Source organism: Gastrolobium bilobum, unplaced genomic scaffold, assembly GCF_033153095.1.
Source record: "Gastrolobium bilobum isolate Gb01-03AN ecotype WA unplaced genomic scaffold, APGP_CSIRO_Gbil_v1 utg17219, whole genome shotgun sequence".
Lineage (NCBI taxonomy): Eukaryota > Viridiplantae > Streptophyta > Magnoliopsida > Fabales > Fabaceae > Gastrolobium > Gastrolobium bilobum.
This window is the reverse complement of record NW_026897120.1, coordinates 1-71,087: the sequence shown is the minus strand read 5'-3', so window position 1 is coordinate 71,087 and position 71,087 is coordinate 1. Positions and strand designations below refer to the sequence as shown.

At 36.7% G+C, this 71,087-nt stretch overlaps 7 protein-coding genes and 1 pseudogene across 12 annotated transcripts in view; 3 read left to right on the top strand and 5 right to left on the bottom strand.

The window, feature by feature from the left end:
- The window catches only part of LOC133304322 (WAT1-related protein At3g02690, chloroplastic-like), a 4,055-nt gene extending 2,370 nt beyond the window's left edge, over positions 1-1,685 (top strand). Inside the window, exons 5-7 of the mRNA XM_061504333.1 lie at positions 305-476; positions 745-805; positions 1,170-1,685. Of these exons, the coding sequence (XP_061360317.1) occupies positions 305-476; positions 745-805; positions 1,170-1,272 (336 nt within the window). The 3' untranslated portion in view covers positions 1,273-1,685. The remainder of the gene's footprint in view (positions 1-304; positions 477-744; positions 806-1,169) is intronic.
- A 529-nt stretch (positions 1,686-2,214) lies between these two features.
- Positions 2,215-6,268, bottom strand: LOC133304314 (uncharacterized protein At1g65710-like; annotated as a pseudogene).
- Positions 6,269-16,937: 10,669 nt separating this feature from the next.
- On the bottom strand, positions 16,938-17,705 carry LOC133304313 (NDR1/HIN1-like protein 6). The gene has a single exon (XM_061504326.1). It carries the CDS (start codon positions 17,703-17,705, stop codon positions 16,938-16,940), a length of 768 nt encoding a protein of 255 aa, XP_061360310.1.
- A 6,783-nt stretch (positions 17,706-24,488) lies between these two features.
- LOC133304327 (WAT1-related protein At3g02690, chloroplastic-like) lies at positions 24,489-29,133 on the top strand. The gene is made up of 7 exons (XM_061504342.1): positions 24,489-25,120; positions 25,206-25,253; positions 26,363-26,485; positions 26,766-26,915; positions 27,583-27,754; positions 28,229-28,289; positions 28,656-29,133. The coding sequence occupies exons 1-7, from the start codon at positions 24,533-24,535 to the stop codon at positions 28,756-28,758; spliced, it is 1,245 nt and encodes a 414-aa protein (XP_061360326.1). The 5' UTR covers positions 24,489-24,532; the 3' UTR covers positions 28,759-29,133.
- A 598-nt stretch (positions 29,134-29,731) lies between these two features.
- LOC133304312 (uncharacterized protein At1g65710-like) lies at positions 29,732-32,242 on the bottom strand. Its single transcript, XM_061504325.1, has 2 exons — positions 31,031-32,242; positions 29,732-30,927 (listed from the first exon to the last, which is right to left on the bottom strand). Exons 1-2 carry the CDS (start codon positions 32,240-32,242, stop codon positions 29,995-29,997), a joined length of 2,145 nt encoding a protein of 714 aa, XP_061360309.1. The 3' UTR covers positions 29,732-29,994.
- A 1,062-nt stretch (positions 32,243-33,304) lies between these two features.
- Positions 33,305-49,772, bottom strand: LOC133304325 (protein TIC 40, chloroplastic). Of its 6 annotated transcripts, none has more exons than XM_061504336.1 (15): positions 49,753-49,772; positions 49,307-49,529; positions 48,350-48,461; positions 48,107-48,164; positions 48,000-48,017; positions 45,950-46,241; positions 44,869-44,975; positions 44,718-44,781; positions 44,128-44,200; positions 37,485-37,525; positions 37,141-37,186; positions 35,362-35,456; positions 34,417-34,520; positions 34,294-34,341; positions 33,306-33,750 (listed from the first exon to the last, which is right to left on the bottom strand). In XM_061504336.1, exons 2-15 carry the CDS (start codon positions 49,524-49,526, stop codon positions 33,691-33,693), a joined length of 1,338 nt encoding a protein of 445 aa, XP_061360320.1. In that variant the 5' UTR covers positions 49,527-49,529; positions 49,753-49,772; the 3' UTR covers positions 33,306-33,690. The 6 variants fall into 6 exon arrangements, with proteins under 6 accessions (XP_061360323.1, XP_061360320.1, XP_061360319.1 ...); XM_061504335.1 differs by having other exon boundaries at positions 49,700-49,768; XM_061504338.1 differs by having other exon boundaries at positions 49,307-49,526; positions 49,753-49,765.
- A 2,108-nt stretch (positions 49,773-51,880) lies between these two features.
- Positions 51,881-54,674, top strand: LOC133304328 (jasmonate-induced oxygenase 1-like). Its single transcript, XM_061504343.1, has 2 exons — positions 51,881-52,761; positions 53,740-54,674. The coding sequence occupies exons 1-2, from the start codon at positions 51,943-51,945 to the stop codon at positions 53,986-53,988; spliced, it is 1,068 nt and encodes a 355-aa protein (XP_061360327.1). The 5' UTR covers positions 51,881-51,942; the 3' UTR covers positions 53,989-54,674.
- A 9,152-nt stretch (positions 54,675-63,826) lies between these two features.
- On the bottom strand, positions 63,827-66,590 carry LOC133304330 (uncharacterized). Its single transcript, XM_061504345.1, has 3 exons — positions 66,528-66,590; positions 64,337-65,092; positions 63,827-64,255 (listed from the first exon to the last, which is right to left on the bottom strand). The coding sequence occupies exons 1-3, from the start codon at positions 66,588-66,590 to the stop codon at positions 63,827-63,829; spliced, it is 1,248 nt and encodes a 415-aa protein (XP_061360329.1).
- Positions 66,591-71,087: the final 4,497 nt, after the last annotated feature.

Genomic DNA, 71,087 nt, shown 5'->3' with positions numbered 1-71,087 from the left:
TCTGAAATTGGATATGCTGGACTCTATTTTATGGCTCATGATTATAGATGCAGTTATATTTATTTCAGCAGATACGTTTGGCATATCATTTATTAGCAGTAAGTTTGTATCGGAAAGTAGTGAAATGGTATTATATAGGTCTACACTCATATCTTATTGATTACTTTATCATAAAAATAAAATCTTAGTTTAAGAAAAGAGGAAAGGGCGGGTGAAAGGAGGAAGCTATATAACAGATGATATCATGGTTTAAGATTTCTTTCGAAGTATAGCCCAAAACTTTACTATCCCGTTTCTGTTGCAGCATATGGTTATTGGTGGTCTCCCTCTTGTGGTATTCTCCATTCTTAACAATGACCCTGCTATAAGTGGGAGTCTTAAAGACTACAGTTCAACTGATGTATTGGCACTCCTCTACACATCCATTTTTGGAAGTGCTATCAGCTATGGTGTGTTCTTTTATAGTGCAACTAAAGGTCTGTTTTTCTCTCCAGCCATGATCTTTCTCTTTCTTTTCCTGGCCAATGTATTTCCTTTTATGATCACTTAATGTATACAAATTTAAGCTTCCATGTTAAATCCAAAATGGTTCATTTCTTCTTCCATATTGTAAGCACTGTGTTATTGATGCATCTTTACCTATAACTTGTACACTTGCAGCTATGAAGTTTCGTTTTGTTTTTCAAAACTAATATTGATCCATAAAAAATACCATATTGATATTGCATTTGTGATGCACTGCAGGTAGCTTGACCAAGCTCAGTTCACTTACTTTTTTGACCCCAATGTTTGCTTCAATTTTTGGGTAAGGCTGCCTAACAATGGGAGAGAGGCAGAGAGGATTTTTATGTACTTTCAGATTTTTTAAATTATGTAGCAGAGAGAACAATAATCAGAAATAACAATCTATGGTGATATAGCTCTCCTTTACGAGTAAAGGTCATTAAGGAGAAAAAAATTACCACCTTTACGATTGGAAGAGAATAACAACCGGGTGGCATCAATTATAATTTATCAGAGTTTTGTGCCCTTAAGATCATAATTTGTTTTTTTGGATACCTTTCCAATAGCATTTCTTCTAATAAATCACAGGTTTTCTTTCAAATTTCAGGTTTATTCATCTTTGTGAGGACCTTTCTATGACTCACATTTCTGCTTTGGCATTTCAGGTTTCTATATCTTGATGAGACCTTCTCACCTGTACAACTTGTTGGGGCCATTGTTACTGTAGCTGCAATATACATGGTGAACTTCAGAAACACGTCAGAATGAATTGTACAGTCAGTTTTTGACTTGTTCTTTCAACCTATTAACCCAAAGGAAAACAATTGTTCGGGGAACTAGATGCTTGCCATGATCTCAAATTGGCAATGCTAGAGGCGAGTTTGGATATGAAGAAAAGATAGTTCAGTGATATACAATCGGGAGCACTTGTGATCATGTTTTATAGCGTAAATACAATTTTGGTTAGTTGTTAATTTAGGCTTCGATCCTCTTCATAGGCAATATATACCAGAAAACCTGGGCTGAACACAAGCCTTATACAGGAATAAATTTTTTCCATAAAGGTTTTCTTTGTTATGTGATGGCATAAGTGTTAAATGATGACTGAATAAGAATGTATAGACTATGATTGGTTTATGGCAAGTTTTGTGTATAGACTATGATTTGCTTTGAAATCCAGAAAACGATATATATCTTCTATAGCATTATGAGAAGAATAAAATATGCAGAAATTAGTATCTGCGGACTGCAATTGGGATGCTGTGGGGCACTGTAGTAATGTAATTAAACTATCGATGTAATTCTTACACTGTTTATTATACATGGTTAAGAAATTTTAATCTGTAGTTAGCTGAATCAATAAAAGGAAAGCCACTCATGTTAATTGAACGATTCAGTAGGACTAAACGAAAGTAACAGCTATAGTAAATATAGCATTGCAGCAATCCACTTAGCTTTTTAAACTAAAATGCGAGAAAAATTGAACCAGCCAGAAGTCGATTGCGAAAATATTTTGAAGAATTGCAATTATTTTAGACAACTTTATTTTCATCACATTCCGTTCTTTTAAGTGGCTGAGTTTATACAAATGGAGCTGAAAGTGACTGATCATCCTGTCTATGCAATTCCTATTTGAAGAAATAAAGAGAGCATAAAGCTAAAAGTGAGAGAGGAAATGGAAAGAAGTGTTCATATGGAACTTAGAATGAGAGCTGGTTGCAAAGTGTGCAACTCCAAATAGAAGAAATGTCAGACAAACTCATGGAGTATTCAGGACACAAGATGAAGGTGATTTCATTTATCACATCCTATGTGGATGCAGCTGCTGTGACAACAGGTATCGCGTGCAGAACTTTATTGGCACCAAGCTTGCCACGCTTTTGATCACACGCTCCTTTTCCTGTTCAATTTCTTCCTGGCTCCTCCATCCACATCACACCTTGCTTCAGATGACACCATCCCTTCCGAGCCTAATGGACTTTTCTGACCCTCCTTTCTGGGGTTGTTCAATCTTGAAGTCTAGCAATCTTTTGAATCAACAGAATTGGGTTCCCATGAAGAATAAGAAATTCCCCAGTGCTGCTGACCACTACTGATAGTGAAGCTGTTGCTTCCTGAAGACTCTTAAGTCCTCCATGTCTACCTCACCAAGTGAACCACCCCTATTAACTGTCACATACTTATGTAAGCTTGGTTCCATCACATCATCAATGACAACTAACTAAGTTTCTATAAATGGGTCCTTGGTATCTGGCACCCTCTTCCCATAATTATTGGTACCCAATGGAACATTATATTCATTCCTACTAGACTGAAAAGCAGGTGGACTTCTCCTGTCCTCTGCACCACAGAAATTTGAGCTGGTATTGTGATGGGCCTATGGCCTGAAAAGAATGAGAGGATTAGTTAGTTAGAGAATTTTCTAGAATGTTTGTAAGGAGGATAGAAAGAGGGAGGTGTGGAGGGAAACGAGAATTGGAAAAAGGATCTCTAGGAATCTCTTGAGGTCTAGGTCTTTGACTTTGAGGGTGAGTTGAAACCTTTGATTTATCTTTTGTATTAGTGTCTTTTTGTTCTTAGTTTATCTTTAGGTTAGTGTGTTGTGAGTTTGTAATTTGGATTTCCGAGTCTGTTGCATTGTGTTCTATTTTACTGTAGTCAATGTTATCAATGGAAGCATTTGTTGTTATGTTTGTTGTTAATTGTTGAGGGTTCCATCAATTTGGTATCAGAGCACTTTCGATCTAGGGGTGCTTCTCTTCTAGAATAAAAAAAAATGGAAAATAGAATGAACAAATTGGAGAGGAGGTTTGATCGTTTGGAAGATAGTATGAATGGAGTTGAAGACTCTATTCGTCAACTGAGAGAGAAGATAATGAAGCTCATTGATCGAGTGGACCCATGGGAAGGGAGATCAGTGACGGAAAATATAGTTGTTGCCCATAGTGGTGATCGTGGAGAGAGAATCCCGCATCCAACAGTGAACCCAAAGGAGGAGGCACCATACTTCACCGGCGATATCCATATGGGTGGATTCTTTAGGTGGAGCATTATCTTAGGGTGAATCAATCCCTGTTGATAAACAAGTGGAGGCAGCTTCAAGTAGGTTTAAGGATAGGGCGAAGTGGTGGTTCCAATGGTGGAAACCAAGAAATCCAACTATCACATGAGAAGTATTTTGCTCGGTAGTCTTGCAAAGGTTCCACAGCTCGGTTCGAGGGAAGCCATTTGAAGCTCTGGTTCAACGAGTGAATGAAAATGAAGAAAGAGAAGAAATCAAAGAAGAGAAAGTTGAAGCCAAAGTAGGAAATGATAAAGAGAAAAAGAAAAAAAAAATGAGGAAGAACTAGAGAAGGGTGAAACGCTAGAAGATGAGGATGAAGGAGAGGTAGAAGAATAAGAAATGACCTTGGGACGAAGCAGATATATCACGGGACGAAACAGAGGTGGGTTTGGAAGTGTCCATGGGTTTTTGGGTCGAACTATTTTAGGAAACAAGGATGTACGTAGTGGGTCACATAGTGGATCAACTAATGGGTGAAATGGGCCTACGCGAACAGAAGGAGGGTCTCAGTCTTACGATGGGGGTACAACGATGATGCAAAACGAGATCGGAACAACGAATGACGGTGACAACAGAGGAGCAAGGTTCAGACATTTGTCGCCGAATTTCGAAAGGCTATCGCAGGAGGAGATGAACGATCGATGATGGCGAAATCTCTGCTTTCGCACCTTGTGTGTCTGAACCAGCAGCTCTTTGCCATGGTTGTGGGTATGGGCAAACTCGAGCTTGAAGATGTGGAAACAGAGGATGGCTTGGCGCTCGGGAAAAACACGAACGATGAAGGAGGGGGACAAGGGTTTGTAGTTGGCAGCACTACAAAAGGGGGAAATGGTGGAGATCGAATAGGGGCGCAATTTCGGCAACTATCACCGAAAAATGTGGCGGACAAGAGGCGGACGAACCTGGTCGGAATGATGTCAAGTAGGTCGCTAAAATTGTTGGGAGCAATGGAAGGTCAAAAAGTCATGGGTTTCATACGGACAGGAGCCTCATATGATTTTCCTATAAGCAACGTCCCACTGTCAGCGACTTCCACCTTGTTGCTTGGTCAAAATTTTTGGCTTTGCACAATAAGAAGAGGAGAGGGAATTCTGGGTTATGAATGGTTGCAAGGGTTAGGAATGATACATGCTAATTTTAAGAAGTTGACATTGAAGGTTGTGTAGCAAATGCATTTTGGGACTACTTTGAGGGACTCAATGATGTCATATAGTACAATATCTAATAAAGGACAGAGCTGGACATGGTGTAAAAGCAGAGAGAAGGTTTATGTGGAGTTAAGTTGTTGCTTACTTAAAGAGGAAGATCAACTCAAAATGCCTTCTAGTTTTATTGAGGGGTTGCAAACAGTCAATGAGGGAATATGGTCAAGATGTTTTAAGGAATAGGACCCAGGTGGATGTCATCTAACATCACTTATCTTCTTCCTTCACCTTGAGGATAAGGTGAGTTTTGGAGGGTGGAATTGATAGGCCTATGGGCCAGAAAAGAATGAGAGGATTAGTTAGTTAGTTAGTTAGTTAGGGAATTTTTTTAGAGTGTTCTATGATAAGGATAAAAAGAAGGGAGGTGTGGAGAGTGGTATTCAAGTATTGAGGGAAATGAGAATTGGGAATTGAGAAAAGGATCTCTAGGAATCTTTTGAGGTCTAGGTCTTTGGCTTTAAGGGTAAGTTGAGACCTTTGGTTTATCTTTTGTATTAGTGTCTTTCTGTTCTTGGTTTATCATTAAGTTAGTGTGTTGTGAGTCTATAATTTGGATTACCGAGTCTATTGCATTGTTCTCTGTTTTACTGTAGTCAATGTTATTAATGGAAGCATTTGTTGTTATGTTTGCTGTTAATTGTTGGGGGGGGGGGTTCCATCATATTGGAGTTGAGATCAGCAACAACTTTAAGGATAGAGAAAGCTTTGGTAACACAAGTTGGGAGAGAAATATAAGGTGTGTTCTTTTGATGGAAGTTCTGGATATCTTCAAGCAATAGTGAAGTGTAGGATTGTGCAGGAATCAATAGAGCTTCAGGGTTGAGATCTAAGTCTCTAGATCTCCTAGAAGATCTGCTTCTTGTTAATGACTGGGGTTTTAGGTTGTCAACCCCAGGTGGTACCACTGTCTTCACAATAATATTATCAGTCGATGAAGACTACACCTTGTCCATGACATCTTCCTCTGGCTGAACCTTTGTCTTGTAATTTACACACATGCCCTTGTCCAATACAGTTCTGCTGGTATTTGGTTTCTGCATTGCATTAACCATATCGATAGGACTAATTACTAAACAAGAAAGGTCAATTCTTTTATGCTGGGAAATATCCTGAACCAAACATTAATGAGTGAATACCTAATTAGCTTATGTTTCAATTTCCTTTTTGGGTTTGTTCTGCACCTTGCTACTGTTATTGTTGGCTGTTGTTTGTCAAAAATAAAGAGTTAGGCTCAACCTCATTTAGTGGGGTTCTTCTATGAAGTGATTTTTCTGCTTTTTTTGAGGAGTTACGACTATGTGAGAGTTGTTGCCGATTCTCACTCAATGCTTTATTTTAGCACTGCTCTTGCAAGGGATTGAGAACATGGTAAGGCTTCACCAACATTTTTCTTAACTGTGATCCTCTTGATGCTTGTGTATGCTGTAGATTCTCCACCACCATTGTTACTTTTATCCATCACAAGGGATGAAACAGTAGCTAGGACAAACACCATTTTTTCAGGCCCTAGAACTGGTGTTGCTATTGTTTCTTGCATTGGAAGGTGTGGTAGTCTTTGATGATCTGCTATCAGGAGATCTACCAACTCTCCTTTCTCTGTTGCTGGAGCGACGCTGCTCCCTTTTCCTGCATGGTATTTGATACAGACCAACCAATTAAATACAAGTTTAATAGCAAGTAACAAGGAAATAGTGATCTGAATGTTCAATTTTCCATATAATCATCAAAGACAATTACAACCAGAGCCAATGTAAGAAAAGAAAAAATTACACAGAACTTAGAAAGGAAAATTAACAAAGCAGAAAATTGAAAGGATAGTTGTGAGATAATTGGAGAGGCCTCACTCTCTCCCATGGTTCCACTTCAACAATATTCCTGATTGATTCCCTCAACTTCTCAAGCACCCATCCTCCCCTCTTAACGTCTTTCTCGTAACTAAGCACCTTCCCCTTCCTGCATTCTGTTAGAGTGTAATTTGGTCACCACACTCACTTGAGCTAACAACATTACGTGGGCCAACACCACCACCAGCACCAATATTCTCCCCAGCACCAATATTAACAGTAATAGTATCCTCCTGTGGGTCAACCTCTGCATTTGAAGCCCAATTTCTCCTATTTTTATCTCTCTTGTATACTTTCCATTGTGGGTTCGTATCAATACTCCCCCCAGATTAAGCACCTTGTGCTCAAGGTGGAAATGGGAAATTGATTTTGAATTATAGAAAAATCTTCCAAAGTGTTCTCAAAAACAGGAAAATTACACCACTTAATCAAAACTTCTGATTTCCCACTACCGAAACGCCTCCACTGAACTAAGGACTCGGGCTCCAATTGTAGCTCCCACTCTTCAGACATAAAAGATGGCGAAGGTTGTTCACTAGGCACTGCAATAACAGCTTGTTTGAGGAGCGACACACGAAACACTGGGTGCACTTTACATTGTGTTGGCCATTGTAATTTGTAGGCAGATTCACGAATTCGCTCCAAAATAGGTTAAAGCCCGTAAAATCATGGACTCAATTTTTCATTCAGCCTCCTAGCAATTGATTTAAGTTTATACGGTTGTAGTTGAAGGTGAACAAAATCACCCACATGAAATTGCACATCTTTTCTCTTCTGGTTTGCATGTTTGGTCATACGGTCCTAGGCTTGTAATAGGTGATATTGCAGCTCATATAAAATGGAATCTCTTTCAGAAAAGAAATGTGAAACTGCATCAATAGCTGAAACAAAACTTGTACATCTGAGCAATGTTGGGGGATTCACACCATAAAGGACTTTGAAAGGGGTTATTCCTGTATAATCCTTGTAGGTAGTGTTATACCAATATTTGGCCCAATGGACCCATTTAGGCCAATGCTTGGGCTATTGGCCACAAAAAACAATGTAGGTACACCTCCTAACACCTATTCACCACTTTAGTTTGTCTATTTATTTGTGAATAATACGCAATACTGTAGTGAAGCTTTGTTCTTGTACTTTTAAAAATCTTCAACCAGAAAGAACTCATAAATAGCATATCCTTGTCAAACACAATAGTCAAGGGAAACCCATGCAACCTTACTAAATCTTTGATAAACAAATCAACCACTTCTTTTGTTGTATTAGGGTGGGTTATTGGGGAAAAATGAGCGTACTTGGACAAACGATCCACCACCACAAATATTGTGTCCACTCCTATGGCCTTGGAAAACCCCCCAATTAAATCCATTGATATCAGCCCATACCTTGGTAGGAATTGGTTGTGGCTACAATAACCCAGCCAGGGTTAAGTTCTGGACCTTGCTCTGTTGGCAAGTGGGGCATGCTGCTACATAATCCTTAATGCATTTTTTCATGCCTTCCTAATACACCAGACTTGCCAACCTCTTGTACATTTGAAAAAAAACTTGAATGCCCTCCTATACACGAGTTATGGAACTCTTCCAAGAGTGGAGAAATAAACTTGGAGGTTTTGGGCAACACCAAGCGATCTTCATAGGGGGTTAATCCCTTTATTGTTCCACCAAGTCCGGAGTGGGTAATGGTTGTTGATAGTGTATGTAAATGTAATAAAGTAGTTTAATGCTTTGTTATATGTATGTGTATGCACTGGGTGTGGCATAGGATAGTATTTCCCTATATTTTGTATGTTGCATGACGATGCATAATTCATACTTGGTAGTTTAGTTGGCCAGTAGGACTATTTGCATCTGAGTATCCTTAGGACAACATGAGAGCTCGAGGGATGTCTCCTGGAGATGTTTGACACATTGCATGGATATGTATTTACTGCATTATTTACGGTTATTGCTATTATACTGTGAGTGAACTATGGGGTGGAGAAATGCTCCAAGGACCCCTGGTTTACTGAGATGTATTCGTATATCTCACCCCGTGTTGTGGGGATCCTTTTTCAGGTACTAATGGTGCAGGAGCCTCTGGTGGCAAGTGGTCATACTTGGACTAGATTGATACATGAGGATGTTGCATTATTTTGGTTATGCATGTCATTTAGTAGTTTCCATGTATTGGATTCACATTTGAAAGCCATTTGATATGTGTACATCGTGTTTTATTTTGATGATTTAGCCTATATTCACCTCCTTTGGTGTCTCTTTTGTTGATGAGAGCCAAGGATTTAATCATAGTGTTTTGTAGCTAAGTCACATGGTTATGTATTAAAGACACTTGGATATTGTTTAATATTGTACTTATTGTATATATGATGGAAGGGCATGGATGCCTATTTGATAAATGTTTGTCTTGAAATAGCTAAGAATCATGTATTGAAGTGGTTGTATAATGTCTATTAGGTGAAAGAAAACCTTTAGGGTTGAGAATCAAAGTAAATTTAAGAATATTATATCTTGTTGTCCATTTTTCATTTCCTATATGATAGATTTGGACCCTTGTGTCTTAATGGAAGTTATAGATCTTTTTCTTAGCTTTCCAACGAGATCCAGATTGCGTCAATCAGATAAGTATAACTCAAGTTATTGGTAAAATACTAAGTCAATGTGAAATATCCAGATCTGTGGCGCTGTGAGCGCCAAAGTTGACGCTGTCAGCACGGGAAGACGCGAAGAAGTCAGTGTTTCCGCGCTACCAGCGCGGGACCCCTGTGCAATTCAGCACCTTTTTCTTCAAAACTTCATAACTTGAGCTACAGTGCTCCAAATTGAGCGCGGTTTAAACCCACGTGTAGCTAACGAAGAAATCTATAGCATATTGGGAGATGAGGACCATAGAATTAGTATAAAATTCCTTAAGTAAATAAAAAGTGGAGGTGTTTAGTGTTGAATAACACTAAAGATGAGTTGTTAAGCCTTGTTGGTCTAAAAGGACTACTTGGCACACTATGGTAGCAACATAGTGTCTAAATACAATTACATTAAGTGTTCCACTCCTAGTTTTAGTTATGATTACAATTATTGGAATTGTTTTAACTACGGAATTGATTTTAAAAAGAAACGTTTATTAACGAAAAGGTAAAAAGTTTATCCATATTATAATTCAATTGTTGTGATTGTAACTGCGCTTAATGCCCTACGTAATGTTAACAAACCGATTCTAGAACAGGGTGTTACATATTAAGAATTTAATTACATTGTTGAAACCAAAAAACAATCAATCAAATTTATTGGTTTATTTTTAATTATAAAATTAAATTTTATTTTATTTAAAATGTCATGCCCATGCCCACGCCCACGCGAACACCCATGCGCCCACTCACCCGCACGCCCACTCGAACGTGCACGCCTACGCCCACGTGCACCGTTGATGTCTGCATTGGAGAAGTTTTGGTTACCATGGCCATTGTTGTTGAAAGAGTTGGTTGTAACAACAGCTTTATCAGTTGTTATTATTGTTATGTAACGTGGCTGAAAAACCTGGAATTATAGGAAAAAACAATTATTAGATACAAGAAACAAATGTTCATAAGGAATTACTCGTAGACAGAAAGTAATTCATTATAGCTTTACTCATTAGAAACATAATAAAAGGCATATAAATTCAAAAGATTCCTATTAAAAGCCCCTTTTTTCCGCATTAATTCACATGCATGGAATAAAAAACATCTCCTGTTGTTGCAAAATTGCTGATCTCCTGTGGTAGAGACAAGATTATGGGCCCCATTGTTTTTAAACAAAATAAAACACCTCCTCGCACAATTTTTGAAATTCTCAGCTGCAATCAATTCTCTCCTCATGCAACAGAAGAAGTGATTTGCCCTAATTCATAAAAGTATAAAGAGTGTTCATGCAGGTTGTAAGAACATCAACTAGAATCTATCATTCACTCACTATGAAAGATTATTTGTTTTGTCCATATGTTGTTAGTGATTAATTTATTGAATCTAGGATATTCAACAACTTTTAACAAGCTAGAATCAGGTAGCAAAATATGAATACTTCTTTTTAGATAATCCAACGATTAATAAGATCTAAACCTAACATAAACCAAAAACTAACTACAAACTAGACAAACAATAGGATTTAATGGTAGAGTAAGGAAAAGAGAACTTATACACGACAAACACCCAACAAGAAACATAGGGAGAGAAAACTGAACCCTACAAAGCACATGCTACCAAGAAAGACAAAATTGAAGTCAAAGAAGTATTAGCATACCTCCTTATCATTTCGATATTTAGCAATATTCGGCGGATTATGTGAACACTGCAACCACAGGAAGATACAATCAGAGTTTTGATATGAAATACTAATAAAGTATTTAAATTAGAACATACATCCATGATAGCTGCTTGAACTTTAGGATTTTGAAATGCCATCGCAACTTCAGGATTGGCCATTATCTTTGAAATGACTTCTTCTGGAGAAGGCCGAATTTGATCTGATTGGAGTAAAAATGTAAAGTGTTCAGCAAAGACAAAATGAGAAAATAGGAAGAAAGATTCATACTTAAGCATTAACAACAGGGAAATGTACAAAGTGATATTATCAAAGACTTAAATCATCATGACTTTTAAAATTCAATAAACAAAACCTAGAGACAAGAAAACTAATGATGTCAGCTAGCATATTATAAAGATAAATCAGTCAGTAAAGACTAGCAAACCATGTCAATGAGTAAAAGAATGTTGATTCACACACCAAATACTAATCTTTATTAAAATTAACTAGAACTATGATGTGTTTTCGAATGAGAATAGGCCTAACAAGTCATATTATTCATCATGTGTAGGGATGTGATGATGTTAGAACATGCATCCTCTACAGGGGAAGGAAAAAAATGAATCATCACCAAAACAATATGATTTCTCTTTTAATGGGACAGGACAAGGCATTTACCAGTTCACTGAAAATTTTTATTCCGAACAAATATCAGTGTCTCACACCAGAAAGCAGAAAAATATTTGCAGGTTGGGTAGTAAACAAATAAGATGGAATCTAACAAAGAAAACAAGCTATGAATAAAGAAAAAGTTATTGGCCCATATATTATGCAACATAAGGAAAAACAAATGATCACTTAACATTGATCTTCATGATAATCATGGTGATCAACTAAGTACGTAGAGATGGAATCGGGAAAACATTATTGTAGCTAACTAAAATTGAGCTATGACAAAGCAATCATTTGCTTAATTAATCAAGCTCTCAAAGAAAACAATGTCTGAAAAAATGTGAGGCATACCAATAAAAACTTACCAAATTGTTGCTTAACTTCAGGACTGTTAAGGTCAAAAAAATTTAATGTGTCCATCATTCGGTTGTCCCATTCATTGCTTCCACTCATGTTGTTGCTGAAATCAAACATGAAGAAGAAAAGAGTTAGAATATTTGAATCTTTACACACTAGAGATGATTGTACACTATGATGCACCCATACTTCAAAAACCCTGATGTATCGTGTCCGACACTCGAACACGCATTGCAAAAGATTCAAAAAAAGGGTTCAAAGTTTGCATTGCGTTGCAATTTTAGTTATAACTATTAGATTCGTTGGACTACGATTATAATTCTATTGAGTTTAATATAAATATTTGGGATGTCCTATGTTGCGTTGCATTTTTAGTTCCAACTATTAGATTCGTTAGGACACATTTTACGATTATCATTTTCTTTGCAAAATTGATAGGTTTTATAAGTTTAGTCTCATTTTTTTTTGTTAAATTATTGAATATTAAATATAATATACACTATATAAATAAAAAATATTATTTAATATCAAAATGTGTTCTAACGTGTCGAAATCTAACATTTTGTAGAATTAATATCTCAGAGTGTTGTGTCTCATATTCTGTATCGGTATCGGTGTAACATAGATTGTACACCATTATATTAACAAAATAATTATAGGTTTATCTAACTGCAGCGGTGCACTGCAACACATAGGATGAAATTTGATAGAGTACTTTAGTTCTCAAGTCAATGCAATGACATGGAATGCAGTCCTTAGTAAACTCGTAACATGTGAGCACTTGTCTAAATCAACAGAAAGCTAAAATATAAATCAATCTAAATAGTGCCACAGGGAGACAGAGACGGAGAAAGAGAAGAAACTTAAGACAACACAACGAATTCTGGAGGTAAGAACAGGCATTTCCCCACATAGGTTGGATGGAATGTTTCCTCCATGACCACCATTTTTCCTAATTCCAAATGGAGGTTTCTAATGGGGTAATGGATAAACAAAGAGAATCAGATTTAATTGTCAGTTCATCAAATTCACTAAATGAGAGGCCAATAACTTGATTGTGAGTGTTGAAAAACATTAGCAAAAGGGCCCACAAAAAGCAGAGGCTAACCACAAACTGTACTTTGAGTGACAAATGAAAACGAATTCTTTTAAGGACGTGGCACTAAGTAACAGGTTCAGAAAAGTATATGCAAGGAAGCAACAAAAAATAATTCCGTAGGATCATTATGAGATTTTGGGACTAGACTGGAATTTCGGGCCTCTCGAATGCCCTGGGTTGTACCTAATTTTGTGGGTTTTTCTTGTCTTTGAGTCTGTCATTTTCTTGTAATCTTTTCTTCAGGCTTGGATGATTTTCTGGGAATTCCATTGTAATATTTGAGCTATATCCAAGTTGGGAATTCAGATTATTAATACTGTTGTTTTTCAATTTAATTTTTGCCTTATTTGTTATTTGATTTTGTGTCAGAAATCCTGAGCTAGTTGCCATACAGGAAAAACGGGATTTGGAGTCGGTTCACTTTGTCCTTAGCTGTGGTTCAAACAGCCGCAATCTATTTCTGGCCAGAAAATAATGTCTTCTAAAGGAGGAAATCATTATCCTGCTTTGTAAAATTTTCCATTCACTAGAAAACTATGGAGTCTTTGATTTTTTCTTTCGACTTATAAATACATAATATCACCATATTTTCTGTTGAGATATATAAAATCATTAATGTATCCTCACCCAATAGCTTAAGCTTTTGGGTTGAATTGGTTCTTTACATGGTATCAGAGTCTCGGTGTACCGGGTTCGATCCTCACTTCCCTCCATTTTCTTTCTAGTGGAATTTCTTTTTTCGCACAGATAAGTGGGCATGTGCATTATCTACCCTTCAAATCCAGTGGGCTCTTCATCTACCCTTCAAATCCAGTGGGCTCTCGTGTGAGAGAGCGTGTTGAGATATATAAAACCATTAATGTATCTTCACCCAACAGCTTAAAATTTTGAGTTGAATTAATTATTTACAGTTGTTTCCTGTTTTCGTGATCTTGTGAAGGAAATGTTGAAGAACAAATGTTTTCAGCATTTCCTCATTAAAATAGAAAATAAAGTAAAAACAAAGTGGCATGTTTGTAACAGTCATGAACCAACTATCTCAAATGCTTAAGGCACATGGATGATTTTATATTGCATTTCTAATATTCCCCTTACCCAAGTGTCATTGGGCTTGAAATGTGGAACTCACCTACGTACCTAGAGCTGAAATTCAACTTTTATTTAAAAAATGGGGGCGAGAAGGATCGAATCTAGACAACTTGGTCATAAAGTTCTAATATCATGATATGGTGAGCACTTTCAATACGACGGGAGTATTGATCACTGTGTGCGATAGGAGATTTTACACTATGTATTTTCGGAAATACACAATGTAAAGTACAAAAGTGGCTTTTTTTCTCTCTCAAGTACAATAAAAGCTGATGTAACACACTCCCATTGGTCCGCTGTATCTACTACTGGAGTACTGTAAATTTTTCCCATATCGTGGACCAACTATCTCACAAAGCTTAAGCAATTAAATAAAGACACATGAATGATTTTATATTACACCTCTAACATGCCCTCTCGTGCAAGAGTCCTTGGGGCTTAAAGTGTGAATAATGCATGGCCCATCTACCTTATGCTGAAATTTGACTTTTATTAAAAGAATGGGAGTAGCAAAGATCGAACCCTAAACCAGTTGCATCATAAAGGCTCTAATACCACATCATGAACCAGCTATCCCTTAAGTTTAAGTTATCAGGTGAAGACATATGAATGTTTTTTATACTACATCTCTAACACTAATAGTGAAAGCATATCAATTGAAAAAATATAAAACAAACCAAAAGCACCCTAGTCTTGGTTGAAATGTGTCAAAAGCTTATGCAGGTAAGCATTTTCCTGAAGCTTATTTTTCCAAATAATTAACATCTGGGTCCATGCTGTATGAGAATGTTGGTGGGATAAAAAGGCTTTGAAGAGACGGAAAAATCCACAATGTTATCGAGTGCATCCCTAGTTCATTTTTACTAGGATACGTAGCCGGATTCTGGAGTCCTAGAAATTTGCACATAATCCGTCTACGTATCCTAATAAAAATGACGTAGGGATGCACTGAAGTTTTGTTCCAGGAGAGACAGTATGACGAACTTACAACATTTCTTCAAGTTGTTGACGGTACCGCGGATTCTGCAGCATCCCTATTTAGAAGCAGCAACAGCACAGCAATTATTTCCCATTGGCCAATCATAATAAGATGTCATGTAAATTAAGTGCTTCAATTATATGGTATTTGTAACAAATAAAAAAATACATCCATATAAAAGTGTTGTATATAGACTATATAGTACATGTAAATAAAAAGTGACAAGAAGCATATTCAGCATTGTGGTTACATATGATTAGCACTGCATCGAACCAGAAGCCAGAAAATTGTTAAAAGTAGAGAATTACATTTGAAGGTAGTAGGGTTCCTCATCTCCTCAGGTAAATAGCTGCAACAGTACCAAAAAATAATTAACTTTCTTTTGGATAATAAGGGAGAAAAGTTTTAAATAATCTAAACAAGCATGTAAATGATATCTGCAAATTTTAATCAAGTAGTAATCACAAGGCACAACACATTGAGCATCAGCTTACTGTAAGACAATAAGAACCAGAGAGAGAATCAAAACTAGCTCTACTCGATGATCAACTATTAAAAGGATATATAGCAGGCAGCAGCAAAACCAGTTACACTTTCTTTTGGGGATATAGGATGTTTATTAGAAAGGAAAGGAAAGAGTATAGAAGCAGAGGTATCACATCCAGTAAAACTTTAGACAAATCCAAACTTCCAAGTAGTTCAATAGGAATAAACAAATCATGGAATTACTTCAAAGTCCAAATCAGAGTATATCACAGGTACTAACGTGCACTACTGTCATCAGCATTTCTAAGATCAGACTGAAATACTAAACACTTCAACCGTTTAAGGAACCTTTTTCAATAATTTAAAACTAGGATCTACTAAAAGCTTAAAAGTTATTCATATTCATACTGACAAAACCAAAATAAAATATTTACTAGAAATGCAAAATCATAATCATTATTAAGATGAAAGGAACTAATATTACGGATAAACCATCTTCTGCACTGTTGGGTCTTCCATCATTTTCTCCAAAGCTTCCACTGATAAGACTAATTTTCCTATCCAAAAATAAACAAGGGCACATTAAGGACATTTGGTCAATCCAAACAGCAGCTCATTAAGGCAACATTGAAAGAACAATTTAAACAAGGTATTTTCATATGCAAATCTAAATCCAGAGATCATAGACGGAAAGAATATTATCTGCAGTATATAATATGTGAGTAAGAAGTGGCTAAAAAAAACAAAATCAAAATACAAGAATCGTATCTCAAAGAACCGATGGAGAGAAAAAGTCACATCTAATCCTCTATCCCTTTTGAAAAATCTCAATCAAACAGAAACCATAAAAAAAAATGAATAAAATAGTAATATAACAATAGCATATTCTACTAATGAACAACAATAAATCTATTCCTAAAGAATTCATAGCCTAAGCCTGAACTTACAGCTTGTACCGCAGGGTACATAAGATGTGTCCCATGAAGGGTGAAATAAATTGATATAGAAGTGCTCATGGTGGCAATAGTAGAGACCAAAATACTAATGAAGCTTCTCATGTATGTAGATCAAGGGGGAGTGTGTGTGAGGCTTAAATGGCTCTGCATGGAGACAGAGTAACAACATAGGAGAGGAGTAGAAGAGTCGATCCCCCCTCCATGTGTGAGGGTCTGAGGAGGGTATTTAGAGAGGAGAGTCCTCTCTAGCATGGGGGAGTGAACTAGTCAGTCTCATGAGCTGTCTCATCAAGCCACATCTTGTCTTGAGACAAGACATGTTGTCCACTATCAGTGTACAGGGGCAGAAAAAAAGAATATCCCAGTGGTGAGCTTCTATGGCTTGCTATGAGTGCCTTCTAGAAGGTTCTAAATGTGGGCTTTGAGAGGTTGGACCCGACTGATGGGCCTAAAGTGAGTATCCATAACACAGCTATTGCTTGCAATTCTAATATCATTATTAGCACCAAGACTATCCAGCACAAGCATACACCTAACCCTCAAATTGACTTCGAAGAGCTTCAACTTACCAAGCTTAATCCTCACAGGCTGTTTGACCTTAGGATTGAAGGGAATATTGTTTGTCTGATGCAGCTTCTGCTGCACCTTATTTTCTAGACCAGTTGCATCCTGTGTTTGACCTGTTAGAGGAAAATTAAGCACTGTAGTGTTACGGTGACCCTGGTAGAATTTTTGTAAAGATCCTTCACGTAATTGTGTGTCCATATACCAAGAACTTATATGGCTTCCAACCTCATGGTACATTCCAATCTTCTTGTTTGGATTTCTAGCAGTAATTGTCACATTGAATGTAACATAAAGGCTGGTATTATTAAAAACATTGAACTGGGTTATAATCAATTTGTCCATTGCATGGTATAGTACCCCAATGGTGATTGCTGTAGCAATTATCAGAATTAGCAACATGCTGAAAGTCCAACACAGGAATTTGCAGCAACGGCTTCTTTTCTTTGGTGGCTTGGAATGCATCAATGGAATGGTGCATTGAGGAAGAGGTGGATAATCTAGAGGATCACCCATATCAGATTTAGAAGCATTCCTAGGCACCAAAGGTGCTGTAGGTCTTAAAGGTGCTTCCACATCATGAACAAGATAAATTCTGTGATGATCTGACATATTTGTATCAGAAAATTTAAGCTCAAGAAGAAATATAAATGATCACTGCAATTTGTAGACAGTTACAGCTCTTGACATTAATACTTCTCATTGTTGCTTCTTTTTTGTTATCACTATATAGATGGATAAATGGGGTGTAGTAAGGTGGGAACACGAACTTGTATGGGAGCAGGTAATGACATATAAGAAGGCATGAAGCTTCCAATGTTTGACTTGGGTGGTTAAAAGGGTCACCATCGGGTTTTATTTTAATTTGTTTGATAGATTTATATGAGCCAAATTTCAACATTGTATCATAAAAAAACTAAAGCAGTATGTAACGCGGTGCACCTAACTTTCTTTGCTTTTAAGTATCATTAGGAACCATAATTCTAGTATACCAATGTGTATACTGTTTCAATTAATCTTACATATTATTGGTCTATTATAGTAGTCAAATTAAATCTCAAATAAAAATCTAACTCAAACTTGCATTCCTTAGAGTGGCATTGACAGTAATTTTCTATATCATATTTACCCCAAAAAAAAGTTCCATTTTTTTTCTTTATAATGATATATCTTTCATACTCCTCTATTCCTTTGCACTAGTATTATTTTTCTTTTCTTTTCTTTGTATTGAAATAGTATTAAGTTTTCTCTTCCATAGAAAAGAGGGCGTTTAATTTTGAGACAATCGAAAATTTGTGAGAAGGGAATCCCCAAACTTATAAACCATTGAAAAAGAGTAGCCGTGAACTCAAAACTGTCTGAAGTTTCAAACCGAACCTAAGAAAATATTTAACAAATTAATCCCTCATTTGAATCTGGATCAAATCTTGTATTTTATGTATTCACCCTTTTTTTTATTCTCCATTTTACCTCTGTTGAGCGTTGACAGCCTTAATGTTTCTTATTTGTAATGATTCAAGAATCAATGACTATCTCCACAACATTAACACAGGATTTTTGAGAGTGCTTTGTCCTCATTCACCACACACTTCATGGAAAAAATTTACCAGGAGATCACTCATTCTAGAATTGCTCCAAGTCAAGCACGCTTAACTATGGAGTTCTTCTATTACGAGCTACCAAAAAGTAAATACATCTGTTAGTATAAGTCCTACCAATTAATTCTTATAAGTTATTCCCAACTGTACATTCTTATACCTGCACAGTTTTTGGAATCTCTCTCTTTCGAGTGTCGATTCGATTCATTCATGTAACCTCGCTAGAAGTCTGCTAGGAGCCGCTCCTTGTCTGTGCCCTCGTCAGCTCTCGAGATGTTACATTATTTTCGTCTACTAAACTAAAAAAATAATGGGGTGAGTGAAAATGCAACAAGTTCTCAAGAGTCATTAAGACATTCGAATCGCTCTATACCAAGAAAAAAAAAGAGTAAACACCCTTTTTAGTCCCTGGCAATATCTACGAAGTCCTTTTCAGTCCCTGGCAATAAAAAAGGACCAAATTGGTCCCTGAAAGTACAAGAAAAGGGCCACTCTACATATTTGGGAGTTGACATAAGGACTAACATGACCCTTTTTTTGTAATTTCAGAGACCAATATGGTCCTTTTTTATTGCCAGGGACTAAAAAAGACTTCATAGATATTGACAGGGACTAAAAAGGGTGTTTACTCAAAAAAGAATATCAAACACCAAATAGTTTAATTTCTGTCTAACTATATGGTTCTTTTATGTAAAGGGAACTTTAACTCATAATATATAACCAGTTAAATAAATGAGTTCCATCGCTTCAAAGTTATATTAAAGCCCCACATTATTCTAATTAATTTTATTATATACATGGGACATGATCCTTTAACACTGGTGTCTAGCTTTAAAATTTGACACCAAATCCTAACCGTTAATTTTCGCCAATCAGCGGTTATTATTTATTTGGAATTAATAATTAATTAATAAGTTTGATTCCTAATAAATGATAATCGTTGATTGGCGGAAATCAACAGTTAGGATTTGGTGTCAAATTTCAGGATTTGACCCCAATGTCAAAGGATCTTATCCCTCTATATATATATATATATATATATATATATATATATATATATATATATATGGGTTAAACTACGGTCCTGTTACAGCAAAACCACAAATTTGTCCGGCTGATACATTGATATTTGTGCTTTCTTTTTCCAATTTTTTTTTTTTGAAATAAACATGTGGGCCCATCGGTTGTTTTGTGTCAACGAGAAATGTTTATGTTTTCTTGTAACATAACCCTCATTTTACCAATATATATATATATATATATATATATATATATATATATATATATATATATATATAGAGGGATCTTTCGACTCCCTCAGCCTTTGATTAAATATTAATTTCAAATAAATGACAATAGTTAGATGAACGAAAATCAAAGGTTAAGATAAGAAGTAAGACTTCAGGAGTTGTAACACCATGTGTGTATCTGGTGTATTAACATACATATTATATTAAGCGCAAATAAACGTGGGAGCTCAACTATAAAATCACTACTAACGTTGGTATAAAACATGATTAACTTTTTTTCCCTTATGTATTATAGTTCCCATAATTAATCTCAACTTTACTATATGACAATAAAGACACATATCTGCATAAACCATATTGCCTAGCAATCCATTGCTTAGGCTATCACATCCATAGCAGGTCTCAAAATAATATCCATAGTGTTACTTACATAATTATATCAACCAACCAAAACAGATATAATTAGGTAAGTAACATAGACACATACATAAATCACTGATAAAATGCATAAACTAACAGCATGACATTGACATCCTCTATGCTCTCCAAAAGAATAACATGGCATATACATCTCAAAATATAATAAATCATAAATAATGTCATGTATATATCAAAATGCTAGTCTATATTCACATGCCATAGCATGTCACTACCCTGGCCTCCTGCTATACGATGCCTTGGCACTATCAGTCTCTGTACCTGAAATGTGTCCCCACACGGGGTGAGATAATCATCTCAGTAAACTAGAGCTCCTAGGAGAGCTCTCCCACCCCTAAGTTCACTTCAGGTATAAACATAGTATAAATCATATATGCATCAGAATATGTATATCATGCAAGTGAGCAATAATGAATCCTATTGTCAGAGAAAATAACATGTATGCTTTACGCAAGGAAACCCGTCTTGCGACATATCAGTACAAGGAAACTCGTCTTATACTATGCATAAGGAAACCTATCTTATGCCTCACACAAAAGGAAACCCTTCTTGTGTGAGACACAAACATACATACATATACATGCATCATAATACCAAATCCATTTCATAACATACCATATATCAAAGAATCATTCTTCCTTGGAGTCTGGTGGAATAAACGGGAGATTACCCTAAGAATCAAAAGCTTACCTATAATAGCTTCTAACTAAGCCTACTCCAAGTTCAAGTAAGGTCCAAAATAAATACACGTGAGTGTCAACTCTACTCACAACACCTAATTCAAGGTGAAAAGCATCACAATTAATCACATAAATACAAATAACAAAATAAGTCTCATTATCAAACCAATGTGTGATACTTACCTCAAGCTCAAGAAATCAAGAACCAATGGCATGTTCCATTGCTTGACCAGATCCTTGATCTATCTCCACAAGCTCACTTGGTTCCACACTATAAACCAAGGAATACATATCCATCAATATCCATATTTGTAAAACTTAAGGTTTCCACTTAACCATAAGCAATATATACTTTGTGGAGACTTAGATTCACATTTCAAATGTCCAATATTATCTCTTAAAGGTCATACACCATTTATAAAGATTTTATTTTGGGAAAATCTCATTTCTGCTCGAAACAATGCAATATCTGGATATTCCTCGAGGGCATTTTCGAATATAGATATCGATATTTGGATATTGGATTCCCAATATCTAAATATTTTGCGACCGATTGCAGAACAACAAGCTACACAAGATGGGGTTCATTTTACACTCAAAACAAAACCAAATACCACTCTTTCAACACCCTAAATGCATTTTTATACATAGTTTACATTCCAACCTTCCATTTATCAAAATTCCAATTCCAATAACCTTAACACATGGCATTTCCATCAATCATAAGAAAAGGGTTATGACTTTTTACCTAGAAGCTTCAACAATCAAGGAAGAAAGGTTTCCCTAAGCTTTCACACATCTTTTTCTCCAGCCAATGTCCAAATCCGAAATGACAACTAAGTGAGTCTCATTTTTTTTCTCAAACACAACTACCAACAAGTGGAAATAATAGGGGATGTTAGAGAATAATATAAATCATTAAAAAGGCTCTCACCCAACGCCTTAAGGTTTTGGATTGAAGTAATTCTTTACATGGTATCAGAGCTTAAGTGACTGCAAGGTCACAAGTTCGATCATCACCACCCCCCACTTTAAAGTGGAATTAAAATAAAAAACACAAAAGGTAAACCAAAAAAATTGGGCATGTGCAATATCCACGCTTCTAGCCCAAAGGGCTCTTGCGTGAGGGGGTGTATTAGAAAATAATATAAATCATTAAAAAAGCTCTCACCCAACGCCTTAATGTTTTGGGTTGAAGTGGTTCTTTACAGGGGAATAAGGTGGAGATGAAGATTAGGAGTGGATTTCCTTTGTTTCAAGAGAGGAATGAGGAAGCACAATGGTGAGGAGAAGAAAAACTCACCTTTGGTTATGGGAGGGTTGTCCGAGGGAGAGAAGGAGAGGAATGAGGGAAATGAGAGTTTGAAACACAACTTAAGTGAGTTGTATTATCCAAGTGGGTATAAACTTATCTATCTCGTTCACTTAACTCTCTTTCAAACTTGACGTATTGGCTTATAATATTTTTTGCAATAATTTCCACTAATTTACTTTCAAGTTTCGGGTGATTTCGCCTACCCGCATTTTTACCGCAGAACTATCACTATTCACATTTTCCCCTAGAGAGATTTTAATCTATTTAATTAGACTCAACATCTAATCAATTCTCCATTATACACTCTTAATTCCTCAATTAATTCATAAACTATAATTTATCGGTTAGGGTCATTATAGGAGTCAAAATATCTTTCATCACATATATATATATATATACATATATATATATATATATATATATATATATTGAAAAAAACACATCATATGACAATAATTTTATTTTGTTCTCCCTTCGTATAAAATAAACTCTTATCACTTTGTTCCTTAGGTAAAACGTATCCATATACATTCTATGCAATTAAAGGTCAGAAGACTCCATGGATGCTTTTTCAGCCCCATACAAATAAAACGCGTCTGTTCCAAAGATAAAGTCATAGCTCTGATGTTTGATGATTAGAACTTACAGGTTATAAAACAAAAAAAAAATAAAAATAAATAGGAAAACCACTCACAATGAACCAACACGTGTATTGATTTAATTTTTAAATACTTACTTTCCAGTTTTGACTTACTAATCGTGTAAGCCCACTGATCTAACAGAAGCCATCATCTATGTGTAGCGATTTACATGAGAGAATTTTTTTTATTCCAAAATTATAATTTTAAAATAAATTTTTTAAAAGTATTATCAAAAGTTATTTAGTAGACCAAAATATTAATGAGAAATTGAGAATGTTAGGTTAATATTTTTGATGCTATGCTTGATTGATTACAAAATATTACTGAAAATGTGAATTGAGATTAATTATGTCTCATAAAAATTATCAAATATTTTCATCAAATGAGATTCTCAAAATATCATCTATTTGGTGGTATTTTAAGATATATTTTTTCATAAACATTAATCTCGAGAATCCGACTTTCTCGAAATATTTTTTATAATTCTCGTATTAAACATGAGTAAATCAAATTCTTAATTTAAATTTTCTATAATTTTAAAAAAATTTCTCCTACCAAACACCCCAAATGTCAATATTAGCTGCATATCTAAAATCTTATCTTTACAAACAAAGACAATGGTAGTTGGGCAAAGTAAGTTCCCTTTGGAATTTGTCTTCTTTTACTTTTTCCTTAGTTTCTTTGGTAAACGCTTTGTTTTATAAACCTCGCTGAGTCGTTGTTGACACTAAAATTGAAGCATGTACCCCCCCAAAAAAAATATGAAGCTTAATGCATTTGCAATGCACACGTATTCAAGAGTCAAACCTTACTGTTTTGGCCCATTTCCTCCACCTGCCTAATGAATCAGACTCAGGCCCAGCTAACTTTGAGCCCAAAACCAACATTTCTTTTCAAATTAGCTTTTTTTTTTTTTTTTTATAAAAAAGTATATGGCAAGAATATTTTACATATATATTTTTTACCTACTTTATCTATTCATTTTTAATACCATTAAATCAAAAAAATCCAATAGTATTTGAAGTGAGTAGATAAGATAGGCCAAAAGAAATAGGTATAATAACATATCTTAAAGTATATTTTAAGAAGTAATATGATTTGCGTTGGAGTTAATTTAATGAAATATGTTATTTCACCTACTTTTTTCAGGTTTACTTTATTTATTATTCTCCAATACTATTAAATTAAAATCTTAAGAAAAGAAAAAATAAATAAATGCTAATTGAGATTATAATCTAATAATATTTGAAAGTAGTAAATAAGTAAACATAAAAAATAGAATAACCTATCTCTAATTTAATTATTTCCTATTTTGAATTTTTAAAAAAAAATATATTATATTATAAAAATAAATATGCAGAAACGTGTCGTGTGGACACGGATGCTGGAGACTAGCTGACTCAGCAGGTGCAAGCTAGCACTTGGCAGTTATAAGTTATAACCACCACAATTTTTCTGTATACTGTTTGGGATACTGAGAACACCAGAGTGCAGTTTAGCACCCACTCACTCCTATCATGGCGTGGCGGTGCTCCTCTCCCTCCGCCCCCGTCACCGTTTCCACCACCACTATCATCACCCGCCGCCACTGTCTCAGCTCTCACGCTTCACAATTTCACATCAACCACTTCCCTTCCTCTCCTAACACCGCCACCGCTTCATCTTCGCTTCGATTTAGGGTTCCATGCAAAATCAGTAACGGTAAAGTGATCGTCAGATGCAACCCCAGCGACACAGAGCTTGAGCTGCAAGATTCTCCGCCACCTTCCGCCGTAGATTGGGTGGAAACAGGCCAAGACATGGAGTGCCTCGTCAATATAGAAGAAGGAAACAGAGAGAAAGAAGATGAATCGTCGTCGTTGTGGAGTGTGTTGTGGGAATGGGGTGTGTTGGTGTCGCCGTTCTTTTTCTGGGGAACTGCGATGGTGGCGATGAAGGAGGTGCTTCCAAAATGTGGACCGTTCTTCGTTTCAGCGTTTCGTCTCATACCAGCTGGGTTCCTTCTTGTTGGCTTCGCTGCTTCAAGAGGAAGGCCTTTCCCTTCTGGCTTCAACGCCTGGCTTTCCATCTCTCTCTTCGCTCTCGTCGATGCTGCTTGCTTTCAGGTTCATTTCCTTTTCTCCTTTCACTCTCACTAATCTTTCTCTTTACTGAATGCAATGCTTATTGGTTTGATGTGTCATGTAACAGGGTTTTCTTGCTGAAGGGTTGCAGAGGACTTCTGCTGGTTTGGGCAGCGTACGTTGGCAGTTAATTTCTTACTCAATTTATTATTATTATTATTTTTTATATATATATATATATATATATGAGAGAGATCATTTGATCTACCCATCCTAGTCGTTGATTTCCGTCCATCCAACGGTTATAGTTTACGAAGTTATATTAATTAATTAATTATAAATTACACTATAATTGACAACCAATGATTTCCGTTCATCGACGGCTGAGATGAGGAGTAACACTTAAAAGTCTTACTCTGGAGTCAAAAGAACTCTCTCCGGGGCTTAGCCCCTCTTTATTTACAAAAAAAAAAAAAAGAACCCTCTCCATATATATATATATCACTCGTTATATGCATGTGTATTTACTAGAGATAAGGGCAACTTTATGTTATAATGTAGTAGGTCTTACCTTACATTGGAACACTGACCAAAATGCCACTGTTCACCAACTTTTTTACCTAAATGTCACGCGAACAATGTTATTTCTCAATCTGCCACGGGGGCAAGTTTGCTACCCGGTGTAGCGAACTCGGTTTGCTGACGTGTCACGTTTCTAGTGGACACCAACTTGATTTTAACCAAGTTTGCCTACATGGTAGGCGACCTTCATTTTTTTATTATTATTTTTTTAAAATTTGATACTTGTTATCCATTAAAAATATGACACGTCAGCAAACCGAGTTCGCTACACAGGGTAGCGAACTTGCCTCCGTGGCATATTGAGAAATAACACTGTTCGCGTGGCATTTAGGTAAAAAAGTTGGTGAACAGTGGCATTTTGGTCAATGTTCCCCTTACATTTGCTACAGAATCTGTGACCGCTGAATCACATGACATGGCAACAACACTAATTTGCATGCCTCCCCTTCCTTTGCTAGAGACTAGAGTATAATTTTTATTTAGGGCACAATGGATGACTCAAGTTTAATGTTGAAAATCGGTGAAATTACTCTATAAAAAGCTGTCTATTTATCATAGTGATAGAATTGAATAGAATGGCATTACAGTTGAATTGTTGAAATTTGCTTTGAGTGAACTTTTTGTTGATTCAAATTCTACCCTTCCAAATCTGACAAGAAGAATTGTTGCTTGATTTGATGATCTACAGTGGATGTATTGCAGGTTATAATTGATTCACAGCCTTTGACAGTGGCTGTACTTGCAGCTTTATTATTTGGTGAGTCCATCGGGATTATTGGAGCTGCTGGGCTTGTGCTTGGTGTCATAGGACTTGTGCTACTCGAGGTAAACTTCGGCTCTGCATTTAATTTTATTTTTAACCAATAAACAGTAAATTAGTTATCATACCCTTTTCAGGGTAACCCAAGATTGGCAGTCAAATTCTTATATATCTAATGTGAAAGATATCAAGGATATGTTTTGAAATAGTTACAATCGTCTAGAAGATACAATTACCTCGTTTTGGTTTGTTTTTTTTTTTGAAATATACTATTTCTCTTGGCCTATCAAAATAATACCTTCTATATATTATTTAGTTGTGCAAGCACTAATGATTTTATTGCAGTTACCAGCCCTATCATTTGATGAAAACAACTTCTCACTGTGGGGAAGTGGGGAGTGGTGGATGCTACTTGCAGCTCAGAGTATGGCAGTTGGCACAGTCATGGTTCGGTGGGTCTCCAAATACTCTGATCCTGTCATGGCAACTGGATGGGTGCGCCTTAAATCTCATTTTAAATCTAGTGTTTGTTAGTTTTATGTTGACTACCATTGTTAAATACCTATGGAACTCAACCAAATGATTATTTGGTTAAGCTTAATTCCTAGAAAATAATCCTTTTTCTTTATTAGAAATAAGGCTGTCTCGAGAAGCTGATAAAAAGGCTTTTTTTTTTTTTAGTATTTTCAATCTAAAAAAATATATAAATTTAAATATATTTTTCCATTATATTTATCCTTGCACAGTTTTAATGTGTAATCGTGTGTGTCTCTTTGCTTTACCAGTTTTTTTTTGGAACAAATTGCTTTACTAGTTTTAAACCACACAAAATGGCAATTTTACAAAAGATCTGAAATTGGATATGCTGGACTCTATTTTATGGCTCATGATTATAGATGCAGTATTATTTATTTCAGCAGATGTGTTTGGCATATTATATATTAGCAATAAGTTTGTATCGGAAGGTAGTGAAATGGTATTATATAGTTCTACACTCATATCTTATTGATTATTTTCTCATAAAAAAAAGAAAAAAAAAATCTTAGTTTAAGAAAAGAGGAAAGGGCAGGTGAAAGGAGGAAGCTATATAACAGATGATATCATGGTTTAAGATTTCTGTCGAAGTATAGCCCGAAACTTTACTATCCCATTTCTGTTGCAGCATATGGTTATTGGTGGTCTCCCTCTTGTGGTATTCTCCATTCTTAACAATGACCCTGCTATAAGTGGGAGTCTTAAAGACTACAGTTCAACTGATGTATTGGCACTCCTCTACACATCCATTTTTGGAAGTGCTATCAGCTATGGTGTGTTCTTTTATAGTGCAACTAAAGGTCTGTTTTTCTCTCTGGCGATGATCTTTCTCTTTCTTTTCCTGGCCAATGTATTTCCTTTTATGATCACTTAATATATACAAATTTTAGCTTCCATGTTAAATCCAAAATGGTTCATTTCTTCTTCCATATTGTAAGTACTGTGCTATTGATGCATCTTTACCTATCATTTCTTCTGCCAATGTGTTCTTTTATAGTGCAACTAAAGGTCTGTTTTTCTCTCCAGCCATGATCTTTCTCTTTCTTTTCCTGGCCAATGTATTTCCTTTTCTGATCACTTAATGTATACAAATTTAAGCTTCCATGTTAAATCCAAAATGGTTCATTTCTTCTTCCATATTGTAAGCACTGTTATTGATGCATCTTTACCTATAACTTGTACACTTGCAGCTATGAAGTTTCGTTTTGTTTTTCAAAACCAATATTGATCCATAAAAAATACCATATTGATATTGCATTTGTGATGCACTGCAGGTAGCTTGACCAAGCTCAGTTCACTTACTTTTTTGACCCCAATGTTTGCTTCAATTTTTGGGTAAGGCTGCCTAACAATGGGAGAGAGGCAGAGAGGATTTTTATGCACTTTCAGATTTTTTAAATTATGTAGCAGAGAGAACAATAATCAGAAATAACAATGTATGGTGATATAGCTCTTCTTTACAAGTAAGGTCGAGAAAAAAAATTACCACCTTCTATAACTATAAAATTTTGGAAGAGAATAACAACCAGGTGGCATTGTTCATAATTTATCAGTTTTGTGCCCTTAAGATCATAATTTGTATATTCGGATACCTTTCCAATAGCATTTCTCCTAATAAATCACAGGTTTTCTTTCAAATTTCAGGTTTATGTATTTTTGTCAGGACCTTTCTATGACTCACATTTTGCTTTGGCGTTTCAGGTTTCTATATCTTGATGAGACCTTCTCACCTGTACAACTTGTTGGGGCCATTGTTACTGTAGCTGCAATATACATGGTGAACTTCAGAAACACATCAGAATGAATTGTACAGTCAGTTTTTGACCGGTTCTATCATCCTATTAACCCAATGGAAAACAACTGCTCGGGGAACTAGATGTTTGCCGTGAACTCAAATTGGGAATACTAGTGGCAAGTTTAGATATGGAGAAAAGAAAGCTGTGTGATATACAATCTGGATCACTTGTGATCATGCTTTATAGTGTAAATACAATTTTGGTTAGTTGTTAATTTAGGCTTCGATCCTCTTCCTAGGTAGTATATACCAGAAACTGGGAAGTTACCTTGGCTGAACACAAGCCATATACATGAATGAATTGTTTCCATAAAGGTTGTTGTCCGGCATATATATGATTTTAAGTCAAAAAGAGAAAAAATCTTGATCAATCTTGAATAAAAAGGGCTATAACTACTATTAATTTAATAAATCCTAATCAGTTGTCTTTGTTATGTGATGGCTTTAGTGTTACTTATGACTGAATAAAGAATGTATAGATTATTACTGGTTTATGGCAAGTTTTGTGTATGGTGAATCTGTTAATCACACGAAAGAAATATGCATCTTGGGTCCTAGACTATTCAGCAGGGTAGAAAGTGCTAAAATTTGTGATATAATCGATTTGCTTTGAAATCCAGAGAACGATGTCTTTCTCTAGCATTATGGGAAGAATAAAATATGCAGAAATTAGTATCTGCAGACTGCAATCGATGATGTACCTAATTTAAGCATGTCAGTTGCAGATTACTCGTTCAACTATAATATAAATCTATTCGCGTATCCTACGGAATGATTAAGAAATTATTTCAATCTGTGGTCTGCTGAATCTATAAAAAGAAAGCAATTAGTGTTAATTGTATGATTTAGCAGCAAGAGTTAGCAAATGCAGCACAGCAGCAAACTAGTTAGTTTTTTAGACTAAAATGCGAGAAAAGTCGAAGCAGCCAATTGCGAAAATATTTTGAATTGCAATTTTTTTACACAACTTTATTTTCATCACATTCCCTCCGTTAAGTGTTCTGAGTTGATACAAATGGAGCTGAAAATGACTGATCATCCTACCCTGTCTATGCAATTCTTACTTGAAGAAATAAAAGAGCATAAAGCTACAGGTGAGGAATGGAAAAAAAAAAAAAGTGTTCATATGGAGCTTAAATTAAATGAGAGCTGGTTGCAAAGTGTGCAACTCCCTCCAAATAGAAGAAATGTCAAACTCATGGAGTATTAAAGGTACAAGATGAAGGTGATTTCATTTATCACATCCTATGTGGATGCAGCTGCTGTGACAACAGGTATCGTGTGAAGAACTTTATTGGCACCAAGCCTGCCACGATTTTGATCACACACTCTCCCTTTGTTGTTCAATTTCTTCCTGGCTCCTCCATCCACATCATACCCTGCTTCAGATGACACCATCCCTTCCAAGCCTAATTGACTTTTCTGACCCTCCTCTTTGGGGTTGTTCAATCTTGAAGTCCAGCAATCTTTTGAATCAACAGAATTGGGTTCCCATGAAGAAGAAGAAATGCCCCAGTTCTGCTGACCACTACTGACAGTGAAACTGTTGCTTCCTGAAGACTCTAAATCCTCCATGTCAACCTCACCAAGTGAACCACCCCTATTAACTGTCACATACTTATGTAAGCTTGGTTCCATCACATCATCAATGACAACTAACTCAGTTTCTATAATTGGATCCTTGGTATCTGGCACCCTCTTCCCATAACAATTATTGGCACCCAATGGAACATTATAATCATTCCTACTAGACTGAAAAGCAGGTGGACTTCTCCTGTCCTCTGCACCACAGAAATTTGAGCTGGTATTGGAGTTGAGATCAGCAACAGCTTCAAGGATAGAGCAAGCTTTGGTGACACAAGCTGGGAGAGAAATAGAAGGTGTGTTCTTTTGATGGAAGTTCTGGATATCTTCAAGCAATAGTGAGGTGTAGGAATGTGGAGGAATCAATAGAGCTTCAGGGTTGAGGTCTAAGTCTCTAGATCTCCTAGCAGATCTGCTTCTTGTTAATGTCTGGGGTTTTAGGTTGTCAACCCCAGGTGGTACCACTGTCTTCACAACAATATTATCAGTCATTGAAGACTTCACCTTGTCCTTGACATCTTCCTCTGGCTGAACCTTTGTCTTGTAATTCACACACACACCCTTGTCCAATACAGTTCTGCTGGTATTTGGTTTCTGCATTACATCAACCATATCAATAGGACTAATTACTCAACAAGAAAAGGTCAATTCTTTTAAGCTGGGAAATATCCTGAACCAAACATGAATGAGTGAATACCTGATTAGCTTCTGTTTCAATTTCCTTTTTGGATTTGTTTTGCACCTTGCTGCTGTTATTGTTGGCTGTTGTTTGTGGAAAAGAAAGAGAGTTAGGCTCAACCTCATTCAGTGGGATTCTTCTGTGAGGTGATTGTTCTGCTTTCCTTGAGGAATTGCGGCTAAGAGAGTGTTGTTGCTGATTCTCACCCAATACTTTATTATTAGCAGTTGCTCTTGCAGGGGATTGAGAACGTGGTGAGGCAACACCAACATTTCTCTTAACTGTGATCCTCTTGATACCTGTGTTTGCTGCAGATTCTCCACCACCATTGTTACTCTTATCCATCACAAGGGATGAAACAGTAGCTGGGACAGACACCATTTTTCCAGGCCTAGAACTGGTGTTGCTATTGTTTCTTGCATTGGAAGGTGTGGTAGTCTCTGATGATCTTCTACCAGGAGATTTACTAACTCTTCTCTCTCTGCTGCTGGAGCGTTGATGCTGCTCCCTTTCCCTGCTTGGTGTTCTTCTTCTTCTTTCCTGAGAAGAAGACCTTGGAGACTGGCGGTGCCTCTGCCTGTGTTGGTGTTGTTTCTCTGCTGCAGCCACCCCATCATCATCCTCACACAAACCACTGTTGGTATTTGCTTTCTTTTGGTCCTCATCAGTTGAAATGGTATCATTCTCACAATGATCAAAATCATAACTTCTCTTTGAACCTGAATACCTCTTTCTCCCACCATGTTCTCCAAAAGCAGCTTTATCTGAAGAGCTTCTGCTGAGTCTCCCACACTGTATAAGAATTGCATCCACCTCTTCTTTGGTACAACTTGAAGTCCTCACACCCACACCAATGTTTGCAGATGGTGGAGCAATCTTGTCAACCATTAATTCAGGTGCTTCAAAGGTAGAATCTGGTTGTGGTGCATTCTTCTGAGGTGGGCATTTGGAATTTCTCTCTCTATCATCATGGCTCTTCCTGTGCTTGATGATGAATATCTCCTTTTTCACTTGGTCTTCTTCTTCTTGTACTGACTCATGTTTCTCTTGCTGCACTGTCTTATTCTCCTTCTTCAGTTTCACATCTGGCTCAGTTTCCACTTTGGTTTTGGACACAGTGACACCATTCTTCAGCTCAGGCACAGCAGGTGCTGTGGAAGCTGACTTGGTATCATCAAGAGGGGGGGATGTAGAAGACCCTTTCTTCTTCTTACTCAAACATGTACCCATGGAATTTTGTGGTTTGGCCTAGTGTGAATAGGGTTTGAGAAAGAGATAGTTGAAGAAAAAAAAGTAAGGGAAAAAAATAGTATTAAGAGAGTGTGGCCTCACAAGTCACAACCACAGAAAAAGAAAGAAAGAAAGTAATATTTGAATTACAATTAGAAAAGGGGAAGGCCTGTGTGGAACTCTGCCCAAGAATCATTTTTTTAAAAAAAGATTGTAACTTTCTGATTAATGACAATGAGAGAGAGAGAAAAGATTCAAATTTTGACAAGCGGGCTGCAATTTTGCAACACAGATCCGTTGGAGGGTCTCATCATGTTGTGTCAAATTCAGCTGACCCCACCAAGTCACTAAATTCAATTTCATGACCCCCTTTTTAAGAATAAAATAAATGATATGCCAATTGGAGTTGGACCACAGATTGATGTATATTCCAATGTAACATTCTCTGCTTGCCCTCTATGGATTCAAATTTGTCCAACGGTTATATTCACTTGGATCAACAAAATTTTACCATAACATTCACCATTGCGTTAAATTATGTTGAAGAAATCAGCAACGGCTATATGTGTTTCTGGTTTGGTTTGGTCAGATGACCTACAAGTCTCGGAAAAGCCTTTACCAACCAACCACGTTGCGTGAAGTACAAGAACACATGAAAGGACAGTCAAACTTAAAATTTCACAAGTTACTAGAATCAATAAATTACTTAGATTATCGTTATGTTTAAAGAATAACCCTTGATTATGTGGTTCAATGGAAGAATTGATGAGTTTTAGAAATGTATTTGGTCATTTACATAGAACCCGTTTGAATGGACTTTTGAAAAATGTAATTTTTATGCATTGTTTAATTTAAAAGAGCTTTTTACAAAAACTAAAGCTTTTGAAAAAAAAAATTGACTTTTAACTTCTAATTTTTTTAGAAACTAAAATTTAGTTTAGAAAAAAAAAAAAAACAATTTTAGCTTAAGCTGATATTCAAACGGACTTTGTAGTATAAATATTTTTTTTCTCAAGAAAAACAGCTTTTGGCTATAAAAAAAAACCATTGCTAGTTCAATCTCATGCAGCTTATGCTTATGATAGATTATGTGAAGCATCACATTTATTTTCAAGCACCTGAAGACTGAAAATCCAAATTAGCTACGTCTAATAACTCATCACATGTTGAGAAGAAAACCACACTGCAGATGCAAAGCCTCAAAGCATATTTAAAACATCCAATATACAATCTCAACTATTCTAGCAAAACGAAAATTCCAACTATGGCAACAATTGAACCCTGGCCAGCCACAGTTATTGTCATTATGTCACAATGGAGCTGTAACCGTGAGCATGCAGCATACAACCATGAGCAGAGTTGTTTTGCACAGTTCCTTGTATTTTTGCTGATTAGGAAAGGCATATGAATGAATAACTTGACCCAGTAAACAGCAATGCACAAACGACTCAAGGTGAACCTGACACTCCAGGGAAGAGTTCTGATATTTTATTGAAGACATCCATAACCTGGTATGTTAATAAGAAAAAGCAATTATCACATACAAGAGCCAAATACTCATAAGGAATTATTATAGCTATACTCATTAGAAACATAGTAAAACGCACATAAATTCAAAAGATTCCTATTAAAAGCCCCTTTTCCTGCATTAATTCATAAAGTATAAAGAGCATTCATGCCACCTGTAAGAACTTCAACTAGAATCTATCACTCACTCACTAAAAGATTATTTGTTTTGTCCATATGTTGTTATTGATTAAATTTATTGAATCTAGAATATTCAACAACTTTTAACAAGCTAAAATTAGGTAGCAAAATATGTGACTACTTTTCTTTAGATAACCCTGATTGGATGAATAAGATCTGAACCTAACATAAACCTGAAACTAACTACAAACTAGACCACAAATTAGGATTTAATGGTAGATAATGGAAAAGAGAACCTAATAACGACAAACGCCCAACAAGAAACATAGGGAGAAAAAACCGAATCCTACAAAGCACATGCTACCAAGAAAGACAAAATTGAAGTCAAAGAAGTATCAGCATACCTCCTTATCATTTTGATATTTAGCAATATTCAGCGGATTCTGTGAACACTGCAACCAGAAGAAGATACAATCAGATTTTTGATATGAAATAATAATAAAGTATTTATTTAAATTAGAACATACATCCATGATAGCTGCTTGAACTTTAGGATTTTGAAATGCCATCGCAACTTCAGGATTGGCCATAATCTTTGAAATGACTTCTTCTGGAGAAAGCCCAATTTGATCTGATGAAAGTAAAAATGTAAAATGTTCAACAAAAACAAAGACCAAAGGAGAAAGTGGGAAGAAGGATTCATACAAGCATTAACAACGTCTAAGGGAAATGTACAAGGTGATATTATCGAAGACTTAAATCATGCGTAGCTTCTAAAATTCAATAAACAAAACCTAGAGACAAGAAAACTAATGATGTCAACTAGCATATAAAGATAAATCAGTCAGTAAAGACTAGCAAACCATGTCAATGAGTCAAAAAGAATGCTGATTCACACACCAAATACTAATCTTTATTAAAATTAGCATGAACTGTGATGTGTTTCCAAATGAGAACAGGGCTAACAAGTCATTATTCATCATGTGTGGGCATCCTCCACGGAGAAAGGAAAAAAGTGAATCATCATTCATCACCAAACCTCTCAGCTTTCACTTTTAATGGGACTGGAAAAGGCATTTACTAGTTCACTGAAAATTCTTATTCCGAACAAATATCAGTATCACACCAGAAAGCAGAAAAATAATTGCGGGTTGAGTACTAAACAGATAAGATGGACTCAAACTAAGGAAACAAGCTATGAATAAAGACAAAATTATTGGCCCATATATGATTCAACATAAGAAAAAATAGATGATCACTTAGCATTGATCTTCAAGACGATCATGGTGATCAACTAAGTAGAGATGGAACCAGGAAAACAGATGATTGTATTAAGAATATTTTAAAGTCAGCAAATAATAAGAGTAGCGAGCAAAATTGAGATATGATAATGCAATCACTTGCTTAATGAATCCAGCTCCCAAAGAAAACAATGTCTTAAAAATATGTGAGGCATAACAACAAAAACTTACCAAATTGTTGCTTAACTTCAGGACTGTTAAGGTCAAAATTTTTTAATGTGTCCATCATTCGGCTGTCCCATTCATTGCTTCCACTCATGTTGTTTCTGAAATCAAACATGAAGAAGAAAAGAGAGGATATTTGAATCTTTACACACCAGAGATGATTGTACACCATTATATTAACAACATAATCATAGATTTATCTAACTGCAGTAGTGAACTGCAGCACATAGGATGAAATTTGAGAGAGTACTTTAGTTCTCAAGTCAATGTAATGACATAGAATGCAGTCCTTAGTAAACTCTTAACATGTGAGCACTTGTCTAAATCAACAGAAAGCTAAAATATAAATCAATCTAAATAGTGCCACAGGGAGACAGAGAAAGAGAAGAAACTTAAGACAACAGCGAAGTCTGGAGCTAAGAACAGGCATTTCCCAACATAGGCTGGATGGAATGTTAGTGTACAAAAGCAGAAGGAAGAGGGTCATTTCCTCCATGACCACCATTTTTCCTAATTCAAATGGAGGTCTCTAATGGGTAATGGATAAACAAAGAGAATCAGATTTAATTGTTATTTCATCAAATTCACCAAATGAGAGGCCAATAACTTAATAGTGTTGAAAAACCTTAGCAAAATGGCCCACAAAAAGCAGAGGCTAACCACCAACTGTACTTGAGTGGAAATTCCGAGCTAGATGCCAGAAAATAATGACTTTTAAACGAGGAAATCATTGTCCTGCTTTGTAAAATTTTCCATTCACTAGAAACTAAGGTGTCTTTTTTTTTTTTTTTTTCAGCTAATATGTTTTCACTTATAATTACATAAATATCACCATATTTTCACTTTGTTTCGTGTTTTGATGATTTTGTGAAAGGAAATGCAGGAATAAATCTTAGGTGCATCTATTGTACCTAGATTCGATGCATCCCATCAATGAGAGCATTACACATCAGAGGAGAGAGAAAAAATTTGACAGAGAAAAATGAATTTTGGCTTACATGTAATGTTTCCATTGATGGGATGCACTGAATCTTTGGTGCAACAGTAGCACCAAAGATTTATTCGAAATGCAGAAAACAATAACAGAAAATAAAGTAAAAACAAAGTGGCATGTTTGTAATAGTCATGCACCAACTATCTCAAATGCTTAAGGCAAATGGATGGTTTTATATGACATCTATAACACCCCCTCTCATGCAAGAGCCCTTTGGCCTTTAAGTGTTCAACCAACCTACCTAGTGCAGAAATTCAACTTTTTATTAAAAGAATGGGGGCAACAAGAAACGAATTCTAAGCCACTTGGTCATAAAGGCTCTAATATCATGTCAACGACGAACTATCCCAAAAAGCTTAAGCAATTAAGTAAAGACACATGAATGGTTTAACATGTCTTCTCACAAAATAGTTCATAGGGCTTGATGTGTGAACAATGCACAGACCCATGTACCTTCTAAAATTCAACTTTTATTAAAGAATGGGAGTAGCAAAGATTGAACTCTAAACCACTTGGTCGTAAAGGCTCTAGTACCATGTTAAAAACCAACTATCCCTAAAGTTTAACCTATTAGGTGAAGATACATGAATTTTTTTTTTTACTATAACTCTTAGCACTAATTATTAGTGAAAACATATCAACGGAAAAAATATAAACCAAACCAAAAGCACCCTAGTTTTTGTTGAAATGGGTCAAACAAGATTGCATTTTCCCCTAAAAGCTTTTCCAATGGTGTATGAGAATGTTGGTGCAATAAAAAAGGCTCTTAAGTGACAGTATAATGAACTTACAGCATATCTTCAAGTTGTTGACGGTACTGCGGATTCTGCAGCATCCCTATTAAAAGCAGCAACAGTACAGTAATTAATGTCATGTAAGGGATGTGCTTCCATTATATGTATTTGTAACAAAAAAAAAACACATCCATATAAAAATGTTTTATATAGACAAAATAGTACATGTGAATAAAAAGTGACAACAAGCATATTCAGCATTGTGGTCACATATGATTTACTTCCAGGAAGGTGCCCAACAGTGAAAATTACAGTCTGCACAATATATTGATGAATCTTAAAACATTGATTAGCACTACATCGAACCAGAAGCCAGAAAATTGTTAAAAGTAGAGAATTACATTTGAAGGTAGTAGGGTTCCTCATCTCCTCAGGTAAATAGCTGCAACAGTACCAAAAAATAATTAACTTTCTTTTGGATAATAAGGGAGAAAAGTTTTAAATAATCTAAACAAGCATGTAAATGATATCTGTAAATTTTAATCAAGTAATCACAATGCACAACACACTGAGCATCAGCTTACTGTGAGACAATATGATGCACTTAAGTCACCATAAATTATTATAACTGCAGACGTTCTAGTTTTAAAGCTTTTTATGGATTTTAATAATTGCAGACGTTTCAGTTTGCATGACTTTATGTTTTGTTTATAGTTATTTCCGTTTTGTATCAGTTTTTAAGACCATTGATAGTCCTTTGTTGTCAGTTACTTTTTGTATTGCCTTTAAAAGGCTGGTTAGAAGGATGTGAGGAAAGACTTTTGATAATTGAAGAACGATAATATAGCAGAAAACTTCTGCATTTTCCTGAAAGCCTACTTTCCATATAATTTTGCATCATTTGGTATCAGAGCTCAGGTTGCCTTAAGATGGCTGAGCAGGAAAATCGCGAAGGTCGTGGTCGTGGACGAAGAGGTCGTGGCGGCAGACGCGGTCAACCTACCGATGGTGATTATTATACTGATGCGAGAGATGCTGAAATTGAGGAAAAGGACAGACGGATCCAAGAACTCGAACAACTGCTTGCAGAGGCACAGTTGCACGAGTCAGATGAAAGATGGGAATCTGAAAGATCATCTCATGAGGAGGAAAGGAGATTATGGAACCGAAACCAGGAGCGACGAGGACGAAGTCAACCTGGAAATCAATCCTTTTTTGCTAATATTGAGGTGAAGATTGAGATCCCGGAATTCGAAGGCACTACTCATCCAGATGAGTTTATCGACGAATCACACACCGTCGAAAAGGTCTTTGACATCATAGACTTGACAGAAGACCAGAAGGTCCCAATCTACGATGAATATGATGAAGGCAAGATGATGAGAATCCTGTTATGGATGCTCCAATTTATGACAAGTTCCCTATCTATGATAAGTATGATTGGGAGCAAGACGACGAGAATCCAGAGGTGAAAGAAATCTCTTGTAGTGATTCTGATGGGAAGTCAATTATTAGAAATTCTAATATCTCTAACAGAGATGAAGTTCTCCCCAAAGATATCATGCAGAATGATCCTTCATCCAAGAAGTCTTTAGTTTGCAAGCAGTATTATGAATTTGGGGACAACGAGCATAACAACCTTATGCTCCATGGAGATAAAGATTTACCTTTTGGTAAAAGTTTAATTGGAGATCGTCAAAGGCAATGGGACTTGCTGGTACATCAGACAAAGTTTTCCTATGACGGATCACTGATGCGATCATTGATCCAAACTACAAATGAATATACCAAGCATGTCAAAGAATTGCATTTCCAAGTCCTAATCTTAATTAGGAAATTTGGTGATATTGTACCAGAAGAGTTGCCGCCTGGATTACCACCTGAGGACGTTGCAGATTCGAGGGCGAATCTTTCCCTAGTGGGAGAGTATGATGCACTTAAGTCACCATAAATTATTATAACTGCAGACGTTTTAGTTTTAAAGCTTTTTATGGATTTTAATAATTGCAGACGTTTCAGTTTGCATGACTTTATGTTTTGTTTATAGTTATTTCCGTTTTGTATCAGTTTTTAAGACCATTGATAGTCCTTTGTTGTCAGTTACTTTTTGTATTGCCTTTAAAAGGCTGGTTAGAAGGATGTGAGGAAAGACTTTTGATAATTGAAGAATGATAATATAGCAGAAAACTTCTGCATTTTCCTGAAAGCCTACTTTCCATATAATTTTGCATCACAATAAGAATCAGAAAGAGAATCAAAACTACCTCTACTCGTTGATCAACAATTAAAAGTATAGCAGGCAGCAGCAAACCAGTTACACTTTCTTTTGGGGATAAAGGATGTTTATTAGAAAGGAAAGGAAAGAGTAAAGAAGCAGAGGTATCACATCCAGTAGAACTTTAGACACATCCAAACTTCCAAGTAGTTCAATAGGAATTGTTAGAATATTAGATATGATATGATTAGATATGATTAGATATGATTGGATTCCGTCTTATCCGTAAATATTCTGACTGTATTAGGATTAGGTTTGGGCCTGTCACTTAAGCCCATTAGGGTCTCTATATATTGTAACTCTCTGACACAGATCAATACACAACATATTATTTTATATTCAAGTTGGTACCAGAGCTCTTTCGTTCTGGGAACTCTCGCTTCCGCTTAGAAACCTTGTTTTTTGCTTTAAAACCTAAGCCCACTGCTTAGGAGCCCTCTTTCTTGCCGTGCGTCCTTCCGGCAAGCCTTCTAGGGCTGTAAACAGCCTCTGAGTGATTTTTCCAAACGCGTCGGCACCTCCGACGGCCACCGGAACCACCGCCCGCCGTCAGAATCACTGTTCAGGCAACCAGATACTTTTTCCGGCGACTTTTCCGACCAAACTTCACGCGATCAGGACCCTCTCTTCCCGGCGACCAGGTCTGTGGTGGTCCGGTCAGCAACGCATCTCCCACGCGCCGTCACGCGCCACCTGTCTTCTCTGCGCGTGGGCTTCACGCGCCACCTTCTGCCGGCGCGTGAGCACTATTCCGGCGGATTTTTCCGGCCGGTCTTGGACAGAGAAGCTCGCCTTCTCCTCCCCTTTTTGGATCTGTGATTGTTTCTCTGTGGGTCTGACCTTAGACGCGTGGTTCTTCTTGATTGGATATCATTTGCCTTCGTTTACGGCTTTTATATTTTATCTTTAAATGGCAGCAGCATCTCCTGATCTCTCGGAGGTTAACTCTCCTTCTATTGTTGCAAATATAGCTCAGTCAGACAATGCATCATTTGGTTCAGGTTCGGACTATGCTGCACTCCAAACCCCTCTCAGGAAGGCTTCTCCTCAGTCTCAGCCTTATACTGGTAATCTCGTTGCTTGTGTTTCTCATTCTACATCACTTGGCACTTGGATATTTGACTCTGGTGCTACCGATCATCTCTGTGGTAATAAGGAACTCTTTACATCTCTTACTTATTCTGATCATTTACCGTCTTTTACCCTTGCGGATGGAACCAAAGCCCCAGTTCGTGGGACTGGACAAGCTCGTCCGACCTCTACCTTGGCCCTGACATCTGTCTATTACATTCCTGGCATCCCTTATAACTTAATTTCTATTAGTAAGTTGATCCACTCCCTCACTTGCGCCATTACTTTCTCTAACCATTCTGTTTCTGTGCAGGATCCGGGTACGGGGAAAATGATTGGAGTGGGTCGTGAGTCACGGGGGCTTTATTATCTGGATGTGCCTCGTCCTTCAGTAGCATGCTCTCTCACAGAATCTCCACAACTTATCCACAGTCGCCTTGGTCATCCAAGTCTTTCAAAGTTGCAGAAAATAGTTCCTCTTTTGTCCGGTCTTCAGTCTTTAGATTGTGTGTCATGTCAACAAGGGAAGCATACACGCTCCTCTTTTGCCAGTCGAGTCAATAAAAGAGCTGATGCCCCTTTCTCTCTTGTTCATTCAGATATCTGGGGTCCAAGTCGTACCTTGCCTGTCTTAGGTTTTCGGTATTTCGTTACCTTTATTGATGATTTTTCTCGTTGCACTTGGACCTATTTAATGAAAAATCGTTCTGAGTTATTTTCCATTTATAAAAAGTTTTCTACTGAGATCCATACTCAATTTGGTGTTTCTATTCGTATTCTACGTAGTTATAATGCTAAGGAATATGTTTCTATTGATTTTTCTAATTTCTTGGCCACACAAGGTACTTTATATCAAACTACTTGTCCTCACACTCCACAACAAAATGGGGTGGCTGAACGTAAAAACAGACATCTCATTGAAACTGCCCGTACCCTTCTTATTCATATGCAGGTTCCCCTTCACTTCTGGGCAGATGTTGTACTCATCTCTTGTTTTCTCATCAATCGCATGCCTTCATCTGTGCTCCACAATGACATTCCTCATAATCTATTGCTTCCAGATGTTCCTCTTTATCCTCTAACTCCACATGTCTTTGGTTGTACTTGTTTTGTTCATGATCTCACTCCTGGTAAGGATAAGTGAACATCCAAAGCCTTTCAGTGTATCTTTCTTGGTTATTCTCGTCTTCAAAAGGGTTATCGTTGTTATTCTCCCGACCTTAAGCGTTACTTAGTTTCCGCTGATGTCACTTTTCTTGATCAACAACCCTTTAATTCTATCCCATCTCAGATGTCACAGGTTGATCATGTACTTCCTGTCCCTTTTCTTGACTTGTCTTTGCCAGTTGCAGGTGCTTCTATTCCAGATGAGCAACCTATTGCTTCTATACCTAAGGACCGTCCACTTCTCACCTATCAGCGTCGCAAAACTGTGCCTCCTGTCGACTCGACTCTTGCTGACTCATCGCCCACTGCTGTTGCTTCTTCCCCTCCGGATCCTTCATCAGAGACTCTTCCCATTGCTCAAAGAAAAGGTACACGTACTACTCGTAACCCTTATCCTCTTTATACCTTTTTGAGTTATGACCGTCTTTCTTCACCTCATTTCACCTTTGTTTCTAGTCTTTCTTCTATTTCTATTCCTAAGACCACAGGTGAAGCACTTTCCCATCCAGGGTGGCGCCAAGCAATGCTTGATGAGATGACTGCACTACATTCCAATGGCACTTGGGACCTTGTTTCTGCTCCTCCAGAGAAGTCTATAGTTGGTTGTCGCTGGATTTTTACTGTGAAAGTTGGACCTGATGGCCATATTGATCGTCTCAAGGCACGTTTAGTTGCCAAGGGTTTTACTCAAATCTTTGGCCTTGATTATAGCGATACATTTTCTCCGGTCGCTAAGATGGCGTCAGTCCGCCTCTTTCTTGCCCTTGCTGCTGTTCGTCACTGGCCACTCCTTCAACTTGACATCAAAAATGCCTTTCTTCATGGTGATTTACAAGAAGAAGTTTACATGGAGCAACCACCTGGTTTTGTTGCTCAGGGGGAGTCTGGAAAGGTGTGTCGTCTTCGGAAATCCTTATATGGTCTGAAGCAGTCTCCTCGAGCATGGTTCAGTCGCTTCAGTTCTGCTGTTCAGGCGTTTGGCTTAATCCGCAGTAAAGTTGACCATTCTGTGTTTTATAGGATTACATCTCCTGATAAGTGTATCTATTTGTTAGTCTATGTTGACGACATCATTCTCACCGAAAGTGATCAAGACGGAATTCATCAGTTAAAACAGCATTTGTTTAGTACATTTCAAACAAAGGACCTTGGGAAGCTGCGTTACTTCTTGGGAATTGAGGTGGCGCAATCCAGACAGGGCATTTCTATCTGTCAAAGGAAATATGCCTTGGATATCCTAGAAGAAACTGGTATGTTGGGGAGTAAACCAGTTGATACACCTATGGATCCTAATGTCAAGTTATTGCCCGGACAGGGGGAGCCGTTATATGATCCTGGACGTTATCGGAGGCTAATTGGGAAGCTCAACTATCTTACTGTGACTAGGCCAGATATTTCTTTCGCTGTTAGTACGGCTAGTCAGTTTCTTGATTCCCCTTGTGATTCACATTGGGATGCTGCTGTGAGGATCCTCCGATACATCAAAGGAGCACCAGGAAAAGGTTTGTTGTATTCAGATCAGGGAAATATAGAAATTTGTGGTTATTCAGATGCTGATTGGGCAGGATCACCTTCGGACAGGCGCTCTACTTCTGGCTACTGTGTCTTCTTTGGAGGAAACTTAATTTCGTGGAAGAGCAAGAAACAACCTGTTGTTGCTCGATCTAGTGCAGAAGCTGAGTATCGTGCAATGGCAAATGCTACCTGTGAGTTAGTCTGGTTGAAGCAGTTGATTCAGGAGCTTCATCTTTGTGAACAGAAACAACCCATGACACTCATCTGTGATAATCAAGTTGCGCTACATATATCCTCTAATCCTGTCTTTCATGAGAGGACCAAACATATAGAGATTGATTGTCACTTCATTCGAGAAAAGATTCAGTCAAGAGAAATCAAGACTGCTTTCGTCAACTCCTCTGATCAACTAGCGGATGTTTTCACTAAAGCTCTTAGAGGTCCTCGGGTTGAATACATTTGTAACAAGCTTGGTGCTCATAATATATACGCACCAGCTTGAGGGGGAGTGTTAGAATATTAGATATGATTAGATATGATTGGATTCCGTCTTATCCGTAAATATTCTGACTGTATTCTGACTATATTAGGATTAGGTTTGGGCCTGTCACTTAAGCCCATTAGGGTCTCTATATATTGTAACTCTCTGACACAGATCAATACACAACATATTATTTTATATTCAAGTGGAATAAACAAATAATGGAATTACTTCAAAATCCAAATCAGATATCACAGGTACTTACTAGCACTACTTCATCAGCATTTCTAAGATCAGACTGAAATACTGAACACTTCTACCGTTTAAGGAACCTTTTTCAATAATTTAAAACTAGGATCTACTAAAGCCTCAAAAGTTATTCATATTCATACTGACAAAGCCAAAATGAAATACCTAATTTAAAACTAGGATCTACTAAAGCCTCAAAAGTTATTCATATTCATACTGACAAAGCCAAAATGAAATATTTACTAGAAATCATAATCATTATTAAGATGAAAGGAACTAATATTACGGATAAACCATCTTCTGCACTGTTGGGTCTTCCATCATTTTCTCCAAAGCTTCCACTGATAAGCCTGATTTTCCTATCCAAAATTAAACAAGGGCACATTAAGGACATTTGGTTAATCCAGACAGCAGCTCATTAAGGCAACATTGAAAGAACAATATAAAAACAATATATGTTTTGTGATAATAAACAAGGTGAAATGAATTTCAACCTATAGTATCAATGTGGTTGGAACAATAAGTCATGGAACTATTCATATTTGATTAATAACATCATTTCAACCCAAGGCTTGACTTATAAGAGTCAAAAAGTAAATGATAGTTGACAAGAAAGATTCAAAAGTACAAAGACACATGAAGTTCGCATGATCCATTATAAAGTCAACAATGATAACAAGATTAAAGTCATTAAACCAATATTTACAATCATAATAACAAGAAGAACAACTCATATATTGACAGCACTGGTCTAAAACCATGACAAAGCATTTTCTTGAAATTGATGCTTGAATATATGTATCACAGAGTAAACAGGGTTTTCAGCAATAAAGCAGAATTGTAAATATTTTCGATTTCAACTGACTCTTTGCTTACCTGTAGATTGAGAACCCAGTGAATCACCAAAACCTTGGTTAGAGGGAGCTCCGTTTTGAGATGCCTTCAATAAATGCTCATCATTATTACATATTAAGAACAACAGAAATCGGTAAACTTTAGCAAAAAATTGTATCTTAAAAAAACTCACTTCCTCTGGAACCCGGGCTTCCTTGAATGAACTATATTCATCAACATCTTTAAAATTTTCAAAAGGACTCTTCTGCACAGTTTCTTCTGGAGAAACATCTACAAAAGCTGTAATAGAAAGTTGATTAAGATAACTGCCTGAACATTATTTTATCTTCATTGTTTGTCGCAAAAATTTCAAAAACTCCTTTTATCTAGATTAATATTTTTGGATTATTTAATAAAGGTGTTGATGTTGATTTAATAAAGGAAATGAAGATACAAATGTCATTAATTATTTCAAATATTTTGCATACAGAACAGTTTCAAACAGTTGAGCTTCTGCTTTCGGTTTCTAATTTCCATTTTTTTCTCATTCTTAACTTCTTGCTTTCTATTTGTCAATATTACCCGAATTTCTACATTGTTTTAGTTCCTGCATACACGATTAGTGTGGGCCCACTCTCTAGTTTGTCATAATTCATAACAGTAAATTGCCATTGAAAGTCGCTAAAAAAACTGGGGGCCAGCAAACTAGCATGGGAGCAAGGTTGAGCAAATAATAGGGATACATACACTAGTGACTCCCAGATGCTACTAGAATAAGGATGCTAGAAGAAAATTCATGTGAAGTCTAGTGAAGCATTCTATGGCATGCTAAACCAGTTAACAGCTGTTTAGGGAGTGCTCGCTAGGGAAGCCAGTGAACAGCATTCTATTCTATTATTGTAGGCTGAACCAGTTGACAACATTCTTTGAAAGACTCCATGAGAGGGAAGAAGAGGAAAAAATAGGGGGGGGACGGACTTTGATCTGAGTTCAGCATACCAATTTCCCTTAATTTGTCTAACACATCAGTGGAGTTATATCAATCAGAACTGTGATCCAGCTTGAAAGCTAAAAAGAAATAATGACTGTATTAAATCCAAAAACCAGGAAGAAATGTAAAATAGAAGAGCTAGGGCACGACTTTTACTTAATTTACCAAAAACCGCAGATACATCTCCTAGTGACACATAAACTCAACATTTACAAATTTCGCAAGTAGTATGTCTCACCCAACAAGAAAGAAATCGTAGTGCAAAGCAGATATTGTATGTTACCAATTTTTTTTGGTTCGTTCTTTACTTCCACTTCATCTTCAACATTGGTAGCTGGGGTTGCTTCTACTTTTGTTGCAGATACATCTACTGTGACAGCAGATTGAGATACACTTGCTGTGGAAGGTGCTCGAGATTGAGTACCTGCAGAACTAGTAGGTGCAGCAGGCCCTGATGCTGACGGCATCGAAAAGGGAAAAGGAGATCCAGGAGAAAAGGCAGCACTGTCAAATGGGTTACTTTGTGAATTCATCTGGCCCATCAAGGTCTTGAAAGCTTGTTGCATTGCATATTTCTGAAAGAAGATTAAAAGACAAATGTTAAAAGTATATAAAATTCTCAAGGTTAGTTCTTATAATTCTATACAGAATCCAGTCTCAATCCATGAAAAATAAAGCTAGACAGGGAGGGCATCTACTATAACTGACACAGAAATACAAATAATGAAAAATGACATCACAAGCAATACCCATGCTCTCATGAAGATAAATCAAAATGTCAAATTCAATAAAACTCTCAGAATGTTTTATACATATTATTAGAGATATATAAAACCATTAAGGTAGTTTCACCCAACAGCTTAAGCTTTTGGGTTGAATTGGTTATTTACATGGTATCAGAGCTTCAGTGACCACAAGGTCACGAGTTCAATCCTCAACCCCCCCCCCCCCCCCCAAACACTTTCTAGTAGAATTAAAATAAGCACAAGGTAAACCAAAAATTGGGTCTGTGTAATATCTACGCTTCAAGCCCAAAGGGCTCTTGCGTGAGGGGATGTGTTAGAGAATAATATAAACCATTAAAAAGGTCTTCACCCAATACTTTAAGGTTTTGGATTGAAATGGTTCTTTACATATGTTAAGATTCCAAAAAAAAAAAAAAGAGTACATTATAAGCAATGTAAATTATATGCAACAAGCATAATATAATTATCGACTGTGGGATGCGGCTGGTAGGGGCCAACCCCAAAAATACTATAGCAGTTTTAAAAGCCAATATATAATTTAAGCATCTGCAAATATCCCAATCCCCATAAATCAGGAAGAAAGACAAGGTGTTCAACTGCAGCAAAAACCTAGAGTTCCTTTTACAAAAATTGAAGGTATACCTTAGTTCCTAAAAATAGATACAGCCGATCTGCATATTTTTTGTGCCTGTTTCTAGAAGTGCAGACAACAATTCTGCGACTACATGCCTTTCAACTTCCATGTACTTTAATAAGAAATCCATCATAAAGACTCATACAAGAAAAACACGGACACTTCGGATACTCATAGCAAATTTTATAATTTTCATACTTTTAATTTCAGAATTTTATAATAAATTATAGCTTTTATATCTACAATGACTCATGCATGCTAACTTTTAAAACATAGATTCTCTCTTTTAATTTCAGATTTTGGTTTTTATATGTTGTACCCAAGTTGTCTTGTGTCCTATCATTTTTAAAATTTTACAGCATCCCCGTGTCTGTTGCTTCATATCGGCTCTGTCTCTCATATCATATCTGTGCTACTGCTATCATTTCTAGAGAATCTATATCACCAGAAGAAGTACCATAGCAAAGAAAATCATAAGGCATGGTTCAGAAAAATAGTTAAGTAAAAATAAAACAGTCATACACACAAATGTGAGATAGATTTATCAGATTATCATTCAATTTATAATTATCACTTCTTATTAGCAAAGACTAAATTACTGATTTATCTGGAATACATACACATACACACATAGGGGGACCGGGGGGTGTCATGTCTTCTGAGAGGAGTGATTTATTGTAAGAGGTAAGAGGAGCAAATATTGACCATTAAACCAAACTGTACATGTATGGTCAAGATTAAAAGTTATTTGAAGGTCATATGATTACTTAAAAAATACCACATGACTTTGAATTCTAATATTGACCATTAACGTAAGATCTAATGTTAAAGATTTGCTACTCTTATTCTCACGTTAAACCACTCCTCCACCTTTATATGTTCCCTATATCTTACAGTGGAACTCAAAGAACGCACCAGCTTATACCCATGACTTGCAATAAAGTGGCACTCACCTTTAATCTTGCAGCTACCTGCAAAAACGCCCAATTTATTAAACATACAGCAAAGAAAAACCTCATCATCAGTATATGTAAAGCAGAGTGGTGGCTATGGTTCTCACCAGTGAAAATAGTGCAGAAAGCCCAACACCAACACCAATCCAGAAGAGAGGTGACCCTCTAGAAATATAGTGAATAGATAAATAACAATGTGAACATATACACAAAAGATATCAACAAATTTAAATAAATCTGCTAAAAATCCCCCTCCCCCTCCCCCTCGAAGAAGCTGACCATCATAAAAACATGAGAAAAAACAATTAAAAGAAAATTAAAATGTGAAAGGAAAAACAGTAAATTATTACATGCTCGAAGACGGAGGTGGTGACAATTGTGGGTTAACTCCAATTGATGTTGTTTCTTGACTACTTGAAGAAGAAATGCTAGCAAAATGCTTCATTATCAGCTTCTCCTGCACTGTATCCCCAGTATGTATTACTTGTGCATCTCAAGAAATGAGTGGAAATATTGACAGATATTCAACTTGTAGGGCAAGTAGTCATTAATCACAAAAGAAGAGAAGGGGAAACGATATTCATGACAAATATGCATTGCCAATACGAAAAACAAATACACAGACATGCAATGCAATTTTAACCAAGGATTCAAAGAGCTACCAGCAAGGGGGCGAACCGGAGCAGTGGTAAAACTGTTCCTTCATGACTGAAAGGTCATGGGTTTGAATCCAGGAAACAGCCTCTTTGCAATTATGCAAAAGTAAGACTGCGTACAAGGATTTCCTCCACCCTACACTCGTTAGTCGGGTTCAACGGAGAGTGGTTTTTTTTTGTTTTTTATTCAAAGAGCTACCAGCATTAACCAACCTCGAGCACAACCTCTACTCCAAAATTCACTATACACCCCTTTCCACAAACACTAGATACTAATTGTAGAACTAATTACAAATATGTTTTTCTGATTTATGAAAACCTAAACCCTCGAAAATCTCAATATAGTGTACACACAGTTCTATTTTCACTATTTAGTCATTAGACTGTTCTGTGTTTCCATTCCAATAATCAACATGTTCAATTCAGTTAAAAAAAACAGCAATAGCATCATTACACCTATTCATTCAGGTTCAGCTTCAAATTCAATAATATACATTTCACTCTACACCATCACAACCCAGTGACTCCTTTTTCTGCTAAGTATAACTTCTAAAAATAAATAAATAAAGATAATTCCCAAAAAAAAAAAAAAACACATAAACAGAAGAGAATAATCAAACAAAAAAGAGACATAGTTTCAGAAATAAATACCAGATTTTGGGTTTTGTTGGGATTTAGCTTCAGCCCCATTAACATGAGAGGGGGAGAGAGCAGAAACACGGTATCTGGAATGGGAAGGAGCAACTAAGACCCTCCCAAAAGAGAAGGGTTTTCTTCTGAAGACATCTCTAGCAGTGGCATCTCTTGCAGAAAAATGTCCCAACAGCAAAGGTTTCGGGGAGGAAACAAGGGCTAAGTTAAGGTTCTCCATCTTCTTTTGGAACCCAAAAACAAAAACAAAAACAAAAAAAAAACAAAAAAACAGAGAGATTGAGAAGAATAAATGGATTGAAACTATAGAAATCAAAAGGGGAAGAACTAGTAGTGAATTTTGAAAGTAAAAGGGGGTCGAAATTTATGGGAAATTTAAGAACTTTAACACACTTCACTATCTGGGATTTCAACTTTGGGTTCAGCGAAGTGAAGAAGCGGCTTACAACACAGTGTCCTTGTTTTTGTTGCCGTAGGGATAAGTGAAAAACCTCAAACCTTGACAATATTTTTTAATATTATTTATTTTACTGAAGTTGTATTTTGTACATGGAATATACGATTAGTTATAAAATATTCTTTTAATATTATTTGAGAGAAAGTTGAATTTTATAAATATAATATCGGTTTTTTTTTTTTTTAACGTTACTTTCACCGAAACAAAAAATTTTAGGGTAGAAATTATAGTATATTTGTAATTTTAATTTATTTTAAAATTAAAATAGTCTTTATTATTTTAATTTTTTCACTCAAAAATATTGTTTTTGTAAATATTAGAAAAAAAATTCTAAAGTAATATTAGATTTTTTTTTGTAATAATATTAGATACTTTATTCCAATATAATATATGAGAAAAACTATACCTTTGATAATTGTGCAGTTTTTTTTTTTTTTCAGGTGGTGGGACTCATATATTTATATTTATGACATGAAACAACTTATCTCATTTAACATAAAATTAATAACACTCATAATTTATGTTTTTTTTCATATCAATTTTATCCACTTCTCTCCCTAAAATAAACATAATATATCTCATAATATACACATGCAAATTTAATTTTTTTAACAAAAATTAATTAGGTCATATTCCTAATATTCTATTTACTCAAATTTAATTTTTATTGAAAAATTAGATAAGTCATATATATTATATGAAAGTATGTCATACTTTATTTTTTAAAATTAGATAAGTCATTTTTTTAAATGTAACTTACTTAATTTTAATTTAAAATATTTAAAAGATAAAATTTACTTTTTTGTAATGAGTTGAGTTGTAGCTTAATTTTAATTTAGAAACGTAATATTTTGCCAAAAAAAAAAAGAGATTGCAATATTAATTTTTATGAAAAAATATGTGTCCTATTAAAAATATATAGAGTTATATCGTTTTAGCAGAGAGAAATAATTAAATTAATATTTTTTATTAAAATTTAAATTAAAAACACATACTTTCTCTCGCATAGTTTTAATTGTTTGTACCTTTTTCTTTCCTAAAATGACATAACTCTGATAAGCATTAAACCTTATTTTTATTGGGATCGTTTATAATTTATCTACATTGAGCCCAAAACGACGTAGTTTTAAGGCAGAAATCACGGTATTTTTGTAATTATAATTTATTTCAGAGTTATAATATATTTTCATTATAGTTTTTTAATTTTTCAATTCAAAACGATGTCATTTTAGGAGCGAATGTAGATAACTTATCTACATTTGCGATATAAACATAAGGAAAAATTTTTCTTATGTTGTAGGAAAGTAGTTACCTCATATTGTAGAAATAAAATTATAAGGGAACCCACAGGTAAGAGGAGATAGAAAAAGAGTGGTAGGACTCATTCCTCTTTTATGTGTGTACAAATTTTTTTTATCTCATATAAAATATGATAAATATAATCTAAACATTAAAGCCACTTTTGTTGGGTAATAGTTTTCTTATGCAACAAGAGATGCGTATTATCTATTTATCTCCTATTGACTCATTTATGCAAATGAGGTCTATTTTTAGGAGGAGAAAAAATAAGTGAAACCCATTTTTATTTTATGTGTGTAGAAAATAAATTATATTTTATGTAACATAAGAATAATAAATCTCTTTTTATTACCATTAAAAGTTACCGTACTTTGAAAACCTGTATTTTAACATCATCTTAAAAACCAGAATAAAAAAATAATAAAAAAAACATTAAATTTATTTTTTAAGAAATCAGATTCCAAACCCAAGAAAAAAGTTACTTATAAGCTAAAGTTAAAAAAAAGAAGCTAAAAGCTGTTTAGAAATACATAAAAAATTTAGTTTAAAAATTACTTAAAACACATATTTCAAGTAAATTATATATCTCTCATTTAAAAAAAAACACAGACAATTCAAGAAAAACAGAGAAGAGCTTAAAGAAACTTTTAGTTTTTAGGTTTTTTTTTTATTATAAAAAAATCTTTATAAAAAAATCTTTTCGTTATAAAAACTTTTTTCAAAATTTATTTAAATTAGTTTATACTTATAAGAAGTTTCTAGTAAAAAAAAAAACAGACAATAGAAACAGGCATTAGTTAACATTAATCATCTGTAACGTTAGTAATAGTATTGTTCCTCTTCATTCTCATATGACTCTGTTCGGTTCCGTTCTTATCCAATGGAACCCATCAGTGTGCAATCCCTAGCCCAATCGGGTCGGGTCCCATCTGAATACATCCAGCCTCCTCAGAACCGACCCGTTCGAAATAACCCACCCGCAACAATTATACCCGATCACGATGTCAACATTCCGGTCATCGACCTCTTCGGGTTCGACCCGAATCTCCGCGATTCGACCCGGGAAGAAATCGGGCGGGCCTTCCGGAAGTGGGGCGCCTTCCACGTCACCAATCACGGTGTTCCGGTTACCCTCCTAGACGCCGTGCGGCGCGTGGGTCTCGCCTTCTTCAATGACTGTCCCATGCCGGAGAAGCTGCGATTCGCCTGTGCCTCCGGCGCCGCCGCGTCGGAGGGGTACGGCAGCCGGATGCTCGTGAGCTCCGATCAGGAACAAAACGATGCCGTCCTCGATTGGAGGGACTACTTCGACCACCACACTCTTCCCCTTTCTCGCCGGAACCCTAATCGGTGGCCCAATTTTCCCTCCGATTACAGGGAATCTGTGGCGAGGTACAGTGATGAGATGAAGGTTCTGGCGCAAAAGTTGCTAGCTTTGATATCAGAGAGTCTTGGGTTGCGAGCGTCGTGCATTGAAGATGCTGTTGGGGAATTCTATCAGAACATAACTATTAGCTATTACCCTCCGTGTCCCCAACCAGACCTCACACTTGGTTTGCAATCACATTCTGATATGGGTGCAATTACCCTTTTGATCCAAGATGATGTGGGTGGTCTTCAGGTTCTGAAAAATGGTGGTTGGGTCACTGTGCAACCCTTGTCAGGTGCTGTTCTTGTTCTCTTGGCTGACCAAACTGAGGTAAACAAAAATACCCCTTTAGAGAAACAAGCTCTGGATTGAGTTACAAGCTCTGGATAATTAGTTCAACATTTCATACATTTGATTTTTGCATTCTGTATTGAGTTTTTTCTATGAAGTAAGCACTTTAGAGAATCTCTGTTGTATTGCTTACTAACTTGAGTTAAATGTCATTAGTGATCCTTAGGTGCACGAATATTAAGTTATTAACCTAATCTAGATGAAACTACTATTCTCATAATACATTCTGCATTTTTAGATATAAGATTGGTATATTAGACTTTAACTCAATTCAAATAAAACTTAAGGCTAGAAATTGTCATACATGATCATCTAATATAGCATACGTTCTTGGTAATCGTTTTAAAAATAAAACACTGTATGTACGTCCTGCGAGCATTCAGGGGGTGTTAGTATTGGTTACTAGGAGAAGAGGGTGGGAGTGGGATATGGGATATTGGTTTTTATTGTGTATTGAACTTGATTTGGACAATAAATTCAACGGGGTAAATTATTGTATTATGTAATATTGCAAGTTGTTTCACTTCAAGGCCAAGGTAAACTGTAAGGAGCAAAAATATATTTGGAAAAGAGATATATTTGTTTTTTGTATAATGGTTAAGAGGAATTGGTAAACATTACACTCTCTCCTTATTCATTAGGTTGCAACGTGGAGTTAAATTGGTACCATTACTACCCCCATCTGTTATGGGGAATAATGTTTCTTCCTGAATTAGAAGCATTGGTTACTTCATTTTGCTTGTAAATATGGTATTCAGTATTCTACAATATGACAGCTTAACAGTGGATTCTGATAACTTGTGACTTCTTTATGTTTTACTGATACCTTATTCATTCATGAAATTGATGTTCGTGACAAGGTTTAATTTGGAGGAAGAGAATGGTGGTTTTGATTTTAACAATAAAAAATAAAAAATCATACAACTTGTCCTCTCATGGAAAATTATTTTGGACCAGATTATAACAAATGGAAAGTACAGGAGCTGTGAGCATAGGGCAATTACAAATCCTGATAGAGCAAGGCTCTCTGTGGCAACATTTCATGACCCAGCTAAGACAGTCAAGATCTCCCCTGCTTCTGAACTGATCAATGAGTCATCACCAGCTAAATACCGCGATGTTGTTTACGGAGACTATGTATTATCTTGGTATACCAAAGGCCCTGAAGGAAAACGAAATATTGATGCACTTCTGCGGCAATCTTAGTGTGTTTTTTTCTCCTGGCCTTATGGCACCACCTGAACTATGGGGGACTTCCTTCCCATCCTCATTTTCTTGTTCTGGTTGACTTTTTATTTCCATTGCTATGAATGTGTTCTTCTTATTGTTTGCTTTAGTTAATGAGGATTCGTTCTTGAGAAGGGTGAAGTTGGTTTCAGATTTATCTGGTTTGAAATTGTTGATGTTGGAAGCGCAACTTATCAGTATGCTTGAAACTGTTGTAACAAAACAAGGAGCAAGAGAATCAAATTATGGTGAATCTGAAATCAATATCACCAATTATCAAGAACTAATCCTTATTAACTAAAGCAACCACAAGGAAACATATGTAGCAATGGAAACCAAAAATCAACAAGAACAAGAAAATGAGAATGGAAAGAAGTCCCATGGATGATTGCTCTCTTAGTTCAGGCGGACAGTGGAGCCATGAGACCAAGAGAAAAAACTCTTAAGATTCCTTATTACGTGTTCAAATGAGCATCAAGATTTTTCTTGGAATGCTGGAGAAAAGGAGGTTCATATCAAAATATACAAGCAACAGTTATGGATAAATGAGAACCTAATTATTGTATTATAGATTATAATTGAGGCAGCTTAAAGATAGCCCAAATAGCTGCATGCAAATTTCATCTTTTTCGGTGCAAGTTCAATAATCAGTATATTGATCTCTTTCTCAGAAAATTATTAGACTTCCAGTTTCTATTGATTTGGTGCTTATTGTTGCCTTGCTAACATTTATGCAAGTAGCGCGCAAGTATACGCGACAACTATATGAGACCCTTATATCGTTCCACAAGGATCTTTAGTGTATGTACTTTGACAAAATTTGGTAATTGCTAAAACTGAACTATTCTAAAAATGGATAAAAATGAAAAACAAATAAACACAATACTACTACTAAATCGTGAATTCTTTTCTTTTTGGATTTTTCTTTTAAAAATTGATTTGACAACTTAATGAATGAAAAATTAGAGGGAACATAAGTTGGGATTTTTTTGATGTAAAAAGAAAAGTAAAAGTCAAAAGATTTTTTAGAAGAAGAAATTGGTAACCATAATTAGATTTGAAATATGTGAAATCAAAGGAAAATAAATCTGAAGTGTTGACAATAAGTTGTAAAACAGGTTGAGTTTTGGTTCCCCATCCCCAACAGCCTCCAAATAAGTGCTAAAAACAAATTCCTAAAAATTAATTCCCAAGTGTTGGACCCTCTTCTTATTGCTTTTAATCTCTTAAAAACATTTTTATCCTTAACCATCATTTGCACATCTCTGTGCTAAATGAAGCAAAGACCATTATAATCCAACCAACACAACATGGAGGCTGTTCTCATCTCTGAGTAACACCCCTTGAGTGCTCTCACACTCAAGACCATGTGTTCAACACAGTTCTGGCCTTAGTCATTCCTCAATGACTAATTCCTGGAATATTATCCTATCATCAGGCCTTAAAAATAGCATAACTAAAAATTAACACAGTATTAAACATAATGGGAATCAACTTCTAGCAACAGAAATTAACACATATTCAAGACTGAGGTTCGGGTACCTACACCCAACCTATAAAAAGTTTAGCTCCTATCCATGAGAATGGAGCTTACTAACAGTAAAGGAAAACTAAAAAAAATTACAGAATATAAAGTGCTTAAAATTACCCTACAGCACTGGTCCTAACAACCAGAAATCTCAGTGCTGTAGAGACATGCATAAGGCTCATCAGATGAACATGAGTCTCATTACAGAACAGAACTTGAAAGAAGAATTTAAAAACTAAAAATGTTCAGAACAATAAAAATAACCCAGCAAATCAGAACCGAAGAGGCCCCCCGGGAGCTGACTCACTCATTTTCCCCTTTTATAGCTCTCCTTCCCTTCTCTTCATGATCTTTTGCTCCAGCTCAGCAGGTATCACGCGCTTCTTGCGTGTTGCAAATGGGTGGTCCCTAGCTGCTCCACTCCTTTGCTCAGACAATCAGAATGGAAGTTTTTTGCTCCTTCAACCCGTACACTGACTTGTGCCCCTAAAAATCGCTCTAGCCTCCACTCACAAAAAGCTTCCAGTTCACCCACTCAGTAAAAGATTTTGTTTGGCCTTTTCTGAACCAAAAATAGTGGCTAGGGTTTTCTTGTCTCTCTTAATGGACCGTGGATGAAGGTTGATTTGGATGGATGAACCGTAGACCAGGGACGGTCTGATCATATGGATCGATTTGTGGCAAGGATTAGAGAGGGATGGTGTGGGTTCTTGGTAGGCTGGAATTGGGTTTGATCGCACGATTTGAGTGTGCTAGGGTTTTCTTTTTGGCTTGCGTTTCTGATTCTGTCTCCTCTTTCTTCCCTTTTCCTTTTCTTTCTTTTCTTGCTTTTGGGCTTTAGCATTTTAGGTCCGGCCCATTCTTTCTTCTTTTTTTCTGCTTTTGGGTAGCAATTGGGCCTAAAAAATGAAATGTCCAGCTCATTAGTGTTTTACCAGTAAAAGACAAATCACACACATTTAGGGTATTTTAATCACAAAAATTAATTCATTTCTCTTCATTTCCAATATAATTCACATGCTCTAAGTCTCACATAAGAGACTTATCACACCCCCAAACTTAAATTATTACTTGTCCTCAAGGAACAAATGCAATGCAAAACATAATTCTTTCACCAAAACTGTTTCTTAACAACACACCAAACTTTCATTTCACATCAAACATGCTCTCAAACAGAATTCTCAGAATTTACATGTTCAGTCAAACACACAACTTTGAATCACCATTCACACATATTCACTTCTCTTTTTACTTCACAACAATTCAAAACAGGCATCAGTTCTTGACTTGCACTAAAGGACATGCAATTAACTCAACAAAAGTTTATGCATCAATCATAGAAGAGGATTGCAGTTAAAGCATACACAAATCAGTGATCAGTGTGACTTCAATGTTCAAGTGAATCAGTGACAAATGAACAATAACAAGGGAGACCAATACTCATCATTTCATGATACAGAAAACTACATCTTCACAAAAGGCAAATGAGTATGGCGAAAACTCTTTCCTCACATATGTTCATCACTCAATGGTGCAGGGAGTTGTTTAACTCACACCTTTGTTGGGAATAGCCTCAACATAGGCTTAATAGGATGCTATGGCTTTTGAATGACACACACATTAGACTTCAATCAGAGGGACTTCATGGCTGTATCTTGGCTTGGGTTAAGGTGAGAAATTTATGGACGAATGGCTAACTCAGCTATGATGGACAAGTGTTGCAATCAGACAACTTAACTAGACATTTCCATGGCTGCCAAAAATTTTTATTCTCTTGTACTCTTTTTTTTTTTCCTTTTTTCTTTTTCATTTCTTTGACAACTTTCTCTTTCTCTTTTTTTTTGATATATATATATGGTGTACACTCACACCCTTTTCTCTTTTCTTTACCCTCGGCCATGGAACTGAATTCATTTTTCAATGGATTGCAACTTCACAAAAAAAAATATTTTTTATTCCATCATAGCTAAGTGGGAAGGTGGTCATGGGATGGGGAAAAATGAGGGAGTCCAAAAAATTAAGCTACAGGCTCAAAGTGGGTTAACAAAGACAAAAATTCAAAGTTGGTTTTTTGGCTAAAGGGGTTAATTAAAAGAAAATTTGCCCTCTTCATCTTGAAGCTTACTTGTGCCTCACCTAATTACCATCATCAAATCAAATTCTGTTTCCTCTATCCCAGAAAGGAACCTCAGAAAAAAATTAATTGTTTATGAATTAAATCCTCACTAGGTTAGGCTTAATCACCAACTCACTTGCCTCTTGTTTCAACTTCATTCTCTTCCTTATTCATTTTAGCACTCAATCTCCAAATGATATTATCTCACTGCCCTCAATCCACTTGTCAATTTCCATCACACCTTTCACAGGAAAAAAAAATTTCTCTTTCTTTTACACAAAAATTCAATCCAATCCTCTAATTAATCCACCAAACAACTGTTGAATTCTTTTCAAGTCCTTCCTACATTTTTTCTACTTCTACTTCAAACAACAACTAATCTCTACCTAACTCAAAATAACCAAATAAACAAGAAAACATCCTACAACTCCAAAAACAGCAAAAACCATTCAAAATAAAGAAAAATCAGCAAACAACTACAAGTCAGCATCACAGCAATTCAAACAATTTTCCTGCTTCACCCCCAAACTTGAGAGGAACAGTGTCCCCACTGTCTTACTGCCAGCCAGGTACCAAAAATAATTCAAATTAAAATAAGGTAACCTGGGGCCAGAAGATGTTCTGGCCTAATCCTCCATATAATCCGAGTCCTCAGACTCAGATTTTTCAGATTCCTCTGAAGCAGATGGGGTGAGGATTTTGTCCTCCTCATCAGTCTCCTCAATCTCCTCAATAATGGGCTCGATCCTAGAACGTGGCCTTCCTCTTTTCCTTGAAGAGGGAGTTTGTTCAGGTTGGGCAGCAGGTGTTGCTTCAGCAGATGGAGCAGGAGATGCTCTTTGAGCTTCAGCTCTAGCTTGAAATAGTTGTTGTACCTGTGGATCAGCATAAATAGAAACTAGAGGAAAAGTGAGACTATGAGGAAAAATAGGCATTGCAGAAAAATTAACAAAATTGTTTCTAAAGAACTCATTCATCACTCTATCTCTCTCAGCAACATATGTGTAAAACCTCACTTGTTCATTTAAAACTCCAAAAAATTGCTCATAGTATTTTTTGAACAACAAATCAGTATTGTTATGATCTTCCCTCAAATCCTTCATCATTGTGTACATCCATGTAAGGTCATTATGCAGCCACCCTGGATGAGCATAGTCTAATTTGGGGCTGGCCGCATAAGCCTCTTCATTTGATGGGGGAGATGGGGATTCATAACGTTTGGTCGAAAGACCTTCACCTGAAGCTTTCTTGTTGTCTCTTTTTTTACTGCTCTTAGGTTCTGCTTTAAGGGCAGATTTTCCTTTTTTTTGACAAATTTGGGGTGGATTGAGGTGCAGCATGCAAAACCTCTTTGACAAATTCCTTTTCAGAAATTGTCTTAATCCCCTTTTTTAGCTTAGAGATACAAACAAGGTTTATCATCTCTTTGACACTGAACATTTTATCCAAAGGGTTGTCAATCACACCCTTGGATTTGCACAGACGAGTAATGAAACTAAGATACCACAACTTCTCTTTTTTGTGGGAGGCACACTCACCAATTCCCTTTTGAATAAGAAGGGCAGCATCTACTTTCTTTCCAGTTAGTAGACACCACGAAAAAATTGTCCTATCTTTGGTCACTAAATGGACATGGGAAGTGGGAAGGAGTCTTGCTCGGATAAAGTGATACCACACCTGGGCTTTTTCCAACAAATATTTTTTATGGATGGTGTGGTTCTCTTTGTTGACTTCCCACTGTGTCCCTGGGACAACAATGGTCAGCAAGACTTCCTGCAAAAAGGAATGGTCAGATTTCTTTTTGAACTCATTATATTCATCCTTGGGCTTGGGGAGAGAATAAAATGCCCTCACTGCTTTGGGCCCATATGAGATCGTAACTCCCCTACAAACTAATTCAGTTTTCTTTTATCAGTGACCTCAGCATAAAATTCTTGCACAACAGTGATGTTAGCCACATGCTGAGGGTGCAAAAAGAATTTCTCCCATTTTTGGGCTTTCTTCACTTCATATACATAGGGAGGATAGTCATTGTGCCCCTCAAATCCCTTATCTGGAATGAGTTCCCTATGTTTTATTATCTCTTCAAACCTCTGAAGAACATATGTAGAGGTGAAAGATGTGATAGAATGACTTTCTGGGTCATTTGTGGAGTGTTGGATATCTAGTGTAGATGATCCCCCACTCCTCAAGTTTTTCCTCACCATAGGTACTGGCTAAAAGTTAGAATTAAAAGAAAAATTACTAAAAGTAAAAACTAAACAGAGAGTAAAAGAGAAGGAGTAGATAGCACCAGTAGTGGTAAAAACCCCCAAACTTAAATCTGAGTAGTTATGAAAATCACCTGTCAAAACATAAAAAAAAAAAAAATTGTTAGCAATAAAATGGAAAGTAAACTGAATTTAACAAAACAGGTTGTAGGAAATATTAACAAATATCCCAGCATTCAAACCATTTTTTTTTTAACAAACAAGCAAAACAACAACTAAAATGTATGCAAAAACAAAACTGTAACAAAGCTTAATTTTTAGAGTCTTAAGCTAGACTCTTCACTGCTTGTTTGTGCTCAAATGGTGGGAGGGTCAGTAAGAGATATGGAAATTCGAGCTTTCTCAATTCCCTCCCCCAAATAATTTTTTAGCCTTTGACCATTAACAGTGAATTTGGTCCCATCTTTCTCATTCGAAATATCCACTGCACCATGCAAATGGACTTTTGTTACCTTAAATGGACCAGACCACCTAGACTTCAACTTTTCTGGGAAGAATTTTAGTCTAGAATTAAAGAGCAGGACCTGTTGCCCCACTGCAAACTGCCTATCTAAGATCTGCTTATCATGCCATCTCTTCATTTGTTCTTTATACAGCTTAGCATTTTCATAAGCATTTAATCTAAATTCATCCATTTCATTCAATTGGAGAATTCTCTTTTCTCCTGAGGCAGTGGCATCAACATTCAGTTGAGTAGTAGCCCAATATGCCTTATACTCAAGCTCTAAGGGTAGGTGGCAATTTTTACCAAAAATTAGCTTGTAAGGAGAGCAACCTAAAGGTGTTCTATAAGCTGTCCTATAGGCCCACAAGGAATCATCTAATTTTAGGGACCAATCCTTCCTTGAAGGATTCACAACTTTTTCTAGAATCCTTTTAACTTCTCTATTTGTAACTTCTACTTGCCCACTTGTTTGTGGGTGGTGGGCAGTAGAAACTTTATGCTTAACTGCATATTTGGCCAAAAGGGCTTCAAATTGTCTACTAGCAAAGTGCTTACCTCCATCACTTATAATGGCTCTTGGAGTTCCAAATCGGGTAAAAATATTCTTTTTCAAGAATTTAATTACCACTTTTGAATCATTTGTGGGTAAGGCAGCAGCCTCTACCCATTTGGAAAGATAATCCACAGCTACCAATATATTGGTTCCCAAAGGAGGGTGGAAATGAGCCCATAAAATCTATGCCCCAGACATCAAAGATTTCTATTTCTAAAATTGGTTTCAAAGACATTTCTTGCCTTCGAGACACATTACCAGTCCTTTGACATCTATCACATTTATGGACATATACATTGGCATCCTTGAATAAAGTAGGCCAATAAAAACCAGATTGCAGCACCTTTGCTGCTGTCCTTAGACCACCAAAATGACCACCATATGGTGAGTCATGACACTGCTGTAAAATTGCCTCTTTCTCTTCCTCCAACACACATCTCCTAATTATCTGATCAGCATATTTTTTAAACATGTATGGTTTATCCCACAAATAAAATCTGCTCTCATGTACCAACTTTTTCCTTTGTTGGTAACTCAGCTCCTTAGGAAGTACCCCACTAACTAAATAGTTAGCCAAATCAGCATACCATAGGGTTGTGTTGGTGGCAACTAAAAACAGTTGCTCATCAGGAAAATTTTCCTTAATGGCTTGCTCAACTACCTCTTCATCTTGTTGCCCTTCATTAAGCCTAGACAAGTGATCAGCCACTTGATTTTCAGTTCATTTCCTATCCTTAATTTCCATATCAAACTCTTGAAGGAGAAGAACCCATCTAATCAACCTAGGCTTTGAATCTTTCTTTTCCACCAAATATTTTATGGCAGAATGGTCAGTATACACAATGACCTTGGTGCCTACCAAATAAGATCTAAATTTGTCAAAGGCAAACACTACAACCAACAGTTCCTTTTCAGTCACTGTATAGTTCAATTGGGCTCCATTTAAGGTTCGGCTGGCATAGTAAATAGAGTGAAAAACTCTATTTTTTTCTTTGCCCTAAAACAACCCCCACTGCCCAATCACTTGCATCACACATTAACTCAAAGGGCAGTGACCAGTCAGGGCTATTATTATGGGAGCATAAATTAATTTCTGTTTTAGCTCCTCAAAGGCTTTATGACAAGCCTCATCAAAATGGAAAGGGGTGTTGATTTCAAGCAAATGACTAATAGGCTTAGAAGTTTTTGAAAAATCTTTGATGAACCTCCTATAAAATCCAGCATGCCCAAGGAAAGACCTTATCCCCTTTATGTTAACAGGGGGTGGCAGCTTCTCAATTTGATCTATCTTAGCTTTATCAACCTCTAACCCAGCCTTGGATATCCTATGTCCTAACACAATGCCTTCTCTCACCATAAAATGACATTTCTCCCATTTTAGGACCAGATTTGTCTCCCCACACCTCTCAAGGACTTTTTCCAAATTTTCTAGGCACTCTTCATAAGAGTCCCCAAAAACACTGAAGTCATCCATAAAGACTTCTACAAACTGTTCTATCATATCAGTAAAAATAGCCATCAAGCACCTTTGAAAGGTGGATGGTGCATTGCACAGCCCAAAGGGCATTCTCCTAAAGGCAAAGATGCCATAGGGACAAGTAAAGGTGGTCTTTGGCTGGTCCTCAGGGGCTAAGGCTATTTGATTGTACCTTGAATAGCCATCTAGAAAGTAGTAATATTCCTTACTTGCCAATCTATCTAGCATTTGGTCAATAAAAGGCAAAGGGAAATGGTCTTTCCTAGTGGCTTTGTTGAGTTTTCTGTAGTCCATACAGATCCTCCAACCAGTGACAGTCCTAGTGGGTATTAATTTTTTTTTTCATTTTCCACAACAGTGATCCCACCTTTTTAGGGATACACTGTACTGGGCTGACCCAGTTATTGTCAGAAACGGGATATATGATCCCAGCATCCAGCCACTTAATAATTTCCTTTTTTACTACCTCTTTCATAATTGGGTTAAGCCTCCTTTGTTGTTCTCTAGAGCTGCTGGTTGGGTCAGTAAAAAGGATTTTATGCATGCAATAAGAGGGGTTAATGCCTTTTATGTCTACCAAAGACCAACCTATAGCTCTTTTAAATTTTTTCAAAACAACCAGCAATTTTTCTTCCTCTAAAACAGTGAGCAGATTGGACACTATGACATGCAAAGTGTCTTTTTCTCCTAAGTAAGCATACCTAAGGTGATTGGGCAGAGGCTTGAGCTCTAACACAGGTGGCTCTTCAATTGAGGGTTTAGGAAGTTTTAGCCCTCTCTTGGCTAATTCCAAGGACTCAAAATTTTTATTTTTCCAAACCACATCAGTTCTGGAATTTAACCACTTAACTACTTCCTCTGAATCGGTTTGACTGATTTCTAGACCCTCAAAACCAGAATTTTGTAAAGAGTCTAATGAAGACTCATGCAAAAATTTATCTTTGACCAAACAGTCAATGATATCCAGCCTAGAACACTCATCTACATCCCTAGGATATTTCATGGCTTTTAGGATATTAAACTTAACTTGCTCTCTATTCACATTCATTGCCAACTCCCCCTTTTTTACATCTATTACAGCCCCACCAGTGGCTAAGAAAGCCCTTCCCAAAATAATTGGAACCTCTCGGTCTTCCTCATAGTCCAAGATAATAAAGTCAGCAGGTAGAATGAATTTATCTACCTTTACCAAGGCATTCTCTACCTTCCCTTCAGGATAAACTAGGGACCTATCAGCCAACTATAAAGTGACAGTGGTGGGATTAGGCTCTCCTACTTTTAGCTTTTTGTACACACTCAGAGGCATTAAATTGATACTAGCACCTAAATCACACAATGCTCTGCCTATGTAATGGTCTCCTATGGTACATGGGATTGTAAAAGTTCCTGGGTCTCCTAGGTACGTGGGATTGTAAAACTTCCTGGGTCTCATAGTTTAGGAGGTATCTTTCTAAGCAAATATTGACTACTCTCTTGTGTAAGAGCAACAGTCTCAAACTCTTCTAGCCTCCTTTTTCTTGAAAGAATTTCTTTCATGAATTTCACATAAGTGGGCAGTTGTTCTAATGCATCCACAAATGGAATGTTGACATGCAACTGCTTTAGGAGGTCTAGAAATTTCCTAAACTGATTATCTTGCTTCTGTTTTTGTAACCTTTGAGGAAAAGGTGGTGGGGGTCTTTTTGAGGCAGCATGTGTCTCATTATTTGGCTTAGGTGCCGAACCCCTTGGAGAGGATTTTTCCATGGAAATATTCCTTAAAGGCTCATCTATAGGGGTCTGATTGTCAGATTCAACCAGAATGGGCAAGGGGTCACTATGCGCAGCCCCTTGAGGGCTATCATGAACAACAGAATTCTGAACAGGTTCAGAATTTGCATCTTTTTCTTTCTGCATGTTCTCCTCTTCTCTTTTTTTTTTTAATGTGGAAGGTCTAACCACAACTTCTGGCTGATTTATAGATCTGCCATTTATGAGCTCTATCATATTGCATTGCTCTTTATTTCTCCTAGGCTCTTCAGTGTTACTGGGCAGGGTACCAGGGGGTCTGGTATTCATAGTGTTTGCTAAATGGCCTAGTTGGGATTCTATATTCCTCAAAGATGCAGGAATACTTTGGACAACAACTTCCAAACTGTTTTGCTTAGTCTCATTCTTAACCAAATATTCCCTTAACAAAGCTTCTAAGGAAGAAGGTGGAGCAATAGGAATCTCACTAGGTTGAACAACAACTTGCTGCCTTGAAGTTTGTTGGTAGTTCTGGGTGGGAAAAGGCATTTTGGTTTGAGCATTGGAGGGGCCAGCTTGCTGCCCATGCCTTTGGAAATATTGGGGCTGTTGATTCTGCCTCCAACCTTGGTTAAAGTTATTGGGAAAATTATTTTGATTCCTATTTTGGTTCCCCACATAATACACAGATTCTGGGTTGGATGGGCAGCTACCAAACAAATAGGGCCCACCATAGCAAACACAGGTTTCACCTGTGTTCACTGCATTGACTTGAGGTTGGGTCACTGGCACTTGAGGTGTAGGTATTGAAACTTGAGGCTGAGACAATTTTGCCTCAATGGCTTGTCCTTGGGATCTCACTAAAGTGGACAGTGCATCAAACTTGGCTGAAAGGGTTGTTACAGGGTCTATTTCATGTAAACCAGCCACTCTCCTAGACTGATTTTGTAACATCCCCTTCTCGAGCTGGTTCAATTAACATACATATGATATAAACAGATACAACGGAAGACTTATCTTACGGAAATACGGGCTAACTTTTTCTTTTTCTTCTTAGCTTCATACAAAGTATAACCAAAAATCGGACAGAGTAACCTCTGTAAACCGGACAACTGGGGATTTTCCAATCCCACTCCCAAGAGTTCCTGATAGACAGTTTCAATAATATTCATATTCAGAAGTACTAGTCATGCAATATAATCAGATACCCATCCATGGGCGCATGCAGAATTTGGCTCCGTGCCACTAATCTAACAGCATGCAGTCCAATACAGAAACATAACTGAATACTACATAGTCGTATCAACATGCCTGAATACAAAAGGTACATGCATCAACTGAATGACATGTACAAGACATATACAGGCCATATACAAAATACAGGATCTAACATAATGATCCATCACTACGGAAATACGAAATACATAGGTACACTCCAAAAAGATTAGTAGCCTACAGCTACTCAAAATACTGATTCATCAAACGTCTCAGCCCTGTGTCGTGTCCCTGCCTAACGAAGGCTCAGCGGAAATCTGTGCACCAGAAAATGTTGCCCCAACGAGGGGTAAGATTTCAAATCTCAGTAAGCTCCAGGTTTATAGAGAATTCTCCATACCCCTGGCTCACTCCTGTATGAAATTCAAATACAGAGTATACCAGTACAACATATAACAAATATCATAACAGAACAGAACATATAACCATATCATAACAGAGATGTGCGCTGTAATTCCCAAGGGATGACCCCAAGCGGAATTCAACGCACGTGTTCCCAAGGGATGACCCCAAGTGGAACCAGAGTATCTCAGAGGTGTACATAGTCAATCTCAGGAAAGTCCTAAGAAGACATCAGTGTACCAGAAGTCAATACAGAATTTATATCAGAACCAGCCATATCATATCATGTCATATCAGATCATTTCATATCATATCAGATCATTTCATATCATATCATATCATATCATCAAATAACTCTATATGAATGCACCTATACAGAGTATCAATACAGTCATAGAGTCCAACCATAGTCCACTAACTATGGTGGAGCACTCAAGCAGGAAAAGACTCCTTAAACATAGAGCTTACCTCTTGAAGCTTTACCAATACGCTTACTTGTGGAACAAGTTACTTTTATCGCTTCAAGAGATTTCCGATCCTTCTCAATCCCTAGGCACACCTAGAGAATAATTTACAATGCATCAATAAAATGATACTATGCCATGATTATTTCATAAGCATACATTTTATCGCTTATTTTCCTTTCTTTATATTTTTGCCAATTCTATGTCAATACATAAGTCTAAACCTCTATATACCCGTTGACGTTCTTTAATTTAATCAAGCATTTCCTTAAGAATTTTCCACATAAATCACACTATTTTCTTTTAAGTCACGGGCATACCCTTAGTGACTCAAGGTATTCTTCAACCATTTTTCCTGTGATTTCACTTCTTAACTCATCCATGGGTACATTAAAATGCAACACATTTTATTAGAATAAAATTTAACCAATATATATATACCCCTAAACATCCTATAGTTCGAAACATAGAGCAAGTATTTGTAGGATTTTTTTCCAACTTTGACATTTCCACCAATTCATCCATTTACACTACATTCCAACATATTTTACCTTTTCAAACATACAATAAAAATTTGCATGTTGAACCCTATATAACCCATGAAGGCCGAAACCTAGGGGAAAGGTGCACTAGGGCTTTTCAATTTTTTTATCACAAGTTGATGCTTACTAAACACTATCTTTCCTAACCAACAACAATCCATCATAATTTTCACCTTCTAACATCAAATATTTCCCACTCAAAACATGCTCCAAATTTTCAAAACATAGATCACAAAATAATACCATAGAAATAGAGGTTTCTTACCTCTAATCACTTGTACAAAGCCTAGAGAATAACCTCCAAGCAAAGCTCCATCAAAAACCCATTTTTTCTCCTCCAATGAATAGTAATCCGAAAATAAGAGGAGGAATAACTCTTCACACACTCAACTATAGCTCAAATGGATAGGTGCAATGGATTCCTTGAGTGGTTCCTAATCAATTTAAAGTGGTGGGTCATAAGATTTGGTTGAGAATTCAAGAAGAAATCAACAAAACAAGCAAAACCACTAACTGTCAGTCTTTTACTTACGAAACTCAAAACTTATAAACTTATCATCATTGGGCCTATTTTGACTTGTATAGCATACATTGGACTTTCTTACTCTTATTCCATCATTTATTTATTTTCTGGACTCTACCGGTTGCTCAACAGCAGTACAGAATACCCGGTAGAAACACTATTCACGAGATTTTCACGGAAAGTGTCAGACTATACAATTTTTCATTCTGAACTCATATTTGTCGTCAGAATTGTCAAATTATGTCTCTCAAATCATTTTGCTTATTTAAGCTCTACCGGTTAATTCACAAGATTGCGAATTCTCCGACAGAACGCACTGTTCATAACATAGTCATGATTACAGTCAAAATACTCGGAATCACTCACTGAACCTAATTATGGCATTTAAATCCTTAAATTAAATCTCTAATTAAGATTTACCATTTTGGGTCATTATATTCACCCCACCTTTTAAGGATTTTGCCCACAAAATCAAATATCAAATATAACATATACCTGACATCAAACTCAGGGTACTGCTGGAGAATCTCATTCTCCCGCTCCCAAGTAGCGTCCTCAGGAGTTAATCATTCCCATTGTACCTTGATCATGGGAATAGTCATGTTCCTCAACACTTTTTCATCACGTGTTAGAACCTTCAACGGTCCCACAACAAACTTCAAGTCTTTTCTTACTTCGATATTGTCCGGCTGTACAATGTGGGATTCATCCGGCACATATTTTCGAAGTTGACTGATGTGAAAAACAGTATGCAAATTTGACAGATGTGGAGGTAAGGCAAGCTGGTAAGCCACAGGTCCGACCCTCTTCATAATCTGGTAGGGCTCGATGAACCTAGGACTCAACTTCCTCACTCCTAGAGCACGCCCAACACCCGTAGTCGGAGACAAACGGATAAATACATGATCCCCTTCTGAAAATTCAAAGGGTCGATGCTTTGCATCATAATAACTCTTTTGGCGACTCTGTGCTTTCTTCAATCGATCCTTAATCATCATAATTTGATCGGTAGTCTCTTGGACCATATCAGGCCCAAATAACTGCCTCTCACCAATTTTTGACCAACAAGTAGGCACCCTGCACCTACGACCATACAAAGCTTCATAGGGAGCCATGCCCAAACTGGCATGATAACTATTATTGTAGGAAAATTCCACCAGAGGAAGATATTTATCCCATGCATCTCCCTGCTCTAAGGCACAAGCCCTCAACATGTCCTCCAGGGTCTGAATAGTCCTCTCAGTCTGACCATCAGTCTGGGGATGATAAGTCGTGCTCAGCCTCAGCTGTGTATCGAAGGCCTGTTGCACTGCATCCCAAAGTCTAGAAGTAAATTTAGGGTCCCGATCACTAATGATACTTTCAGGAACACCATGAAGTTTCACAATCTCTCTTACATATATCCGAGCCAACCGCTCTGTGGAGAAACTCGTTTTAACTGGTATGAAATGTGCAGACTTTGTCAATCTGTCAACAACTACCCAGATAGAATCAAAACCAGCCTGAGTTCTCGGTAATCCCACTACAAAATCCATAGAAATACTGACCCATTTCTATTCCGGAATATCCAAGGGCTGCAGTAATCCAGAAGGTCTCTGATGCTCAATCTTAACTTTCTGACATGTCAAACACTTACTCACAAATAGAGCAATGTCTTTCTTCATTCCCGACCACCAGAAATTTCGTTTCAAGTCTTGGTACATCTTGGTAGCACCAGGATGGATAGTGTACTTACCCATGTGACCCTCAGTCAATACCTCATTTACCATCTGATCTTTTGGAACAATGATCCGATCCTTGTAAAACTTAAGACCGAACCTATCAGTGGACAAAAAGTCCTGCTCTTTCATAGACTGAATCTCTTCATCAAGCAATTGAGCTTCTTTAATCCGCTCAACTAATGAATTCTGAACTACCGTAGTAGTCAATAAATGCGGACTATCTTCTGTATTCACAGGAATGTGGAGATCCCTGAATTTCTCAATCAAATTATACTCGGAAGTCATCAAATTGGTCATACCAAGCGCCTTTCTGCTTAAAGCATCAACTACTACATTGGCTTTACCAGGGTGATATTGCAATTCAAAATCATAATCCTTCAGGAATTCCACCCATCGGCGTTGCCTCATATTCAGCTCTTTCTGATCAAACAGATACTTCAAACTTTTGTGGTCACTGTAGACAATGAAATCGGCCCCGTATAGAAATTGTCGCCAGATTTTCAATGCGAACACTACGGCTGCCAACTCAAGATCGTGTGTCGGATAGTTCTCCTCATGCGGTTTTAACTGCCGAGAAGCATACGCGACCACCTGACGAAACTGCATTAACACACAGCCTAACCCAAACTTAGAAGCATCACAATACACCACAAATTTACTGGCAGGATCCGGCAATATCAATACCGGAGCTGTAGTCAACTTCCTTTTTAACTCCTGAAAACTCACTTCACATTCTTGGGTCCATACAAATGGGTTCCCCTTACGGGTTAACCGTGTCAAAGGTAGTACCATCCGTGAGAACCCCTCAATAAAACGCCTATAATACCCAGCCAAACCAAGAAAACTCCTGAGCTCTGTAATATTCTTAGGACGTTCCCATTCTAATACTGCTTCAGTCTTACTCGGGTCCACTGCCACTCCTTCAGATGAGATGACATGGCCCAGAAATTGTATCTCAGAAAGCCAGAATTCACACTTTGACGATTTAGCATACAACTGATGCTCTCTCAGAATCTGCAAAACAACCTTTAAATGCTCAGAATGCTTTTCTTTACTCTTTGAATATATCAGTATGTCATCAATAAAGACAACCACAAATTGATCCAGATAGGCTTTAAAGATCTGATTCATATAACTCATGAAAACGGCTGGTGCATTTGTAAGCCCAAATGGAATAACCAGATACTCATAGTGTCCATATCGGGACCTGAAAGCTGTCTTCGGAACGTCATCCGGCTTTACCCGGATCTGATGATACCCGGACCGGAGATCAATCTTAGAAAATACAGTCGCTCCACACAAATGATCCAACGAATCATCTATACGCGGCAAAGGATACTTATTCTTAACAGTAACCTTATTCAACTGCCGGTAGTCTGTACATAATCTCATAGACCCATCCTTCTTCTTAACAAAGATCACCGGTGCTCCCCACGGAGACACACTCGGTCTGATAAAATTTTTACTGGACAAGTCCTCAATCTGCTTCTTCAATTCAGATAATTCCAGAGGTGACATCCGGTATGGGGCAAGAGAGATAGGCCCCACTCCAGGTAACAAGTCAATTGCAAATTCAATTTCCCTCTCTGGAAGAAAGTGCAGAATTTCATCCAGAAAGACATCCTCAAACTCGGAGACAATCGGAATAACAGAAATTGGCTCCTTGTTGACGCCAACCAGACCTCCCAATAAAACATACCCGGAATCTCCTGCCTTCAAGGCCTTTACCACCCGAAGTACAGACAAATAAGGAGACTCCCTTTCTTCATCATGAGATGAGACAGAAATGGTTTTACTGCAGCAGTCAATCTTCACACAGTACTTAGACAACCAATCCATCCCCAGAATTAAATTCACCGAGGCAAGATGTAATACAATAAAATCGGCAGAATATTCCCTGCCATCATACTTGAATTTCACATTTTCACATTTTCACAAACATAGTCTTCACTAAAAACACTTCCCACAGCCGTAACAATACGCATAGGAGTTTTCATTTTTATCACATGCAGACCAAATGCTTCAGCTACATAATCAGCAATAAAAGAATGTGTGGCACCAGAATCAAACAAAACACTAAGCATTTCATCACGA

What these genes read in the sequence shown, in the direction of transcription:
- LOC133304313 (XM_061504326.1), bottom strand. Translation starts at nt 17,705, where the DNA reads ATGTCAGATCATCACAGAATTTATCTTGTTCATGATGTGGAAGCACCT.
- LOC133304327 (XM_061504342.1), top strand. Translation starts at nt 24,533, where the DNA reads ATGGCGTGGCGGTGCTCCTCTCCCTCCGCCCCCGTCACCGTTTCCACC. An exon ending in CTTCTGCTGGTTTGGGCAGC is followed by an intron (nt 25,254 to 26,362) that starts GTACGTTGGCAG and finishes GATGTATTGCAG; the next exon opens with GTTATAATTGATTCACAGCC. An exon ending in TAGGACTTGTGCTACTCGAG is followed by an intron (nt 26,486 to 26,765) that starts GTAAACTTCGGC and finishes ATTTTATTGCAG; the next exon opens with TTACCAGCCCTATCATTTGA.
- LOC133304312 (XM_061504325.1), bottom strand. Translation starts at nt 32,242, where the DNA reads ATGGGTACATGTTTGAGTAAGAAGAAGAAAGGGTCTTCTACATCCCCC. An exon ending in TTGAAACAGAAGCTAATCAG is followed by an intron (nt 30,928 to 31,030) that starts GTATTCACTCAT and finishes GATGTAATGCAG; the next exon opens with AAACCAAATACCAGCAGAAC.
- LOC133304325 (XM_061504336.1), bottom strand. Translation starts at nt 49,526, where the DNA reads ATGGAGAACCTTAACTTAGCCCTTGTTTCCTCCCCGAAACCTTTGCTG. An exon ending in GAACGAACCAAAAAAAATTG is followed by an intron (nt 44,976 to 45,949) that starts GTAACATACAAT and finishes TTTCTATTACAG; the next exon opens with CTTTTGTAGATGTTTCTCCA. An exon ending in AAGCCCGGGTTCCAGAGGAA is followed by an intron (nt 44,782 to 44,868) that starts GTGAGTTTTTTT and finishes CATTTATTGAAG; the next exon opens with GCATCTCAAAACGGAGCTCC.
- LOC133304328 (XM_061504343.1), top strand. Translation starts at nt 51,943, where the DNA reads ATGGAACCCATCAGTGTGCAATCCCTAGCCCAATCGGGTCGGGTCCCA. An exon ending in TCTTGGCTGACCAAACTGAG is followed by an intron (nt 52,762 to 53,739) that starts GTAAACAAAAAT and finishes ATTTTGGACCAG; the next exon opens with ATTATAACAAATGGAAAGTA.
- LOC133304330 (XM_061504345.1), bottom strand. Translation starts at nt 66,590, where the DNA reads ATGGATGAGTTAAGAAGTGAAATCACAGGAAAAATGGTTGAAGAATAC. An exon ending in AATACCTTGAGTCACTAAGG is followed by an intron (nt 65,093 to 66,527) that starts GTATGCCCGTGA and finishes TAATTGAACCAG; the next exon opens with CTCGAGAAGGGGATGTTACA. An exon ending in TAAATCAGCCAGAAGTTGTG is followed by an intron (nt 64,256 to 64,336) that starts GTTAGACCTTCC and finishes GAACCTGTTCAG; the next exon opens with AATTCTGTTGTTCATGATAG.